Below are 72,089 nucleotides of genomic sequence, written 5' to 3'. Positions count from 1 at the left end.
AGTAGGAGAGTTTTCCTGCATGGGATAATATTATAGATTTGAATAATTTGAAACAATAACTGTAGCATACTGTATCATCAGCGGGGCCAACTCTATATAAATGTCGGGGGACCGCACAGCTGCAAAAGCATCTTCTGAAAGAGGTGTGTGTGTGTGTGTGTGTGTGTGTGTATACTGTGTGCCCCATGAAGTCCATGCAGAAGCACAGAACTTGAGTGGGAGGTGGGAAGCCCTTCGAAAGACATCTTCCCCCCCCAATTGACTTCGCGTTGATTTAGAAAAAGTCATTTCCGTCAATTATTCAGATCCCAGGTACTTGTCTGTTGAACGCCCACCCCTCATTCATGAAAGCCTGCCTCTTTTGCTCAGAAGCCTACCTTTGTTTCTGCCTTCCGCCCACCTGGAAGGGCTGTTCCTGACAGAAGAAAAAAAGAACATTGTTCTAAGTCTGTAGCAAAGTAAAATTACCTCCAGGAAAGCAGCCTTTCAGCCTCCATGGATCAATGAGCATTTATTTTTTGCAGTTGTGCAACAACTCAGAGAAGAAAAGTGCTTGTCCGGTGAGTGCAGGGACCCGGGTTTCCACCCACATAGCTTACATGAAATCCTGAGGTAAAGGCTTTGCCATGCGACGCAGATTTGAGAAGAAGTCCGTCTGGGGCGTTATCTTCTCCCCTTTATTTTTAAATTTCCTGAGGCAAGGTCTTACTATATATTCTTAGCTGGCCTCACATGTGTGCTTCTCTTCCTGACCCAGGCCTCTGAGCACACCGAGATTGCAGGCGTGTCCTGCCATCCCTAGCCGGATGCCACATCTCAGTGCAACTCAGAACCCCACTGTTGGGCCACATCAACTAAAGTCTGGGAACTTTTTGAGATGAAATTGTCCTCTGCCTCTCTTACATTGCCGTTGTCTCTGATGCATTTGATCAGTTTATACTTGCTGGTGCTGGAAGATGTGGACATCCTAATACTGTAACAGAAAAGGAACACACAGCTCAAGTTTTACCCAGACCAAGGCCAACACCAGTCGCTGTTTTACACCCTGGGCATGCAGAGTGGTAAAAATGGCCTGATGAGCAGACACTCACACTGTTGCCATTGCAAATCACTGTAATATGTCCCCAGTGACTGATATGTATATGTGTGTGTACATGTGTGTGTATATATGCATACATATACACACATGCATACATACATGCATACATACATACATATATCTGTGCTCTAAGCCTCCTCAATGACACCCTTCTATCACCTTCTTCTGGCACTACCTGAGCCCTTTCTCGTCACTCTCACCATATAGCAACCAAAGAGTTAACATCTGGAACAGCTGTGGTCTTCAGGGACACTGATTTAGCTATTGAGCCCCAACCCCATTGCCTCCCAAGTTAACTAATCTGGATGTCGCCTCTGGCCTGCATTCATCATGTTGAAAATGACTGATTCTCCATCTACCATCTTCTCTATTTCATGCAATCTCTTCAATTTTATGGTGACATCAATAGTCCTTTGCTGCCTGGGTAAAGAAGGAGCCACTAATTAGACATTCCTCCCAGGAATTTGTCTCTGTCAATGTACTTAGCTTCTTTCCTCTTAACTCAACTGGGGCTTGATCCCTAGGGATTTAGGGATTCATTCAACATTTTAGATTGCTTAATTAAAACTTTAAGGCCTCTGTAAATACAATTCTTCCTCTGCAGACTAGAGAGCAGTCAGTATGCCCACACGGAGGGAGAAGTAGAGGCAACAGAATCTGTGACAAAATGAAGCTCACCCCATTTGTGTATATTGTTGGGCACCTTCCAAGCGTGAGCCTGAGGGGTGTGAGTCATGAGATCCAGGGCGGATTTGATCTTGGAGGTGTTTACGGAGCCAAAGTGGTTGAGTATTCATAGTACTTCAAGTTGGAAGTCAGGGTTTTTTTTTCCCCCTTCTGGGACCCTTCTCGAAAAATTCTCATGAAAACTACGGGACCAACTGGGCACCTAAGTCTCTCTAATTGCTTCAGGGCTGTGTCCTGTGGTGAGAATCTCATCTATGTTTATATGCATTTGCATAGTAGAATAAATACAAGCAAAGCAATGAGAGTGTTTAACTGTTAGAAGCTAGATGACTTTGGTTACAGGGACAGCAGGAGAGGCATCCTAGGACCCTAGCTAACAAGACTCTGTGATTCAGAACTCACAGGACTTGGAGGGAATGTCAGGGGCAGAGAAAAGTGTGCACTTAACTGTTCTGAAAACAGCTCAGTCCACGGACAGAACTAGAGCAGGGTTTGAACCTCCAGGAGCTGAGAGATGCCTTCCAAGGCAGCTGCACAGAGGACCAGTGCTCACCTGAAACAACTTACATCCCAAAACAAAAACGCCATGTACCCTTCTTGCTTAAGGTCTCTACAGTTCTGAAAGTTCACATATTAAAGTAAAATGAGAAAACTCAAAGCATTTATATCACACAAATATCAACAGATGAGATTTTGCCAATAAATTGTCCCTTGGGGCGGGATGGTGGTTTCAGTCATTTTGACACAGATCATTTTGTTCAGTATTTCTTTGTCATCCTAAGCTTAGGGGAGTGACGTAATCCTCTCACCCATTTTCCACAGTCAGACTCCTAAACGTTCATTATTGTGGGGCCCATTTTAATGATGTTTGGATGACACTCGGTGTGAGCACACTGCTAGGTATCCAAGATCTTCTTTCCCTGTTGGCTCTGAAGTTGAGGTAGTGTTGGTAATAGTGTGACTGTAAATACAAACACGTTTCAATTACAGGCCATTTCTTGTTAGTAATAAGAATGACTGGTGATTATAAAGTGCTGATTAGACAACAGAGGCTGTCCACGTTTATATGTTAATTCACAGACTCCCCATCAAGTCCCTGTGTGGTCCCATTTCACAAGGAGTCTGTATAAGATCTATAGCTAGACAGGCTCTCTGGGACATCAGCTTAAGCAGGCTTTCAGAACCAAGTTCTTAACTACTGCATGCTGCATTCTTTCATATATACCCATAAATTATGGGTATGTGCATATATATATATACATGTTTTAATTTTTCATGAGGTAATATAAAGACTCAGAACTTAATTTTTTCCTTAGAGAACTCTGAGGATCAGTGTGACCCCTTTGAGAAATTATAATCCAGTTCTCAACCCTTAAACCCTTTGCTGTTCCTAGAGACATGGCAACACAACACTCAACTTTCTTGTCTTTTTGGTTGTCTTTTAGGCTTCAATGATTGAGCCATATCTCCAGTCCTATTTTCTTAAAGTACAAAAACATGCCCTGATCCTACCTAAAGTGGTCTCCATTGCTTTCAGGTGTTTTAAAGGGTATTGCACTGTACTAGATAATGTAAAAGTTCTGGTTATTACAAAGATGGTCAAAGACACACCATGTAGACACTTGGGGAAAGTAATAACATCGTCAGGTGGTGGTAGCACACACCTTTAATCCCAGCACTGGGGAGGCACAGGCAGGTGGATCTCTGTGAGTTCGAGGTCAGCCTTGTCTATAGAGTGAGTTCCAGCACAGCCACGGCAACACAGAGAAACCGTCTCAAACAACACAATGCAACTGACATTTGACAAACAAAAGGTAATACAGTGTTGCTGGGCAGGAGTCAATACCGTTGTCTCCTATAGGAGGAAGTACAAATGTGGAGAGTTTGGTATGGTAGACTGAAGTAGTAGAGAAGTGTAGGGTTGTGAGTCCTGTGTCCACTCTGCCACAGTGCATGGCCACTTGGGGGAAGCAGAATTCAAGGAGTTTGACTTCACTGATCCCATGCCTCACCTGGACAGATGCTAGGCTGTAAGGAGGCCCCGAGGGACTGTTCCTCCATGGGGAAGCCAGAGCTGGCTCAGGTGTCCCTGGGCCTGCGACAAGGCTGCGACAAGGCTGGGGCTGTGGTGTTCTCAGGTTCTTAGACACCCAGGCACTGCTGGCAGTCGCAGGAGAGCTGAGAACGGAGTCAGGGCCAGATGTGTCTAGCCTGGGGCTGAGGGGAAAAGGGTAGCTCCGACTAGTCCATGGTGATTGCCTTTGGCTTGGGCAGCAGGCTTCATGGGGGTTGTGGCTGGGAGCGCAGAGACGCCTTCTCCGTGGCTCCCCAAGGCTGATCTCAATGAAAAGAGATGGTCTGTGGATTTGAGTCATGTATTGTCATAGGTGAAAGTAGATGTGTAAAATCATGCCCCACTTCTCATGGTGGGCCTGGGTTTAAATATCTTTTGAAAGGAGGAATGTCTGGGAAGGGAATCTTGTGGGCAATGCCTTCTGGGCCTCTAGGTTAGCAATGGAGACCTCTGTCATGAGCCTATGTGACAACAGGTCACATCTCTTTTCCTACTGTCTTGGTCTGAGATGACAGGAATGTCTCATCTATATGTGGAGGGGCTTGGGGCGTTGCCCATATATGACTGATGGCCACAAATCTATAAGAGTCTGTGGCTATGTGCCAGAGGCCTGGTCCCTGGGAGCAGGCAAAGCTCCTATGATCCCTTCAGGATTTCCGGGCCTTCAAAGCTCTTAGCTGGACTGAGGACCAGGCTTCGTCTCACACTCCCCTGCCCCACCGAGAAGACAGGTGTGGTGGTGGTGGGGAGGGAGCGCTCTTGTTAAAAACTTGAAAGGGAATCTTCATGCGGCCTCTCACTCAAACCCATGCTGCCCTGGGGTTGACAACTGTCTACAGACAGTGTTTAGATGTTGTAACTAATTTGGACTTTAATGGAAGGTTTTAAGGAAATTACAAGTAACAGCTAAAGAGGCAGCCATAGGTAACCATTTGAGCTTTGCCTTTGGCAATGTGTATCCATTTAGGTTTGTGTTCATGTTTCCTTCCCAGTTGTTTATATACGTGCTTATCATTGCTATTTACTGGCTTTGACTATAAATGAAGACAAATTAGAAAGCATGCCAAACCTACTCGATAGTGCCCCTCCCCAACACGATAAAGCACTTTTAGATGATGACTCAAACCTAATTATTTCACAGGCACCAAGCACTATCATACCCAAAGCTCTCCATTAGTTGTGGATGGATATAAGAGTCCCTATGGTCTAGAAATGTCACGGGGGTGGGGGGTGGAAGGGGGGAGATAATGAATGGTAGAACAGAACAGACAATATGGCCTGCCGCTATTATCACCATGGGAACTAAACCCTGGTCTTACAGAGCACAACCGAGTTCACTGTTTCACTGTTAGATGGATGCGCTTGGGCAAGCTCCCTCCACATCCTTTTCTATAAACAGGGTCAGTGACAACGGTACCATCGTGAAGACTAACAGACGCTGATCCATCCACAGGGCTGAACATGTTTGCCGTGTCTACCAGCTCATTGACCGTGAACCTGCAGTGGCTGAGGCTTTGCTCTCGACAAGCATGTCTGACCAAAGGTGGGCCTTCCAATGTGATGGCCCAAGTCACCACACCTCCATTAGCCGGAAGGTGAGCATTTTCCTGAGAGGCAATACTCAGGCTGTGTGCGTGTAGCACTGCCCTCTACTGGAGAGTCTTCTTCAGCACGCAAGGGCTGCTCAACTCTGCGCTCACTATTACACAGGGGAAGGCCCTCCTTTGTAGAGAGTTTCTCAGCCCATCTTAGGTCATTGTCTCCATTTCCCAGTGCTTGGGGGAGGCAGAGGAAATCCTATTGTCTGCCAGCCTCAGCTCTACACCTGCTTTTAACTAATATGGAGTCAGGACAGGTATTGATTTTTCTGCTTCTCTCTGACTGCATTCATCAGTCATTTTGTATTACTGGAGAGTCCATTAGCAATAAAAACAAAGAATTGAGGTTACAAAACCCATTAGTGAAACTTACTCTTTGAGTCTCTGGGACAAGGGAAACTATTAAAAAGTGTGTCAGCTTACAAACTTCCTAATAGAGGTATCAGAAGATCAAATAGACCCAGAATGTGATTATGAAATGAAATTCTCCTGTCCAGTCATCTAGAAGGGGATACCCCAGCAGTCTAGAACATCTGTGGTGTGTGGGTGACTGCGAGGGGGACTCATCAGGACAGGTGAGCATCACATAACAGACTCGACACAGTGTGAATGAGTTTCAGGCACATCATTGCAGATTAAGGGTGAAATATACTTTAATGAAATTTCATCTTTCAGTTTAATCAATTCTCTATCAAAAGGATTAAAAACTGAAAGATTGTCTTACCATGCACGATAAGCAAATCGTCTCAGTTATATACATGGATGCTTGAGTTGTTTCCTCTGGATAAATTCCCAGGAACTTCCCAATTGACATATTTTCCGAAATCACAGTGTTATTTTATTGTTGAGAGCAAAGAGGGTGTCCTCTCTTGCTGTCCTCTGATGTCATAACACTGCTGCCGCTCTCTGATGATGTCATTTAACACTGCCTTTGCCCCATGATGTCATTTAACACTGCCTTTGCCCTCTGATGACATCACTTAATACTGCCATCAGTCTCTGATGTCGCCTAACACTGCTGTTGCCTTCTGATGTCATTTAACACCCCACTTGCCCTCTGATGGCACTGCTGTTGCCCTCTGATGTCACTTAATACTGCTGTTGTTCTCTGGCGATGTTAACACTGCTGGTCAAGCCTGCCTGCTCTCCCAGCTCCCCAGGGTACCTTCCTTTCCATCTTCCTCTGGCTGTGCTCTCTCTCCATCTTTTTCTGTAGAATATACTGGTTTACAGAATTTAATTTAGACAGAGAGTTCTAGACGCAATGCTTCTGTGCACAGTGCCAGCGTGAGCTCTCAGCATAGCAGCTGAGCGATGGCATCTCTTGCTGAAAATGTGTCAATAATAACTGAGGATCTGAGGCAAGGATTCCCCCCAAGTGCCTTGGTCCAGTGCCTGCCTCCCTTCTCCGCTCCGTGACTCTGTCCCTTTCTCATTTGCTCGGGGACTACCTTCTCGTTCCTGTGTCTCTCTGTATCCCTTCCGTCTGTTTCTGACTGAGTTCATCCTGCTCACCCTCCATGCCCCACAAAGGCCTTTCCTAAGCACCTAGCAAGGTTAGACTTCCTGACGTATCATCTCCAAGTTCCTTCTCTGGTGATCCCATTTGCTACACGTTCTTGGGGCCTGGCTCCCTGTGTTCCTAGCACTGGTGGGCCCGAGTCAGAATGTAATGCTAGATTCCAGCAGCTCCTCAGACCACGGGCCTTTGGATCACCTCTCCCCATTTCACAGACACCAACAGGCAACTGGAGTCCCTAATAAATGGGCTTCCTCAGGACCAGAATCTCCCACTGGTGAAGTGATTTCATATGAGCGAGGCTATGGATGGCTACACACACCATTCCCCACTGACTTCCCTGCTTCCTTCCCGAGAGTCAGAGAGCCTGGTTGCAGACTTGTGCTATAAAATCTCCTCTGTCCCCAAGTTCTGCTGTCGAATGGTGAGGCACTGAGAACAGAGGCTGGTCTGCCCCTCACTTTAAGCAGAGACAATGTGCTCTATAGTCAATTCCTCGTGTTCTCCTAGATGTCCCCGGGTGGCGGTGGCTCAGGCACAGTATCTGATCTGCCTTTTAGCTTCTACTGCACAAAAACCCTTTGTAACATGAGGGCCGGTTGTGATGGTTCCTGCCTGACGCGCTGCTCCAGGCCCCTGATTGCTGTCTATCTCCTCAGGAGGCAGTTTTGTTGGTCTGGGTTTCTTGCCTGGTGAAATACCCAGACATTCACCCCAGATGATCTAAACTTCTGACAATCATATTTTTATCAGCTCTGATCGCCTCTGGTGATTGTGCCTAATGTTTAAGGATCAAGAGATAAAAGCTCCAAAAGGGGCCAAGGGCTGGGAGTGTGTTGTGCGTCTTGAATGATAGCTTCCTCCTTAACTGGAGACCATGGTCAGACCTATTCAAGCCCCTTCTGCTCCCAGCAGGCTGGGAGTCTCAGCACTCTGCCATGTGTGGAGCGCATGCTGGGTTCCATGGTCACAGCTACATTCCTCATTCACCGTGAAGTGTGTCCCCAAATCTGATGTGAAACAAACAAGTCTGACACTCTGGGAGGTCTCAGAGAGTAGGTCTGGCCAAGGCTTCATAGGTAAGGAAATTACAGCCACCTGAACATAAATCAACCCAGGAAGGACAGAGTGGTGCCTCTATTTGTACCCTGGAGTGAAAGGTGTCTGTCTGGTACGATCAATCTGTGAGTGGTTGGTCTCTTTGAGGGACAGTATTTCATCAAGCCTTGCAGACTCCAACAGGAGCAGCCTCTGAATCGTTCCACCTTCCTACTAATTGCTCTCTCTTAACTCTCAGATCCCTGACCATAAACAGGCAGAGGCATATTTGCTAATGAGACATCTCTAATGATCTTCTTATACGAGCTAGATGTCCTTATCTCCTGCTCTCTCTTCAAAGAGTAACTTCCCAGGTGTGTTTGGATCCCACTGTACTTCAAATAGGCAACCACAGAACACGGGATCAAAGCAGAACTAAAGCTAAAACCTGGGAGGGAACGGGGGTGGGGTGGGGGCTGCTGTGGAGGAACACGCTGACAAGGACAGCAAGGGGAAAAGAAACCCAGACGTCACGCCGAAAAGAAACCCAGACGTCACGCCGCTCAGCCACTAGTCCAAAGCAAACAATTATTTCTGAAGATCTAGTTTTGCAAAAGAAAGCTAGGATCCTTCTATTTTTTTTTTTAATGAAAAGGAAGACATGACTGCCCCTAAGTATGGTTGAGGAGAATCGTTGCTGGGAGGGAGAGCATAGCCAGAGGCAGCTGGAAGAGTCCAGACTGAGCAAGGCCATGCGAGGAGTGGAGGGGGGTGAGAGAGACGAGGAGAGGAGAGAGGGCAAGAGAGGGGACCAGGAGCCAGAGCAGGACTGAGAGGGCACATAATCAACATGGCAGGGTTTCATAGGAAAAGAGATGCTAGCAAAGGCCAGGGACCAGAGAGGACGCCAGGACTCTAACTGGTACTCACGGAGAGCCCGGCAGCCAGTGTCAGCCTTGATAGGTTATTAGCCTCCTCAGTTAGCCATTGGTCCTGGGTTTCTTTGAGACCTAACGCTCATTATTTATTTATTTATTTGCTTACTTATTTGCTAATTTATTTATTTATTTATTTATTTATTTATTTATTTATTTATTTATTTATTTATTTTTATGGTGAAAAAAGGTGTATTTTTAGAATTAGCCCTCTGGTCTCAGTGTAGACGATCCCAATCTTCCTGGCAGCATCCAGAGCGTCATCATCAGGGGCCAAGCGAACATACGCCGTCCTCTTCTCTCGGTCAGGCCTTACAGGGTATTGACTGTGGCCACATCAATGTCACAGAGCTTTTTTTCTGTTTGATCTGGTGCTTGTTGGCCCTGACATCCACAGTGAACACCGTCGTGTCCTGTCCTCCATCTTCATGGCTGACTCGGTGGTTAGGGGGAATTGGATGATGACACAGTACCCAAGCCTGTGTCTCCTGGGCGCATTCCTTCAAGCGTATTTAAGCTGCCTCAGGGTCTTGGGCCCCCCAGCAGGTGAGACATGTGCAGATCTTCTTCTTTTTGTGGCTACAGATGCCTTTCAGCACTGCCTTCTTAACTTTCAAGGCCTTTCTTTTGGCTTCAGTGTTGGGAGAAGCAGGGGCTTTCTTTTTGACTTTTGCTTTTGTCACCATCTTGGAGAAAAACCCTAAAACTTTTTTAAGAGAGTGGTTGTCTGATGTTTGTGCAGGGAATCGTCTTATTTTTTTTTCCCTCTCCCTGTTTCCAGAGTCAGCACTCTGCTCAAAGCCCTGAAAATATTTGTACGCGCTCAGAGAATGAATGAATAGGCAAAAGACTTGATTTTGAAAGTCTGTTTTATGGGAATCATTTGAACAAGAAGAGCCTCATTTAAGAGAGGACGCAGTTTTCAGAGCCTTAGACACGGCATCTCAAGGGCGTGTTGTGTGACAGAGGAAGAGCCGAGTCTAGATGAACAACTTTTTTTTTTTTCACAGTGTCTGAGTCACCTCACACCTCAGTCTCATCTGATAATGGTCTTGTCAGATCTGCCCTTTAGCTGGGGATTCCCCTGGGCTATTACCTCTTGCTTGCCTGTGTTGCCAAGCACAGGTGCCCAGAGGAAATAGGGGGAAGGGTGGGTGAGTCTCAAACAGTGAAACCTCCTGATGGTGTGGATTTATTGGGATATCACATACCTTTTGCCTTGGATGGTAGTTTTTCTGCTGACAGGAAAGTGAAGCTAGTCAGTAAGAGAGGCCGTGTGACTACCAAGGAAGATGCACATAGGAAACTGTTTTTCCTGAGCGGTTACCATTGTATACATCGCTATTGTTTTCGTGAGTGGTTACCATTGTATAGCTTTAGCCCAAGCAAGTATTAGCCTCTTCTTTGCACTATTCATCTTTTAGTAGTGTAATCTCTCCCATGATACCTCAGCAGCAAGATGTGACAGACAGGGCTCAGCCGCCCCTAAGCTTCCCCGCAAAAAGATTGTCTTGGGTGAAATAAAAGCACATAGCTAGTGTTCTCCCTAGGAACAGGGCAGAAGCTGTAAGGCCCAATTCATTTTGGAAATTGCTAAGTAGAAAGCAAATGGAATCGGCGTTAAATGCTGCCTACGACTGATCATATGAGAGAAATCAAAAGTCTTGGCATCTTTGATCAGACAGACGCTAACTGAGGTGTGCTTGGGAAGTCCCCTGCAGGAGGTTCACCAGCTACACAGTGCTTTCTCTAAGAAGCTGTGTGAGCTTGGTAGGTCTTGTGGTTTTCATGGTCTCTCTGCTAAGCTCTTCTCTCTCCCTTCTCTCTAGTCTCCTCTTTTCCTTCCTCACTCTTTCTCTTAGTGTAGGAACCCTTTCTTCAACTAACATCCTTTGAGAAAGGCGAAGCGATGGGTATAAAGAATGACCAGGAAAACATGGTTAAAAAAAAAAAAATTACCGTTCCCAGCTGCGTCTGTGGAATGTCTTGGGAATCTTTGGGCTCTCATTGGAGAAGCCCTCCCTGTCAAGAGTTTGTGACCTGCAGACTCTGAGAGTTCCATTCCTTGCTTTACCAGCCCAAAAGGAGACATTTCTGGCAAGGAACACCGAGGTTTGGGTTTCCAGACACCTATGTGTTGTTATCACAAAGAACACAGGCTTCTGTCTGAGGAGCTGCTCCTTAAGCTTCTGTGGACATGACTCAGGATTCCCAACGGCAGAGCAAATCACCAGACCTTCAAGAGCCAGCCGACCCAATGGTTAGCACTCCCATAAGACACCCCACAACCCCAACAAGCTCTTAGATCAAAAGGGGGGGTGAGATTTTTCTCTCCAGCTCACTTGATAGGCTTTGAGGCCCAGATTGGTTGGTTGGTGCCTTCTGCCTCATTTGTAGAAATAACCCCAAATTCCAGCTGAGCAGCCTGCCACCCGAGAACTGTGGTGATCTCGTCAGTCCCGAGGAGTCAGGCAGCTTCCTCTGGGCTTCTGGAGCCCTCCCAGAGACTGAGAGACCCAAATATTGCAGTTTCCTGGAAGCAGGCAGATCACGGCTTTTTCCAGGCAGTGACTTGAACTCTCAATGGTTACTTCTTGGAAAACAAATGGGAAAAAAAAAATCCCTCCATACCTCAGTGCAGTGTCTGGTGTACAGCAAGTGCTCTTATAGTGTTTATTTGGCTAATGAAAGGGTGACCGAAAATTCTTATCCTGGAACCCACATTTGGAGACTTGCCAGTAAAACCTTAACATCTCTTGGAATTATTCTATGGAGTTATGAAAGGGGAGGATGTGACAACATGAACCCCAGAGCAGACATGGACAGTGCACCAAGACTCTGGTTCCCCAGAATTTAAGTGTGCATGGTGGCTGCATACTAGACAATGATGTGTATCTCACCAGTCCACCAGATCAAGAAAGGCCAGGTTAAGGGTTCAAATGAATTGCACTGAATGCCTACCAACTTTTCAAAGTTGCCGCAAAGAAGGAAGACCTCCCACAGCCATGCCCCTCCCAGCTGAGCTTCTTCTTCCTGGCTAATGGGACTTTGGCTGTGTGCTCATTGGGACCTGAGTGGCTCTCCTGTGCTCCATTGTGCTTCCAAAACTGTCCCACACACCCCTGCTTCAGAGGTTATGGATAAAAGGGAGAGAGGGGAGTAAAGGGGGGGAGGAGCTTCTAGCAAGGTACCAGCAGAAATATTGAACATTCCCCAGGTTAACAAAGGACTTGCTACAACCTGCTTCTTATGACTGACACCTGGTCAGGAGCACAGCTTACCGGAAGTGACCTCATGATTGGGAGTGCTGAGCTCGGTTGTCGGAGTTGTGGTGCTAGAAGCATCTGGAAGGGCAGTAAGTCAAGCAAGGGCGCAGTGTCTGTCTCAAGATATTTTGACATCTCATCAGCCTATTTGGCCCTGCAGATTCCAGAAGGATTCTGAACCTAGTAGAACAGAACCGTAGCTTCTTGAGGGATAAAAGACAGCAGAAGTTTCCTAGTCATCACACTTGATATCTAGACCTGAAATTAAATGCACTCAACCTTTACTTTTAGCAAGTTGAGTTCTAAGGTTTTCTTTGCCCAGTCCCTCCGTTTCCCCTAGGAAAGAACAGAATTATAGGGGGAATGGGTGAAAGTGACTTCCCAGGGCCCTTCCTCTTTGAAGCCCCGAGCTTCATCACTTCCTGGATCTCAGATCCGCTCCAGTGCAAACCTGGGCTCAGGGTTCATGTTGGTCCTCTCCTTGATGGTGGTGCCTGCTTCCCAATTATATACCTTCTGATTTAGTTTGTAGCAATGGAGTTGTTCAGGGGCCTGGGGCAGCTTTACAGAAGCTAATCTCTGGTGTTCTCTCCTTTCCAAGTCTCTCTTCTACTTCCTCTGTCCTCACTGACTGGGCCAGCCTGCTCTCTGCAGCCTTCCTCTGGGCCTGGCTGTGTTTGTGCTTTCTCTTTCCCTCCCCTGTCTATGGTCCCTTGAATCTACTCTCCTAAAGCATAGGAAAGTCAAGACCAGCACAGCACATCAACACAGCAGAAGTCCCTAACCAGAAACTCTCTTACTATTCTCACTAGGCTTCTGGTGGGAACCCCTCACCCTCTGTGGAGAAGCTGACCAACCTACAGCTGGTGTTTCAGAAGGACAACAGGACATTTCTCATGAGGAGCGCTTTGGTCGTGGTTTCTAAGACTAAGAGTGGGTAAGAGAAAACTATGGAACAGGGGGCCCTGAAAGCACTTCCAGTCCTCTAGGCTGGGCCATTGGTCACCCTCAGTGGCAGGCATATACAGAAGGGATTGATTGGGCCACATTGCTAAGGCTCCCTTCCTCCCAAGGGTCTTTGCTTCCTTGGCCAGTGTCCCTTATCATAGGCACACAGAAGTGCTTTGTTCTCTTTGAGCCTAGAGAAAGGACAGTGAGTCTCCAGCCAGCCTGTGACAGATAGATGACATGTGTATGAAGTGCACCTTGCTTTTTAATCACAGAGGCTCTACCCTTCTTTGTCTGGTCCACACGTCCAACCATTCACTCCCATGCCCTCTAAGATTGGCCAGGAGTAAGTTTCGCTTGAAAACATGGAGGTGCCATTAAGCTTCTCCTGGGACACTGGGATCACTGAGCCTATTCACTGAGAACTAATGGGTGTGTGTTCAGCAAATTTCCCTATTTGGTTGACTTTGATCTGCCGACTGCCAAGAACCAAGGTAATATCTTTGTACAGTGGCCATTACACAGCTTGTCTGTTCATGCATGGATGTCTGGCTAGAGGCACCTAACGACTCGGACCATCATGGCTAAGGGGTATTCCCACTAATCGTGCCACAGCAGAAGCACACAAGCAGGTTCTACTGGAGCCTCCTTGTGTCTAAAAGTCCTTCCATCTCCGGATAATGCTATTTTTCCTTCCATGAACCTACCTTCCTTCATCTGTTTTCTCTGTCTTCCCTAATCCTTTGTGGCAACTGCCTGTGTCTCTGAGGCTATCTTGGAAGGTGATCCGCCCCATAGTCTTTGCCTTTAGCTTCCCCATATCTTCAGTGAAGCCTAGAAGAACCCACAGAGAACTGTGCCTATGGCCGGTAGCTTTCCTGAGATCTGACCAGCGTGTCCACATCCCTCCTCCATGTGTTCAGCTAGAGGTACTTGCCATGACAAGACTGCATCCTGCATGTGTGATAAGCCTGCATTGTGAACAAGGACCCCTGGCAGTGATGTTCAGTAAGATCACCAGAGGTGGGAGAAATTGTGGCTGCCTCTGGCCCAAGCCTCAAAATGAGGGAGGGCTATTTAAATATATATTCCCTAATGATGTGATGGTGTGTGTGTGCATGTATGTGTCTGTGTCTGTGTGTGTCTGTGTGAATGTGTCTATGTGTATCTCTCTGTGTGTGTGTATCTCTGTGTGTGTAAGTGTGTGTGTGTGTGCATGCGTGTCTGTGTATGTGTGTCTGTGTGTGTATGTGTCTGTGTGTATCTCTCTGTGTGTGTCTGTGTATGTGTATGTGCCTGTGTGTATCTGTGTGTGTGTCTGTGTGTATCTCTCTGTGTGTGTGTCTGTGTGTATGTGTGTGTATGTGTCTGTGTGTATCTGTGTCTGTGTGTCTGTGTGTGCATGTATGTGTGTGTGTCTGTGTGTATGTGTGTGTATGTGTCTGTGTGTATCTCTGTGTGTGTGTCTGTGTGTGTGTGTGTGTGTGCTTGTGTGTGTTGGAAGCCAGAGGACAACATTGTGAGGTTGGTTCTATGTCTAGGTGAGTTTTGGGTATCAAATCTGGGCTTATGTAGCAAGTGCCTATACCTCCTGAGCTATTTTGCCCTTGTATGATGAGGGGGAATCTTACATTTGCTTTGGAATGTATCTTTCTTAGAGTTGGATGTGACAAGAAATTCTAGAGCCTATGTGGACCTCATTTGTGGACCTTTCTCTCATTCGTCTCTGTCAGTGCCCCGCGTTGTAGCACAGCAGATTGACTCTGTTCAAATTCTGGATTGAGCCCAGAGAATCTGTGTATCATTCAACTGCTCTGTGCCTAAGTTTCTCTTCAATGCCATACCATCAGGTGGCACCTCCTCCACGGGGTGTTGGTTTACTCCCCGTAAAGTGTTCCTCTCTGCTCCTGCTCCTGGCTTCTGGCAGGCGGCTGTCAGAGGCCCCGGGACAGAACCTTGAGCCCTTTACTTGCCTTCCCAGACAAGGCTCTCACGTGGAATGAGGCACATTTGACAAACCTCTCTGTGGCAGAGGCTCATCCACAGTCAAGGCACCTTCCAGATGCCTCTCTTGGATCATGTCTTCCTTTGACATTAGGAGACATTTTGTCTTCTATTGCAAGGAATTGGGAAACCTATTTACTTCACTGTCTATGGAGCTCAGTTTATTAGTGAAGGCAGCCAATTTTTAATTTTAAATAATTAATACTAACAAGTGATGCCCAGAATTTGAAATGTAGAAATAATTTTGAAGCATTGGTCACTACGTACTTGAATCTCAGGGCATGGAGACATTGAGAGGGTGCTCACCTGTAAACTTCATCTCGCTTTGTGACATTTGTGGTGCTGGGATGTCTCATGTTCGCTGCCACAGAAGGGTAAGCCTCAGTGTCATCCAGCTGCGATCCCGAAAACTCTGGCAATGGCTAGCCTGACAAAGCAGGTTAACTAGTGCAATATTGGCACAGATATGATTGGAGTAACCAACCAATGTCTGATGGTCTCAAAGAGCCATTCCATGAGATGGAATCCTGGCACCAACGTTATTAAAGGGACCAAGAACATGCAGCTAGATGGGTCCTTGTAGGGAGAATCCCCGTACTATTACTCTGCTAAGTGGACATAGTATTGAAGTTACTCTTAATGATGTATTACTGTACCTAGAGATCAAAGCATCTTCCAGCCCTCATCAGAGAAGCTTCTCCTTGGAGTAGTGACAATTAACACTAATACCCCCAAAGGTCAACATATAAAGAACAAAAGATTTGAGTGTTCATTTCAAATCACATTTCAATCTTACTTTACCCCAAAGTCAGGCTCTTTGTAGAAGAGGAAGTGGAAAGATTGTAATGTCAAGAAAACACTGCTTCCAGATACAACAGGACAGAATGAATATGAACCCACAGCAACCGTGTCAGCTCCAGCCAGACAAAATATCAGCATAAAGGGCAGAGAGGTGGGCATGTAATTCCACTAGCTGAGAATATTGATATCTGATAGCCTGATAGTTTCTGGAAGAAAGTAAGTCAGCATTTCTTTTTTAATGATGTGGCCTAGTAGGCTGACCACACACCAAAGTAAGCTCTAATTCTGAAACTAGCTGGGCAATGCAAACTAGACTTGATGGGAGGAAGAAGAACAAGAAAAGAAAAGGAGGAGGGAGGACTGGGAGGAGGGAGAGGAGGAGGAGGAAAAGAAGGAGAAGGAGGGGGAGAAGGCAGAAGAGAAGGAGGAGAAGGAGAAAGAAGAGAAGGAAGAGGAGGAAGAGGAAGAAGAAGGGAAGAAGGAAAAGAAGAAGAAGGAGGAGGAGGAAGAGGAGGAAGAAAAGGAGGAGGAGGAAGAGGAGGAGGAGGAAGAGGAGGAGGAAGAAAAGGAGGAGGAGGAAGAAGAAGGGAAGAAGGAGGAGAGGGAGAAGGAGGAGGAGGAAGAAAAGGAGGAAGAAGAAGAGGAGGAGGAAGAGGAGGAAGAAAAGGAGGAGGAGGAAGAGGAGGAGGAAGAAGGAGGAGGAGGAAGAGAAGGAGAAGAAGAGAAGAAGGAGAAGAAGAGAAGAAGGAGAAGAAGAGAAGAAGGAGAAGAAAAGAAGAAGAAGAAGAAAAGAAGAAGAAGAAGAAGAAAAGAAGAAGAAGAAGAAGAAGAAGAAGAAGAAGAAGAAGAAGAAGAAGAAGAAGAAGAAGAAGAAGAAGAAGAAGAAGAAGAAGAAGAAGAAGAAGAAGAAGAAGAAGAAGAAGAAGAAGAAGAAGAAGAAGAAGAAGAAGAAGAAGAAGAAGAAGAAGATAGGGTTTCCATTGCTGCAGTGAAACACCAGGAACAAAAGCAAGTTGGAGAAGAAAAGGCTTATTGAGTTTACACTTCCACAGTACAAAGGAAGTCAGGACAGGAATTCAAGCATGGCTGGGGAAAGTAGCTAATGCAGAGGCCATGGAGGAGTGTTGTTTACTGGCTTGCTCCTCATGGCTTGCTCAGCCTACTTTTTACAATAGAATCCAGGACCACCAGCCCAGGAATTATGGCAGCACCCACAATGGGCTGAGTTCTCCTTAGTAATCACTAATTAAGAAAATGCCCTACAGGCTTGTCTGCAGCCTGATCTTAAGGAGGCATTTTCTCATGGGGTTCCCTCCTCTCTGATGACTGTACCTTGTGTCAAGATAACATAAAACTAGCTAGTACAGGTGGGAAGAGATAGGTGGGTGGTAAGGGAAGGTGTGTGTGTGTGTGCATGTGTTTGTGTGTTCAAAATACATTGTATGAAATTATCAAAGAATTATAAAAATATTTTTGAAAAATATTGGTTGGTAACATGCTTGCTCAGGTTAATAGCACAGAAAACAGGAAAGAACCTGCTGTTCTGTAGTATTTTCCAATTGTTAGTAGGTAGCGTTTGTCCAGATTTAGGAAAGGTATTGATGCTTTTAAATATTAAGCAAACATATTTTCTATGGAGAACTTACAGCATGTGGTCTGGATGGGGCTGGCACATTTATCCTAAATTATAGTATGCTGGGATATTGGGCATTTTAGCTCAAGAAAGTTGAGAAAACCACACACAGTAGTGTCTATCTTGTATTCTAGGCCTCCCTTCCTAAACAAATCATAAAATTGGAGAATGATTTTTTTGATCTTTCTCTGAAGCTGTTATAAAACACTCCTCCCAAGAGAGGTGCCCTCCCTGTACAGAGAGAAAGCAGCAAGCACCAACCCTGCTTGTCCCAAAGGAACTGGGGAACAAAGAATCTGAACAGATGGGCCTTGTTTCCTGGTTTATTATTTTGTCCTTTCTGGCCTAGCCTATCATTGTCTACTGTTCTACAGCCTAGCACCAAAGTACACAGGTTTAGCTGTTTCCTAAATATCCAACCAATATTTTTAGTATGCTTTTCTTTGGTAATCTGTCCTTTGTCACAAGATCTTTAGGCAGGAATCAGTGGCACTGAGAGAACACAGTGGCCTTGTCTCCCCAAGGTTCTCTAGACACAAAGCTGGCTCTCAGGTCAGAGGCATCTGCTCACACTCATGAGAGATAGCGGGGTGCCTCGCACCCCTTTAAGTCAGATCCCAGTCACCATCGCTGACTCTTTAGTTTTGGAAGCATGGCTATTAAGGGAGTGTGTTTGTGATTGCTAATAATGTCAGGCAAAATGTTCCCTAATACTGAGAGGGGGATGAATCTTCGAGTAGGCTTGTTACAAACAAACAAACAAACAAACAAGCAAGCAAGCAACCATGCTTTTGGAGGAAAGTAGTGCTAATGCAGAACTCTAAGCATCTTGGAGTGGAAAGTGGCTGACTTCCATCCTTATGGCTGACAGATGGGGGCTTCCCTTTGCTGGTGACCTGGTACCTCGCTCATCACAAGGCTTCACGGTGAGATTGTCACGCCTGGCTCCTTCCTGCTTTTTCTCTCTTGTTCCTCTTCCTCTCCCCGGGCAGGGATACTGACTAAGAGATTCCCTACTCCCGAGATGAGTCACAGAAACTAGAATTTCTTTATCCAAAGCTAGCTGTAACACCTAAGTACATTGCTGTGAATTTCGTAAGGCAGCAATGGGAACCCGTTCAGAATAAAGGAGTCCCACACCAGCCGTTCTTTCTGTTGTGAAGACAGCCGGGAGAATACTCTGACCTAGCGTGTCAGAGGGCAGACTGCACAACCACTCTGAAAGGGGTCCTGTCTTATATGTGGGAAGAGAGAGACATAAAAAACAGCCAGGAAGAATCGGAATATACCTGACTTGTGGGAGTCCCCCCCTCCACCCTATTCTAGGCCATACCCCTTCTGTATAACTATAACACTACACATCTATTCATTATCCATCAAACCTAATTATGAAAACTCAACTTTCCTGGGATCTTTGGACCGTTTCCATAGGTTCTTGTGTCGTGTGAACCTGATTAAATTCTGCTCTCGCTCCTCTCATTAACCTGACGTCTGTTATACAGATGCTCTAAGAAAGAAAGAAGGATCCTCTTTTTCTGCTCCCACAACTTCAACTCAGTTCTGTCTCAGGGCCTTTACAGCTGCTGCACTTCTGTCTCGGATGCCAGTGATAGAGGATTCTTCCTGGAGCTCTTAGCGTGCAGTCTCAGCCCACTGGTCCCTCTTTGGGGACATCTTTCCTGATTGCCTTTTAGAAAGTCACCACTGTCCCCAAGTACACTCTGCTTGTCACCTCCTTGACCTGTATCCCTCTCCGAAACCATCTTGTTAGTTTTCTTCCAAATTTGTCTCTGCCTCGGCTGAGTAGACACATCTTGAGAATCAGAGCTTATCTGTGTTTTTGTATCAGCTTTTAAAACATTTTTAAAAAGCAATACAGCTATTGTTTTGATTGTTTATATCAGATACTGTTCTTAATGCCTTACATGATTATCTCACTTTTAATCACCTTAGTAATCTTCATTATCTCAATTTTATTAAGGCACAAAGAATTCAAGAGATAACAGACCAAGGAAATGAACAGTTTTAAATGACTAATAAATATTTATTAAATGAAAATGACTTTTTATTTGCCTCCAAGTTTCCTGCTTGGTGACACATAGCCATCTCCTGGCACAGGTAGCTTATTACAGGACATGTCTCTTTGCCTCTGTCTGTACTGATTTCCCAAGAGTGCAACTTCATGTTCCCTCTAATGTTTTAGCACACAATGACAATGTCACAGGTGTTACACATATTAAAATTACGTGCAGGTTTACCCACAAGCCTGAGCCACCTCTTGCTCCTCGCATGTGTGATAATGATCATACATGCATTAGAAGTTCTTTGATTAGGTTACATGCTGCCCCTCGACACTCATCTGTATTGGAGAAGGTCACCTGAGGCTTCCTACTTCATTCTCAGCTGAACAGCCTGGTCCAGTGCAAACGGTCTGTCAGCATTGCCTGGAGGTCACTGTGGCCCATCCTACCTCCCTTCATCAGGGTGACCATAATTCAGCCTAGCATCACCTGCTGTTCCCCTGGCTCGGTCTGGCCCTGGCTTGTCTTTCCCTTTGAAGTCCTCCTCTTTCATTGCCCGGCTCCCTTCCTGCTGGTGCTGCTATTAGAAACTCTCTTCTACCTGTCTACAAGACACTGTGCTGCCGGGACCCATGTCACCATGGTGCTGGGAACCATGCTGTGGTTTCCTCCTCTCTGCAAGAGCTCTCCCACTAAAAGATACATCAGGTGTTCACCACTTTATCCCACAAACATCTATTAAAGAAACATGAAAGAAAACAACTGTGGTCCTTGCCCTGAAGCACTGTCTGACAAAGGACGTGGATCTCAATCACAGAATCTCACTGGTGTAGTGAATCTCATAAAGGCTCTGGGTATGGTGAGACTGTATTTTGGTGGTCTAGTGTATTTGGGAAGAGTGAGGCCAAGCTACTGGACCTTCTAGCTGAGATGCAAGGATGCTTTGCTGTCAGCTAGGCAAAGAGGTTTAAGCTAGAGGGTAGAGTGACTGTCAAGATCCCCAGATGAGTGTGACTATGACACCTCCTGATGTGTGAGCTCATGGAACACACAACACAGTGACAAAGTGGGCAGGAACCACACTGAGCAGGACATAGAGGCTGCTGTTCTTGATTCTGGTAAATTTTTGGAAGCATTTAGACAGAAGGGACATGATCTAAATTGTATTTCTCAAAAAAAATTATTCCAGCTAAAATGCAAACAAAGATGACCTCTGGTGTTTGTGCCGTTTGCTGAGCTAGGCCTGGAGAGCAAGGGTCATCACTGAGATGAACACAGGTGGCTGATGGTGTTTGTGAGGCCTTCTTGAGACCCAGTGCAGGATGGACACCGATATTTGGCATTCTTCCATGGAACTTGTGTAAACTGGCTTTGAGTTTGAGATGGCTAAGACTGCCTTGTGACACATAAGAAGCAAGAAGAGAAGTTGGTCCTGGGGCCAGGCTTTCAAGATCTGTGTGCTCAAGTGAGGTGGAGATGAGGCTTGGGAAAGGACAAGCTAGCCTTGTGAACCGGAGGATGTGTTCAGACTCTCTCCAGTGCACACTACTGAAGTCTATCTCCAGTTAGCATCAGGCAAAAGGAATGTATGGGTTCTGGTAATCAAGGTTAGTCATACGCATGGCTGGATCCAAGTGATTCTGCGATTCCTTGGCTCCCCATCTCTCATTTCCACGGGGCTTCTTTTTAGGTGGGGTTGCATGTGATGGTTTGATCAGGTCATCAACAGAAGTTTCTGACTTACCACCTGCAGTGAGGAAAATGTGCCTCACGGGGTCCAGCTAAACGGTAGGCATTGCTGTTGCTGGTCAGGCATGGACTGGACACTTAGTCCTGAGCTGGAGGCCGCCATCAGCCTTTCCCACCGGGCACAGATTAGAGGGTGCAGTAAGGATGGCTACTCAAAAGAAAATCAGTGCTGTTGCCTGGAGACGAGGAGAGCCTGGCCAGAAAAAAAAATTGCTTTTGTACAGATGCCAGAGAGACAAGGATTCTAAGGAAATTCTTCTCAAAAGAGGGTGAGACAAATGGGGATCAAAACTGCCTGATAAATTTAACATCCTTGGCGTTACTGGTGACCTCAGGCCTATGAGCCGGGATGCAGTAGGAGTCATGCAGGTTAGACATGACCATGAACCCAGGAGTGAGTTAGCACGGAAACAGGTAGGTTATTCTCACTTGGAAAAAGGAAGCAATCAGGCACAGCTCTGAGGGTTAAGGATAAGCCAAGACCCAAGAAGCAGGCTGGGGGGGCGGGGGGGGGGGGGAAGGAGGCACCAGACATGAGCACCAGTCAATGTGTGGTTAGACACTGTGGTATGTTCAGGGACAGTGGAGTAGGTCCTGCTGGGTCTATAAACCAAGAGTAGAGATTTTATCAAAATGACAAGCTATTTATCCATAACGTGCATATGTAAGTGAAAGCTAGATACCAAAGCAGGGAGAACAATCTAGGGCTGTGAAGAGGGGCTCCACTGTCCTCCTGCCTTTCAGTTTGTACACTTAGCACCAGGTACTCTTTCTCCTCTCAGCCTTTCCTCTGCATCTCTGAGTGGCCTGTCTTTGCAGAGTGGATGTGGGTGGGCACTGTCTGTCCCATCTGCTCCGTGACTGCAATAGAACCTTGCTGTTGTCTTCTCTATACCCGCCCCACTGCCTTGATGTTTCTCAGGAAGCTGCATTAGGAGTGCGAGGACAACAGGGGTCTTTGTATTAGATCTTATTCAGCTCCTTAACCAGCGTTCTTGTGGAGTGCTCTAATCGTTGGCCCCTGGGGAGGAGGCACTGATTCTACTTGTACAGTCCTTGGTAGCTACAAGGCAACATCTATCCATTTAGACACAGTTCCCCCACCCCAGGCTCTTTAGAGAAGGTCTGTGATATGGATTCCTGCACACCAAGTCCGTTAGCTCAGACCGAAAGCCAGCATAAATTAGAGACCAAAGTTCGTATTTCAGAAACCTTTATTTGGCGGTCTTTAACGTAGCGTGAAGTTTTTAAGAAACTCATTAAGGGTGTTTAGCTGGCCATGATGAGACCGGAACTGCCATCAGTACCAAACGCACTGGGCAGTGGTTCCCTAATAGATTTGAAGAGGCAGAAGCAGGAAATGATAAGTCTTGGAGACTGACAACTCAAATCCTTAGCATTAGAATTTGCCATAGCTGTACAAGGGTGGAGATGGGTTTGGAAAGACTTCTCGGGGAAGAAATCATGGAAAGAGAGAAAAGGAGAAAGAGAGAGAAAAGAAGAGGAAGAGGTTCTAGTTTGCTTTCGTCCTTGTCATAATAAACACCAGGGCTAAAAGCAACACAGAAGAAGGGAGTTTATTTAGTTTATACTTCTAGGCAACAGTCTGTCACTGAGGGGAGTCAGGTCAGGCACTCAAGCAGGAACTGAAACAAAAACTAAGGAAGAATTCTGACTATTGGTTTTCCCCCTTTGGTTCCTGCTCATTTCCTTACACAACCCAGGACCACCTGCCAAAGGGGTGTCACGGCCCATAGTGGGCTATGAATTCCTGTATCAATCACAATCAAGACAATTCTTCACAGACTTGGCCACAGCCAATCTGATCCGGGCAACCCTTCACCGGAGGCTTCCTCTTCCGGGGTGACTCTTGGTTGTGTAAAGTTGATAAATATTAATCAGGAGAGAAGGAAATGGAGACAGAGACAAATTCTACAGAGAAGATTTCTTTGGCAATGGGTAATCCAGGACAGTGAGGAAAGCCCAAAGCCTTGTAACCCCAAACAAGGCCCATTCTTGGCAGCAGGAACAGATTGAGAACTGAGCTGGACTCATGGCTAGAACTCAAGACAGAGAAATTGGTGTGAAGATGCTCTGGCTTCACCCAGAACCCTTGCTGCCTGGCCGCTTAGATAACGGTGAGAAGAGATCCTGACCAAGGACTGCTGGGAGGAAGCTTCCCCCGAGAGAGAGCAAGGCAAGTAACCACAGAAGACTCCTCTGTCTAATTGGGTAGAACACCCCAGACACGTGAAGTCACTGCTATCCCGGCTCTGCACGAAGCCGCTCTCCTGACTACGCTCCTCATTCTGCACCACTCTGAGGGGCCATCTTCACTAGTTCATCCTTCCTTATGATGCCTGGGAGGAGCTTAGGACATCAGTGACAGATTCACCTAGATGTACCCGCTCCATTTGGCTATGTGTGACAGAAGACTCCTTCCACTATAGTGCCAACCCCAGAAAGATAATGTCCTAACCCAGGAAACAGGGGTCCTTTCTTACAGCCGTGCTTCTTAGAAAAACAGAGGTCTCTTTTGAATGCCAGCCCACAAAGGCCTTGCTGGACCAGAGGTTGAGACTCTGGGGCAGAGGAGGCTCATTGTCAGTGCCCTGAGCCTTTGAGATGGAGGATAACAAGCTAGTAGGATTCCTGTCTTGGCTCCTGGGAGACAAACTGGGAGAGGGACTGGGGAGGGTTCCCTTGACAGGTTTCTGAATCACTACCAGCAAAGAACAAACAAGTACAGTAATTAGAAGGGAGCCCTGATGATAGTGAAGTTACCTTTCTCCATTCATTCGGCAGCGTTTTCTGACTGCTTATTTTTGGCACAGGGCTATTTTAGGGTGGGGGGGGGAGCATGTAAGGAAAAGGAAAGTGGATTGGTCCAGAGCCAGTTTGAGGGGGAGTGGGCTGGGGGATGGGCAGTATTAGTGTTTGGTCTGGGGAAGATGAAACGCAGCTCAGCGCTGTGGGCGGTTCTTTGATCTTCCTGTAACTGCTAGAGCATCAATTAGCATCCTTAATGCTGAGGGAGTCTCTGAGAAACCCTTGAGCCTGCTGATGTAGGTTAGTAGATCCGGAAGTGTGGGGGCTCCTGCACGCGGGAGACAGAGAGAGAGAGAGAGAGAGAGAGAGAGAGAGAGAGAGAGAGAGAGAGAGAGAGAGATACAGAGAGAGACAGAGACAGAGAGAGACAGAGAGAGACAGACAGACACAGAGAGACAGAGACAAAAAGACAGAGAACTAGGGGCAGAAATGAGTTTACCTTCAATTTTCAGATTTGAGAGTGATGGGATAGGATGATTTAAAAATACAAGTGCAGTTTGTGGTTGAATAGTTTATCTATAATTATCTGAGTATATAAACTAAAATTAAACACTCCTAAATGTTTAGAAAAATAGGATCTCCTAAAATTTGTTACACTGAGATAAAGAACACTCCAAGATTCCTTTTCAGACAGTGGAAAGAAGTCGGGCAATGGCAGTGCATGACTTTAATCCCAGCCCAGGAGGCAGAGGCAGACGGATTTCTGAGTTCAAGGCCAGCCTGGTCTACAGAATGAGTTCTAGGACAGCCAGGGCTATACAGAGAAACCCTGTCTCGAAAAATCAAAAAAGAAAGAAGGAAGGAAGGAAGGAAGGAAGGAAGGAAGGAAGGAAGGAAGGAAGGAAGGAAGGAAAAGAAAAGAGAAGAAGAGAAAATACTGACTGTGTCTTACTCTTTAATCCTGTCTGGCTTGATACTTATTATGTAGCTCAGGTTGGCCTGGAGTTATGGTAACTCCTGCTTCTGACTGCTGAGTGTGGTTACAGGCAAACCACCACGCTGGGCCCTTCCTGACATGCTGACAGTAATTCTCTCTGTGGCCAGTGATAAGGGCTGAGCTTGGGACACTAACGGCCCTTGAGTTTTCACTGGGTCATTTTCAATACATAACTAAATTGCTTGACACCTTGTGTCCAGGATTTTGCAGCTCTGGGATGGAGACAATCTATAATGTTAGGACAGTCTACTTCATGATTGTTTCTGCTTTCACAAGAACTAAATAAACTCCAAGTGGATCAAGGACCTCCACATAAAACCAGACACACTGAAACTAATAGAAAAGAAACTGGGGAAGACCCTTGAGGACATGGGCACAGGGGAAAGTTCCCGAACAGAACACCAATAGCTTATGCTCTAAGATCAAAAATTGACAAATGGGACCTCATAAAATTACAAAGTTTCTGTAAGGCAAAGGACACCATCAAAAGAACAAATCAGCAACCAACAAATTGGGAAAAGATTTTCACCAACCCTACATCCAACAGAGGGCTAATATCCAATATATACAAATAACTCAAAAGTTAGACCCCAGAAAACCAAATAACCCTATTAAAAATGGGGTACAGAGCTAAACAAAGAATTTTCACCTGAAGAACTTTGGATGGCTGAGAAGCACCTTAAAAAATTTTCAGCATCATTAGTCATTAGGGAAATGCAAATCAAAACAACCCTGAGATTTCTCCTCATACCAGTCAGAATGGCTAAGATTAAAAACTCCGGAGACAGCAGGTATTGGTGAGGATGTGGAGAAAGAGGAACACTCCTCCACTGCTGGTGGGATTGCAAGCTGGTACAGCCACTCTGGAAATCAGTCTGGCAGTTCCTCAGAAAATTGGGCATGACACTTCTGGAGGACCCTATTATACCACTCCTGGGCATATACCCAGAGGATTTCCCAACATGTAATAAGGATACATGCTCCACTATGTTCACAGCAGCCCTATTTATAATAGCCAGAAGCTGGAAAGAACCCAGATGTCCCTCAACGGAGGAATGGATACAAAAAATGTGGTATATATACACAATGGAGTACTATTCAGCCATCAGAAACAATGAAATTCTTAGACAAATGGATGGAGCTGGAGAACATCATACTAAGTTAGGTAATCCAGTCTCAAAAGAACACTCATGGTATGCACTCACTGATAAGTGGATATTAGCCTAGAATCTTGGAATACCCAAGACATAATCCCCATATAAAATGATGTCCAAGAAGAAGGAAGGAGTGGCCCCTGGTTCTGGAAAGGCTCAGTGCAGCAGTATAGGGCAATACCAGAACAGGGAAGTAGGAAGGGGTGGATGGGGGAACAGGGGGAGGGAAGAGGGCTTATGGGACTTGTGGGGAGGGGGGACCCAGGAAAGGGGAAATTATTTGAAATGTAAATAAAGAATATATTGGATAATAAAAAAAGAACTAAATAAAATTACTCATGTAAAGGACTGACCCCTTGTAAAACAGCTGACACACAGTAGATTGCGTGTAATAGATTAAAACATGAAAAGACTTGGGGTGGATTTGGGAGGAGTTTGCAGGAGGAGGTGAGGTGAATATGACCAAATACATCATATGAGATTCACAAAGAATTAATAAAAAATGAAAAAATAGAACTAAAAGGTGACACAAAATTGACATTAGTTGGGAATCTCTTCTCTTTTTAAGGGCAACTGGGAGAAATTTGGAGAGCCACAGGATTTTATTTTTAAAATAATTATTTAATCTTAGTTTCTGGTGATACAAGCAAAAACATGTTATGTTTAGGAATTTCAACTTCCTATTAAATAACAGCAAATAAACTAAAACGTGCATTGATTCTTTAATATAGATAAACTCAGGAGAGGCAGTTTTTGAATGAGTGGAAAGAGATGGAGCTACAAAATAGAGAGAAGGGAGAAGTGTCCCTGGGGATGCGGTGCCCCACCTGCCCCCACTCCTAGATCTCAGCCTGGACCCCTGCTCCTCCACCTCCCTCTAACGCTAAGCCTGTCTGGGTGCTTGCCTGCCTGTGGCTGATTTCACAGCTGCAGCATGCTCAACTGAGCCTCAACTGTGTCTCCTGGGTTCCTTCTGCCTTGACCCAGGACTGCACAGTCTCCTGGTGCAGGCTTGTGTTCCTCCTTCACTATTTCATCTCCGTTTTTTTTTTTTTTTTTTTTTTTTTTTTATGACAAGTCAGTTTTACTTAAATCAGGACCATCCAACAAAAACATAGTTAGCCATTCATGATCTGAATTTGGTGTATGAATTAAATTATGGTATTCATTAAAAGCCACGGGACATTTGTTTTGTAATAAATAAGGCAGTGGAACTACTCATTGGTAGCCTTCTTAAGATAAGCTATCAGGTCTGCCCTTTCTCCCTTCTTCTTGATTCCAGCGAAGATCATTTTTGTTCCAGGGATGTACTTTTTGGGATTCTCCAAATACTCCATCAGGGTATCCTCTCCCCAGGTGATGCCTTTGTTCTTGTTGGCGTCTGTGTAAGAGAATCCCGCAGCCTGGCCCGTCTTCTGCCCAAAGAGACCATGGAGATTTGGGCCAGTCTTGTGCTTGCCCCCCTTTTCCACAGTGTGGCACTGGGCACATTTCTGAACAAAAATCTTCTTGCCTTTTTCAACATCACCCATTTTTAATTCGCTCCGGGCTGGTCAACACCACAAACGTTCAAACTCGAAAGCAGACGTCCCACTCTCTCTCATCTCAGTTTTTAATTTAGTGAACTGAACAAACAGTTGATTTCAGGTTTTTATAGATGCTAAAACATTTCTGCAAATAGCAAAGCCCTCACTGCCCAGATTTAGCAGACGGCAATGTTTACTATGTAGTAAACATGTAGGGCCCAGTATGGTGGTTTGCCTGTAACCACGCTCAGCTGCCAGAAGCAGGAGTTACCATAACTCCAGGCCAACCTGCACTACAAATAATGACCAAACCACTGCCTGGTTTGGTTATTTTTTGCTTTGTCGCAGAATCTTCCTATGTAGTCCAGGCTGGCCTAAAAGTCCTGCCAAGTTTCCTGTCTTTTCTCCTGAATCTGTAGCTATAGTTGCCATGTTCCTTCTTTTAAATATGTGGAGGAAGAGGCAGACACGTGTGGTGACTGTCTTTTCCCTGTCCGCAGGGCTAGCTCTTCCATAAAGTGTTTCTGTCAACTTCACGTTTTTGTGAAGGAGAACTCCTGGAAAGGAGCTGTGTCTGCTGTGTTGCAAGTCCAGAGGCTGACTACCTTATCTTGAGCTAGCCCTAGTTCTACAAAACAGCCATTCCTTGCCCGCCTCTTTATGACCTTAACACCTTATGGAGACAAAATCTTGGACTCTATTAGCACAGCAGACAACTGGCTGCCACCATCGCAAAAGATAAGGAGGCTTTAAACTTGCCTTGATTTATGACTTTTTCTGCTCTGTAAAATTATTTAAAAAAAAAAAAAACAACTTCACTGAACACGTCACTTTCATATTGAAACAGGGGATTTGGGGTAACTTAAATCTGCGGTCCTGGGTCACGGTCACTCCTAATGGCTCCAGGAGAAGTTATTTCTTATTCTCTTTCAGACGAGAGCTGTGGTTTTGGTGTTGACCTATGCCTACTCTGTGGCAAACTCGCAGAGCCATGCACTGCACTGCTGCTGAGATGTTTGCTGCTTTTCAAATGGCCTTCGGATCTCTCAGAGGAGACTTCTGCCACTCCATCATCTTTCTTCCTGACAGAGGCAGCCTAACGTGGCCGGTCACTTTCAGCTACTGGTTATCCGTGGAGTTCACGGTGAGGCTGAGATACATGAGACCCTGCTTTAAAAGGCTGATTTTCATTTTTTAAGAAAGAAAGTACTTGAAAGTGAGTAAAATAAATGCAATTAAAATACGTAATTAGATATTAAGGATGATATAGAAAAATGATCAGTTAAGACTTTGTCCTGTAGTGACTAGGAGGGTAGGATGGGTCCTCTTCACGTTCAGCCTGGCGGGATTTAGAATCACATACATCTGGGCATATCTATGAGAGTGTTTCCCAAAATGGATCACTGAGGAGGGACCATTCATCCAGTATTTGGGCAGCATCATTCTTTGAGCTAGGGCACTAAATTGAAGAAAAGGGAACTAGAACACAAGCTGAGTATCAGTATTCATCTTTCCCTCTGCAGCCCAAATTCTGATTAAACATCTTAATTATATTCATTTTATTCATTTTCAAGTACCACCTTCTTCTCCTCTTCTTCCTCCTCCTCTTTTTCCTTCCCCCTCTTTCTCTTCTTCCTTGTCTTCCTCCTCCTCTTCTTCCCCCTCTTCCTCTTCCTTCTCTTTTTCTTCCTCTTCTTCCTCCTCCTCTTCCACCTCTTCTTTCTCTTCTTCTTCCTCCTCCTCCTTCTGGTAGGGTCTCACATATCTCAGGCTGGCTTTGAACTCCATACATAGCTGACCTTGAACTTCTGAATCTCCTCCACGTCCTAAGTGCTTGGATTATAGGCACATGCACCTTACCAAGCTTTAGACGGTGCTGGGGATCAAATCCTAGCTTGGTATATGCTAAACCAGCTGAGCCTTGTCCTCAGCCTAGCTTCATTTCCTTCTTAGAGTGACTATTTTATTATGAACTTGGCTGCTGTCAGGTTTACTTCAATATAATTTAAGACCTCTCCTATAGAAACACTAGGATTCTTATCCTCTTGAACAGGGATTTGCTAATTCTCATGATACTGCTATTGCAAATTGATTTGTCACAAATAATGCATACGTTTCTGACTAGTCACAAAAAACATTTGAGTTTTTGTAATTGGTGTCTAGGGATGCTTGCCAGTGGTGCAGGTGTTTCTGGGTAAGGTCCTGCTTCACAGATAACAAAAACTTAATACTCTGACACCACATCTAGTCTCTCAGCTGGCAAGGGCTTTGATTCTTATATTCCTGCAAAGACATTAGCATATTAGCCTTGGACTCTGAAGGCCTATGTGAGGATCAGTTGGCTGCAATGTTCTTACCTTCAGCCAATGCCTACCTCCTGTCCCAGACCCGGACACTTTACTATCTTTGTTTAGAGGTCATCAATGTACCAGTAAAGCAGTTTACTTTTTCATCCAGCATTCGTGGCTGTTTTGAGCAAGAAGGTGGCCTGAATGTGTCAGAAGCAGCCACCGTATTTAGTGGAAATTTTATCAGTTTACTTTGTAGAAAGCATGCTGGTGAATTCATCATAGCTACACAGTTATAGTCAGATTTAACAGACAATGCCTGACATTAAAACCACAGATTCAGTATAGTTTCTCCCTGAGCTTAAAATGGGGTTTCCATGATTCTATACCCAATATGTGAGCACAAGCGTTTTCTATAGGGCAGAAGGAGATGCTGTTTCTAATGGAAACAGCTGGTGTTTACATATTCTGCATTCCTAAAGGTCGCAGGATCATTAATGTGACAACATCATCTTGCTAGAAGTGACTGTGCAAGCTACAGCGATATTGTGTTGAGCTATTGCCTGGTGGTTAGGGGAAACGTCAAAATAATAAAATGTAGACAGTGGAGGTATAAAAATAGTAATAGCTGAAAAATTTCCGGATAGTGTTGCTAGTTGGGGAAAAGGAAGAAAATAGATGCATAAAGGATGGTTTCTAGTCACAAGTAAGTGCCCCAGTCTTCCTCCAGGCCCTCAGGGGTGATGGAGCTGACACCTACACAGAGATCACAGAGGTTTGGCTGTCCCAACGTGACAGAGGCCTCACAGATATGTGCCCCTCCCCTTTTTTTCTGTTAGAGATATTTCTAGTGAGGAAGGCAAGTGAAGGCATATTTTCATCTGTCTGCTGGCAGGCATGTCCACAACTGCCATCTTTTCCGAGCTGTTTCCTGTACACAACATAATTACAGGGCACGTGAGGTGAGGCTGGACCACAATACGCCTGGAGGGGCCCGGAGAGACAGTGGAAGTAGGTGAGGCTCGAAAACAGCAAACCTGCCTTGCAAAGACAGGCAGAGAGGTGAGCTGCAGCCAGGGTGATCGCAAACAAAGCAACAGCCTGGAAGCACTGTGTCTGATTTTTTGTTTGTAAGTCGCTGGTGCAACAGTTTTAGGGTTGAGAAGCTGGAATGGTTTAGGGTTGAGGAGGTTATGTGTCATGTCCTTTGCTCCCTCTACAGTTCTGATAATTCCCAAGCAGCTTGTATTTCTTTCTTTACTGTCTGTAAGAGGTTTATTGAGGACAGAATTTGAAAATGGCCCAGAAATAAAAGTATCAGTCTAGAGTCCTAAGTTCCCATGAGTAAGGTAGTAATACCTGCCTGACGTATGTCAACAAATATTGGTTTTTGTTCATTTGTTCTCACTGTGTGTGAATCTTGACACTGCAGACATTTTCTCTTGTGGGCATTATTGATTGCAAGAGAAATACAATAGATTTATTTGAAAGATGTGTATTTTGTTTTGCTGCATATATACCATAGAAGTCATGATTTAAAATGCTTCAAATATTGCAAACCAAACAACAACAACAACAAAAAATCTGTCTAGCAAGCAATACGATCAAATCTGCAGACCAAGTTATCTGCATGTTCTAATCTGACTGCTTTCTGGTTTATTTTTCTTTTTAGGTTAGGTTTGTTCGATGGCTTCATTGTTTTTTTTTCTTTCATTCATTTCTTTTGTGGGTGCAGTGAACTTTATTGATGGTACTCAGAGAGTAGGGAGGGCTCCCTAGGCGCCTCCTGTTATTATGGGGTCTGGGATGGAAACTGTGAAGGAGATACTCAGTGTTGGGGGGGACAAGGACTCCTCAGCAGCCGAGGGCCTCGCTCTTGCTCTCTTGTTGGGGTTGGTGGTCCAGGGCTTCTTACTCCTTGGAGGACATGCAGGCCATGGGGTCCATTACCCTGTTGCTGTAGCCGTATTCATTGTCATACCAGGAAATGAGCTTCACAAAGTTGTCATTGAGAGCAATGCCAGCACCAGGATCAAAGGTGGAAGAGTGGGAGTTGCTGTTGAAGTCTCAGTGTAGCCCAGGATGCCCTTCAGTGGGCCCCCAGATGCCTGCATCACCACCTTCTTGATGTCATACTTGGCAGGTTTCTCCAGGTGGCATGTCAGATTCACAGCGGAAACATTGGGGGTAGGAACACAGAAGGCCATGCCAGTGAGCTTCCCGTTCAGCTCTGGGATGACCTTGTCCACAGCCTTGGCAGCACCAGTGGATGCAGGATGATGTTCTGGGCAGCTCCACAGCCCTCACGCCACAGCTTTCCAGAGAGGGGCCATTCACAGTTTTCTGAGTGGCAGAAAGGGCATGGACCATGGTCATGAGCCCTTCCACAATGCCAAAGATGTCATGGATGTCCTTGGCCAGGGGGCTAAATAGTTGGTGGTGTAGGATGCATTGAGGACAGTCTTGAATGAGTTGTCAGATTTCTCATGGTTCACACCCAACATAAACATGGGACATCTGCAGAAGGGGCAGAGATGATGACCTTTTAGCCCCACCCTTCAGTGGGCCCCTGCCTTCTCCATAGTGGTGAAGATGCCGGTAGACTCCATGACGTACTCAGCACCAGCATCAATCACCCATTTGATGTTAGCGGAATCTCGCTCCTGGAAGATGGCGATGGGCTTCCCATTGATGACAAGCTTCCCATTCTCAGTCTGTGCCATTGAAATTCCTGTGGGTGGGATCATAATGGAACATGAAGACCATGAAGTTGAGGTAAATGAAGGGGTCATTGATGGTGACAGTTTCCACTTTGCCAGATGAGTTGGTAGCACTGGTAACCAGGTACCCAATATGGCCAAATCCATTCACTCTGACCTTCACCATTCCTGGATTCCTCGTTTTTTCCCATACCTTCATTTCCCCCCTCTTCCTTTTGAACTATTTACCTCCATGTTCACCCTCCTACTATTAATCAACTTTCTCTCACTGGGGCAAAAGAATCTCAAAATTAATCTTTGAAAAAGCAAGACTCTTTTCAGTGCCAGACTTCAGAGGGTCCTGGTGGGAAACACATCATCCGCAGTGTTGCTCACCTCAGGGTAGCTCTTGAGCTAATCAGCTTCCAAAGTGCCCATCTCTGCACACCACTGAATTGTGACCAAGCCTTCCTATGTTTTAGAGGACATTGCTGCACCAGTGACAAAGCCCTCAGAAGTTTTGGGGAATACATTTCCCAGCTAAATACCACTACACACTCTAAGACGCATCGTCTTCGTACGTGGCACTCACTGGAATTCCATTTTTCCAAACAGTATTCCAAGACATCACGGCTCATGAGGACGAAGCCCGTGCAGTGCACTGCTGTCTACACGTGGATGTGGCCACTGAAAAATCTGCCTGTCATTTATGCACACCAGTGACCAGGCAGCAGAACAGGCAACTTAATCAGAGAATTGATTCCATTACTAGAGAAAGTGTTCAAATGAAAGTCACAAGGCCGTGGAGAGAAGACCCTGGTCTCAGCTAACTGCCAGCCTCCCCAGCTGGTCGTCTGTCCTCTAGAAACCCAGATATCCTACACTCCAGGACATGCTTTTGGAAACACTTTAAGGTGAACAGAATTTTTGCCACTCTATGAGGACCAACTCAGTCAAACAGGATGTAGATACAGATGGGTAGGTGAGAGGGAGAGAGAAGGAGAGATTGCCTTAAGGAGGACTGAGCTGTAAGCAACCACTGCTGGTGTAGCTTGTGCTTATAGTTTTATTGAGGTACCATAGACATACAATATGTAAAGTGTTAGATCTTGGGTCTTCAACATGTGTTTATAAACATGAAGCCATGGCCATGCTCGGCCTGACTTCATTTCTGTCACCCTTGGTTTCTGATGCTTCTCTGCTCTTCAGACTTTAATTATTTCCTGCATCTTAGGGAAGCACTGTCTGCTTTCCATCACAACATATTAGTTTAGATCCTCAAGAATTTCCTATAAATGGAAAAGTGTGTGTGTGTGTGTGTGTGTGTGTGTGTGTGTGTGTGTGTGTGCGCGCGCGCATGCGCGATAGGTTAAGATATCCAGACATTTCATCTTTCAGAGTTTTTTTGGGATTTTTGTTGTTATTGTTGTTGTTGTTTAGATTTGGGAAGATTTTTTCATGGGTTTTACTACACATGGATTCCTAATCCAAAATTCCAAAATCTGAAATATTCCAAAAGTTCACTACGAGTCAGGTCACTATCTTTTCATTTTTCCCCTTTTATTGAAAATAGATTTTTTTTCTCACATAATATGCCCTGATTACAGTTTCCCCTCCCTCTACTCCTCCAACTTTCTCCACATCTCCCCTCCCCTCTGGATACACTTCTGTCTCTCATCAGAAAACAAACAGGCTTTTAAGGGACAATAATGAAACATAACAAAATAAAATATAATATGATAAAGCAAAAACTAACGCATCAATTTTGGACAACAGATGGAAAAGAGCCCAAGAGAAAAACACATAAGAATTGGAGACCCACCCATTTACACACTCAGAAATGTCATAAAAACACTAAACTAGGAGCCGATATATATATGGAAGCTTCTACTATATTGTTTTGTACTATCCCTCAACTGACCCTTAATTTTAACTGTCCCTCCCTGTATTCCTTCCCTTACACTCCTCTTCCTTTCCCCCTTTCCATTTGATTCTCCCATTCCAGCCCTCCATTCATCCATAACTATCTATTCTATTTCTCTTTCCTAATGATATCTATCTGTTACCATTGTCCCCTCCAACATGCCCAGTCCATTACTCCACCCTATCCTCTGTGGTTATATGGATTGTGGTTTGCTTGTCAATGACTTAACAGTTAATATATATGAATTTGTCTTCCTGTGTCTGTAATACCATCATACTGGGCATGGTGGATGATGTTCCTAGCCCCAGTTCTTTGGAGGTAGAGACAGAAGAATCAGCAACTCAAGGTCATCCTCTGCTACATAGTGAGGTCCAGGCAAACTTGGGACATGTGAGACTCTGACTCAAAAACACAGAACATTAATGTGTGTGTACATTTATATGCAATCAAACAAAATGCAGCACTGTATGTCATGGTACAGGGCTGGTTTACCATGTGAACATCAATGTTGAAAGTATAGTGACAGGAATCAGATTCTTGCTAGGACAAGAAAGAAAATAGGAAGGAGGAGGACTCTAGGTGATAAAACTGTTCTGTGCCTTGACTGTACAGTAGTTATTTCACTGAAATTACATAAATATCTAGACCTATATATTCTCCCAAAGTGAATGTTTACTGAATGTGAGTAATGTATAGATTTTAAAAAATATGGTGGGGTCATAGAGGAAACGAACATAACAGTTAGTCCCTGTTGAAGCAGGGTTACGAGTAGGTCAAGTATGGAAGCTTCCAAGTGAAAAATCAAATCATACCTCTTTGCCAGTGAAGAACAAGTCAGTTACCCTAGACATAGTTACCCTCATGATTTTGCTCTAAAGCTCTCTGGAGTCATTTCAAGTTTGCTGCTGAGCTCACCAATGACCTCCTGACCTTCATGTAACCAAAGAGAAAAGCCATCCCTTTTCCTGCATCCCTGCATCCGCCCACCTCTCAGCATCATTTGTTAGTTTCTCTTCTCGGTTTCGGTGGCAGGCATCGCCCATGTTCACTCCTCAGTGTGGTTTTTCTCTCTTCACACCTTAGTAGTTTCACTTTGCCTCCTCTTTACTAATCCTCCAAACATGATGTGTCTGAAGACTAGATCCTTGACTCACGACAGTTGGTGTTTGTGTGTCAGCTTGGCACGGCCTAGGGTCATCTGAGTAAAAGAAACCTCAACTGAAAAAGCACCTCCATCAGAACAGCCTACAGGCATTTTCTTGATTGATGGTTAATATGGGAGGATCCAGGCCACTGTGGGACACTGCCACCTGGGTGGTGTCGGGAGCTGAGTGTGAGCCTGAGAGCATCACAGCAAACACTATCCCTCCATGGTCTCTGACTTAGGTTCCTGCTTCAGTTCCTGCTCTGGCTTCCCTCCATGATGTATTGTGAGATGTAAGATGAAGTAAACCACTTCCTCCCCAAGTTGCTTCCCATACTGGTATTTATCAGAGCAGTAGAAAACCAGCCAGAACAACCCGAATTCTCTTTCACGCACACTCTGCCCTCTGCCAGTGACTAGGGACGCTGGCTTGTGATGGACACAATGCCACCTGTAGCCTTGACACCATGCAGAAGTTCCAGAGTTGCACATCTAGCATCCCACTTGACACCTCTATTTGGAAGTCTAGCCAGCATCTCAAAGATAATATGTCTATAATATCCAAATAGGCCTCTCTGTACACCTTTACCCAATCCACACATCCCAGGAAATGGCTCCACCCCTCAGCCTCTGGAGTTTAAAGCTCGTAATCATACCTGAGTCTTCTCTGGCCCCATCCCTGTATCAGCTAAGTACTTCTGAAGCATACTGAATGCCTCAGATTCCATTTCTGCTAAGACCACAAGACACGTATGTATACTTAGCTTGCTTACTTGATATCCTTATTTATTTATTGTTTTTTTTCTTTATCTGTTTCTCCACATACTCCTTTCTCTTCTCTTTAGCAAGTGTTTCTGTTAAATTCAAATGATGTAATTTTATATGTAGGTTTAAGAATGGTGATCATAAAATACAAAATGCTTCTAAATTTAACTTTTATAAAGCTATAGTATTCTTTTATTTCTCTGAGACACAGTTGTAATCTTGTCTTTTGAAATATATGTATTCTTATATTATATGAATAGATATTTTGTCTGGATATATGTATGTACACCACATTGGTTACTGGTGCCCCTGGAAGCCAGAAAAGGACACTGGATCTAAATGAAACTCGAGACAGAAATGGTTGTGAAGCACCATTTGGGTGCCTGGAAGTGAACCCGGGTCTGCTGCAGGCCAGGAAGGGCTCTTAGCCACTGAGCCATCCTGCCAGCCCCAACAAGTTGCAATTCTTATTTGTTTATTTATTCATCTCTCTCTCTCTCTCTCTCTCTCTCTCTCTCTCTCTCTCTCTGCTTTCAATTCAACCTAACCATTGTTTCCCCTCCCTCTATTCCCCTCACTCACAACCCCCCCCTCTCCTCCAGATCTACTCCTCCTTCTTTTTCCTTCAGAAAAAAATGCAGGGCTCTCAGAGATATCCATCAAACATGATATAACAAGACTAGGTACAGACCCTCATATCAAAGCTGGGTTGGGCAACCCAGGTAGGAGGGAAGGGTCCCAAGAGCAGACAAAATAGTCTGAGGCACTCCAACTCCCACTATTAGGAGTCCCACAAAAACACCAAGCCCACAACCATAACATAGATGCAGGGGACCTAGCAGAGAGCCATGCGGGCTCCACAGCTGCCACTTCAGTCTTTGTGCACCACTATGTTAGATGCCTGCTTAATTGATGTCTGTGGGCTGTGTTCTCCTAGTGTCCTCGACACCTCTGGCTCCTACAATTCTTCTTCCTCCTCTTCCATGGGTCTCCTGATGGAGAGCTCCAATTTGCGCTCCCTCTCTGCCTAATGTTTGATTGGTTTCTGCATCCATTCCCACCAGCTGTCAGAGGAAGCCCATCTAACAATGATTGTGGCCTAGGCACCAATCAATGAGTATATAAGAATATTAGGAATCATTTCATTGATTTTTTTTCTTTTGTAGGTCTCTGGACTGTGTTAGGCATGGACTTCCTCTTGTATGTGGAGGGGCTTGGAGCATTGCCCTTAGTGACTGATGGCTACAAATCTAAGTGGGGCTGTGACTAGTGACAGGGATCTGGTGCCCGGGAACAGGCAGAGCGCCGGCCGTCCCTTCACGTTCTCCAGGATTTCGAGCCTTAGCTTAACCGGGGACTAAGCTACCCTTCATAGTCCCACATTTTAGTATGATTATCATTTACTTAACAGTTAATATCCACTTTAATAAGTGCGTCCACAGCATGTTGGTCTTTCTGAGTCTGGGTTATCTCATTCAGGATGATCTTCTTTATCCATTTCCCTGCTAGTTTCTTGATGTCATCGATTTAACAGCTGAAAAATGTACTGGATGAATTTTTTAATCCATTCTTTAGTTGAAGGACATGTCAGTTGTTTCCAGCTTCTTGTATCATGACTAAGGCCACTATGAATATAGTTGAGCAGGTGTCTTTGTGGTTGGGTGGAGCGTCCTTTGGATTTGTGCCCAGATAGGATATAGCTGAGTCTTGAGGGTCTTGAGGTAGATTGAGTCCCAGCGTCCCGAGGAACACTGACTTCCATGAGTAGCTGTATATTGCACTCCCACCAGCAATTGAGGCTCCCCTTGAGCCACACCCTCTCCAGCAGGAGCTGTCACATGTGCTTTTGATCTTAGCCATTCTGACAGGTGTAAGATGGAAACTCAAAGTAGTTTTGATTTGCGTTTTCCTGACGGATAAGGATGTCGAAAATTTCTTTTAAGTGTTTTTTGGCCACTTGAGATTCCTCTATTGAGAATTCTCTGTTCTTTTAAAAACTTTTTATTGATTCTTTGTGAGTTTTTTTGCATCCTGCTCCCCAGTCCACTCATATCTGCTTCTTGCCCTTGCAACCTCCCCCCCACAAAGTAACACACACACACACACCAAAGCATAGAAAACACACACACACACACCAAAGCATAGAAAACACACACACACACACCAAAGCATAGAAAACATTCACATCATGGAGGTTGTACTGTGTCATAGTGTGTCCCACAATATATCCCTCTGTCCACACATCTTCAGTGCAGATACTCATTGCAGAGTCGTTGGTCTGGTTCAAGATCTTCTGTGACACCATTAATATTAGATCTTCACTAGGCCTCCTCATGCCCTCATGGTCAGCTCACCCACGCCTCTGCAGCGAGGGCCAGCTACACTGCACTGCCTGGGCAAAGTGCAAGATTTGCTCTCCCAACTGTTGCTGCTTGTTCACTAGTGGTAGTGTGAGCCATGGACAGACAGCGGCACCTGACCCCTGGGGCTACATATTCTCGACTCAGACATGGTCCTCGCTGGCACCTCGAGCTGGAACCTCACCATGGCCCAGGTGGTAGGGCTGGCCCCTCACAACATTGTGTCTCCAGTTGCATCTCTCCTCATAATGCTCAAGCTGCTCTACATCTTTCTCTGCAGTCTGTCTACCACATATTCACACACTGTGGTTGCTCCTGTTGCAGGCTGGCCACATGGTGGTGAGCCCCTGGGTGACATTCTTTGTTAGCAGAGCAATGTGTGGGAGCAAGCGGGTGTCTAAGGTCTGCCTGTGCCTCACACTGGAGGGCAGGTCTGTGTCTCTATCTGTCTTCCTCCTTCTATACTGCACTGCCTGGATTTAATTAGATTTTTATGTGTCTTGGCATAAAACAGCTTTGGCCACCAAGCCAGACGTCAAGCTAGGATGAAGAGAGGACTGCCGTTTGCTATCTCCCTCCCTGATTTAAGAGCAATACCACCAAAAAGATGCTTTTTTGCCCATTGCCAGGAGTACGAACCTCATTTTTTAAAATGGAATATTTGGTTTTGGTTTTTTGTTTTTGTTTCAATTTTTTTTTGAAATCTAGTTTCTTGAATTCTTTATATATTTTTGATATTAGCCCTCTGTCAGAAGTGGAGTTGATAAAAAAAAATCTTTTCCTATTCTGTAGGCTGCCATTTTGTCCTACTACTGGTGTCCCTTGCCATATAGAGGCTTTTCAGTTTTTTGAAGTCTCATTTGTTGATTGTTCTTAGTACCTGTGCTAGCAGCGTTGTTCAGGAAACTGTCTCCTCTGCCAAAGCATTCACAGCTATTCCCCACCTGCTCTTCTATCAGGTTCAGTGTATCTGGTTGTATGTTGAGGTCTTTGGTCCACTTGGATGTGAATTTTGTATAGGGTGATAAATATTGATCAATTTGCATTCTTTTTCATTCAGACATGCAGTTTGACCAGCACCATTTATCTTAGTTAGGATTTCTATTCCTGCACAAACATCATGACCAGGAAGCAAGTTGGGGAGGAAAGAGTTTATTTGGCTTACACGTCCACATTGCTGTTCATCACCAAAGGAAGTCAGGACAGACACTCAAGTAGGTCAGTAAGCAGGAGCTGATGCAGAGGCTACGGAGGGATGTTTCTTACTGAATTGCTTCCCCTGCATTGATCAGCTTGCTCTCTTATAGAACCAAAGGCTACCAGTCCAGGGATGGCACCACCCACAATGCCACCCCCCCCCCCTCTTGATCACTAATTGAGAAAATGCCTTACAGCTGGATCTCATGGAGGCATTTCCTTAACTGAAGTTCCTTTCTCTGTGATGACTCCAGCTTGTGTCAAGTTGATACAAAGCTGGCTAGTACAATTGACCACTTGTCAACTTGACACACAAACACATCACTATTAAGCCTCAACCCTTTCTTTCTTATTCATCCCTAAGATCTAAATAACTTTAAAAGTCCCACATAATTTACATCTTAAAAGTTCAATCCTTTTAAAATATCCAATCTCTTTTAAAATTCAAAATCTTTTTACAATTAAAAGTCTCTTAACTGTGGGCTCCACTAAAATACCTTCTTCCTTCAAGAGGGAAAAATATCAGGGCATAGTTACAATCAAAAGCAAAAGCAAACTCAAACTGTCCAATGTCTGGGATCCACTCACCATCTCCTGGGCTCTTTAGGTCACTTCTCCAGCCCTGCTCTTTGTAGCACACACCTTGTCTTCTAGGCTCCAGCTGCCTGTACTCCACTGCTACTGCTGTTCTTGGTGGTCATCTCATGGTATTGGCATCTCCAAAACACTGCTGTCTTCCGATGTAACTAGGCTTCACCAATAGCCTCTCATAGGCTCTCTTCATAGTGCCAAGCCTCAACTCCTTCGCATGACCACTTCAGTCCTGGGCCATCAACTGCAACTGAGGCTGCACCTTCCTTCACCAATGGCCTTCTATGGCCTCACAGTGCTGAGCCTCAGCTGCTCTTCATGACCCCTTCAGGCCTTTAAAACCAGTACTCCCTGGGTGATTCTTACACATTACCGACTCCAGCTATAGCATGAGGTACAACCTTGGCTATCTCTGGAACACAGCCTCTTTGTGCTCTCAGGTATCACTTCCCAGAAGATTTCACCTCAGAGATGCTGGTCTCTTCTTAATCACTACTAATTTCTCATCTCCATCTAACCAGCATCAATAGTCCCGTAATGTAAAGGTTTTGCTTTAGTAATTCTGGTATCTTGTTAATCACAGCTGATTCTTCAGCCCTGGCTAACCAAAAACCACAGAATCTTCACTATCAAAATAGCAACAGCCCTGATAAGTCTTTAATCTTCCCTCTGAAATTTCACAAGCCAGGCCTTCATCTTCTGCACTGCTTTCAACAGTATCTTCCAAGCTCCTACACAACATACCACAGAGATCTTAACAGCCCAATTGCTCTTCTAGCTCAAAGTTCCAAAGTCTCTCTTCACTCCTTTCCCAAACATGATCAGGAATACCCCACTTCTGGAACCAACTTGTATATTAGTCAGGGTTCTCTAGAGTTACAGAACTTATGGGTAGTCTCTATATAGTAATGGAATTTGCTGTTGACTTAATCTGTTGTCAAACTCCACAACAATGGTCAGCAGCAGCTGTGAATGGAAGTCCAAGGATCTAGCATTTGCTCAGTCTCACAAGGCAAGCAGGTAAAGAAAAGGGAGCTAATCTTCCTTCTTCCAATGTCCTTATGTTGGTTTTCAGTAGATGGTGTGGCCCAAATTAAAGGTGTGTACCACCACAACTAGATCTGGGACTTGCTTTGTCTCAAGCTGACCTTGAGCTCAGATATCTCCATGCCTCAGACTCCTGGGATTAATGCATATACTACTTTGCCCGGGACTAAGCTTTTCATGGCCATTATGCCTCAAGATCTCCTTGCCAGGATCCAGGTCAGAAAGTTGTGTCTTCCAGCCTCAAGATCTGGATCACAGACAAGCCTTCTAATTTTGGACTGTAGTTCACTCCAGATATAGTCAAGTTGACAATCAGGAATAGCCATTACACCATTTGTTGAAGATGCTGTCTTTTTTCCATCGTGTATTTCTGGCTTCTTTTATCAAAACTCAGGTGTCCATGGATGTGTGGATTTACTTCTGGGTCTCTCTTTTGATTCCATCGACCAACCTGTCTTTATGCCAATATTGTGTGGCTTTTATTATTATAGAACTGTAGTACAACAAGCAGAGAAAAAAAAGAAAGAATTGTTTAAAAAAAAAATTGGTCCCAGGAGTAACAATGCTGCCTTGCTCTCTGCTGTGCTTAGAGACCTAGAGAAGCCTCAGGAGAAAACATTGATTCCCTTTAGAATCTGTTTAATTTCATTGGAACTAATTGAATTCATTGAGAAACTGGACTTGAATAGTAGTTTATCAACAAAGCAGAAAATGAATGAATTATAAATTATCAACAACTGGCTGCATATTAGCTATCGTGTATTGATATAGTCTGTTGGTCTAAACACAAACTGAAGAAAAATTGTTTTACTCGCTTTTCTTACTTTTTTTTTTGTAGAAGATCTAGTTCTTTTAGCTTTTCACTTAAGTATTTACCAAAAGTCTGTTTCTTGGAACCTACCTCCATATTTTTGAGAATATCTTTAAATCAAATATTGTAATTACTGTTTAAAAAAAAAGAACTGCAGTATGGCTGATTCAGAAGAATTAGGAAAATGGAAATGAGAAGCAGCAAATTATAATGGGTAGATTTAGAAGTATTCTGCTGGTATTAGCTAAATGAGAAGTTCAGAACGAAGACATCAGTTCAAGCCCTCTAGCTTCATGTGATTGCTATCCCCACAGGGATTAGCTTCAGTCTGTCATGTTTCTTAGACATAATTTTGGAAGGAGAAAATTAAGTTAATTCTTATTTTGGTCTGTTTTTTTGTTTTATTGTGAGGGAAATCCAAAAATTTTCATTGCATTTTTATTTTCTATCTATCTATCTATCTATCTATCTATCTATCTATCTATCTATCATCTAATCTATTCATTTATATTTATTTATATTCATTTTACATCCTGGTTACTCCCTCCCACAATTCTTTCCCTTCCCCCATCTCCTCGTCTTTTGAGCCCGTAGATGGGAGGTACCCCAATCCTGGCATATCAAGTCTCTGTGGGGTTAGTCTCATCCTTTCCCACAGAGGCCAGACAAGGCAGCCTGGCCCACAGATGAGCCACAGCTTTGAGAAAGCCCCCTGCTCCAGTCATTCAGGACCCACATGAAGACCAAGCTACACATCTGCTACATATGTGCAGGGGGGCCTAGGTCTAGCTTGTGTATGTTCTTTGGTTGGTGGTGCAGACCCTGAGAGCCCCAAGTGTCCAGGTTAGTTGACTCTGGTGGTCTTCCTGTGGAATTCCTATTCCCTTTGGAGCCAGCAATTCGTCCCTCTGTTCTTCCCTAAGAATCCTAAGCTACATCCACTGTTTGACTGTGAGGTCTCTGCATCTGTCTGGTCAGCTGCTGGGTGGAGCCTTTCAGACGGCAGGCAGCCATGCTAGACTCCTGTCTGCAAGCATTACAGAGTATTATTAATAGTGCCCATGGGATGGGTCGCAAGTTGAGTCCGTTATTGGTTGGCCATTCCCTCGGTCTCTGCCCCAATAACGCTGTCTTTGCATTTCTTGACGACAGGGTAAATTTTGGGTTGCCAGTTTTCTGGGTGGGTTGGTGTCTCTATGGCACCACTGAAGTTCCTGTCTGGCTCCAGGAGGTGGCCGCTTCAGGTTCCATATCCCCAGTGCTGTGAGTCACAGCTAAGGTCACACCCATTGATCCTTGGGCACTTCCCTTTTTCTAGATTTCTGTCATGTCTGCAGATGCTCCCCACCTCCCCACCCCTGTCAGTTGCATATTTCCATTCATTCTCATGGCCATCTGTCCATCCCTCCTGTCCTTCCCCACACCTGATCCTAACCACCCCCCCAGTTCCCCTTCCCATCTCCTCTCCCACCCTCTTGACTCCCTCCATCTGCCTCTTATGACTATTTTATTCCTCCTTCTAGGTGAGGAAATTCAGAATTTTATCATCGATTCATCACACGGCTGATTACATGTCTTATATTATTATTGTACCATCTCTGTTTTTCTAACCTCCATCTTTCATCAGTAAATTTTATTCTTGGTAGTACTTTGACACTTAGATATCCCTGCTGGGCATGGTACACCCTATAATCCCAGCCCTGGAAAGGCTGAGGCAAGAGGAATATGAGTTTGAAGTCAGTCTGAGCTATATAACAAGACTCTAGTCCACAGACAGAAAAAATAATTTAAAAAATTCTTTAAATGTGTTTGTGGACACATTTGGTAATCTGAATACCAAGCTAATATTAGCTTCATGAATCCAGCTTGTCTTAAAGGTTGGGTTATTGACTCTAAGCCCCTACATTATTGTTTTAAATGTTCTGATATCTAGAAATATAAAATCTAGAAGAATTCACTTTCCATGGTAAAATAAAAGGTTGGAGTATATTGAAATGTGATGTCTCCTGTTGACCCTCAAGGTTCTTCCTGACTTTGTTGTGCTGAATTTCATGTGGTTTCAATAATATGTGTTTAGGGCAATCTCTTGGTGTTACAGGGTTATCTCTCAACTTGTTCTTTTGTCTTTCCACCTCGCACACAGATTTGCATAATGGATAGTCATATTTAGTATTTTCATGTTATGATTCATAACTATTACTCACTGCTGAGCCCGAAGATAACATCCTTTTTCATGATAATGATTCTCTCGGGTTTTCTTTTTATTAAATTTCTTTCAATACACACCTCACTGGGGTTTTTATACCAAGTTCTGAGGATCAATCTCTGGTCCCCATGATTATGTGACAAATGCTTCACTGACTGAACCATCTCCCTTGGCTCCTACTCATATTACAAATGGTGTTTTTGTTGTTGTTGTTGATGATGCAAAGGCCACAGGTCTCACCTTCAAGGGGATACAAGGTAGTTTTTTCTGGAGCCTTTTTGAGCGACCAAGGTCCAGGAACTCCGGTTTAAGTTACTCCAGATTCCATGTTCCAATGTGGAAGGCGTTCTGTGAAGTTCTTGTAGTTTTATAGAGCAAAGAAAAATCATAAATAGAGGCAAGTTTAAAATGCATTAATGGGTACATCAGAGATGCAGATATGGAGCAAGAGAGGACAGCTTCTCTAGAGGTCTAAAATTCTCTCTGATGCCATTCTTGGCTTTTTGGGTTGATGGAACCTGGTCAATCGCGATAAGTCAATAGATTTCAAAAACTTTCTGTCGATTATTCACAAGATGTAAGTTCAGACAGGGAAGTGGGTAGAGAAGGGCTGCTGGAGGGCGTGGGAGGGGCTAGAAGTGGCCCAAGATGAGGTCATTAGCCTCTGTACCTGCAGCATCCCAGTCTCTCACAGTACCACACTTCTAATCAGTCTCTGCAGACATGGCTTCTTCCCAGGAGTTTTTGTTCACATGACTAATTCACATCCTACTCCTTATTTAAGATGAAGTAACCCAGATTGGCCTTGAATTTATGGCCCTGTGGGGTGGGGGGTGGGTTTACAGGTGCGCCTCACCATGCTGCACTAAGCTAAGCTACTTCAGGGTATATAGCCAGCATTCACCGGTTCTACCCACCCATTCCCAGTTAATCTTCCCCAAGCCACCACGACATACAGACAAGCATCTTTCATAGAATCCTTGTCCCTGTCTCTTTATAACTTAGGCTGAGAATATTTTTAAGAAACCTTCTGTGCTGTGGAATTGTTGAGACAGATGTTAAACTGTGTACCTATATATTTATTCTCAAAACTCTCTTTTTGGTCACATGCTGCATGTTCCTAATTATATTGTAAGCAATGGCATCAACCCTTAGTTGTTCAAATGAAAAGCAGCCAAGAGATTCAGGTGCCCAGGGATGCTGTATGAGGCCTAAGGGATACTGGGAAAGCCATTCCATTCCTGAGTGACCATAGGCATGTAAGTAGGGGAGCTGGCCACATATTTGCTATTTTTAAATTTTGTCCCCCATCCATAGGAGGACTTGGTGGCATTGCTCACTCAGAGTGTAGAAAACATAAAGCACAAGTATCCAAAAGAAAAATGATAATTGACATGAGGCACACCATAACCAACAGGTGAGGCTGCTTGCTAAGATACCTCTAGAGAGCAACCGCGTTGGGCTTTGCAGGCCAGAAAGTCTCTTTTGCAAGGCCTCAACATGACCGTGCTGGAGCGGAAGCAGCTCCAGACATGTACAACACAAATGGGTAGGGATGGATCCCAGGACAACTTTTTCAGAAAAAAAAAGTAATAGGCTGGTTTAGACTTATTCATATTATTCATCTGTCTGTCTGCCTATCTCTCTATTCAGACTCATTCATATTATTTATCTGTCTATTTGCTTATCTATTTATCCATCCATCTATCTATCTATCTATCTATCTATCTATCTATCTATCTATCTATCTATCTATCTATCTATCTCTTCATTATATTTCAGAGCAGGTGAATCTCCCAATTCTGGGCATATTATATCTTTCTAGTTTGTTTTGTTTTTTGAGACAGGGTCTCACTTTGTAGCCCCAGCTAGTCTGGAACTTGCTATGAACACCAAGCTGGACTCGAGCCCATAGAGATTCACTAGCCTCTGCCTCCAAAGTGCAGGGGTTAAAGGTGCACCCTACCACAAGGTCTGTCTTGATTTTGAAAATATGTTGCCATGGATGGACTGAATTACTAAACCACACTTAGTTTCCAGCATCTCTCTCTGTTCATATATAAACATGAAAATGGACCATAAATATCACGTGGCCTTCTCTTTCCTTTTCAAAACAACTGTGGTAAAATCTAAACAGGAAGCATGCCATTGTGAGCATTTTAAGTATGTCATGCTAGCACGACTACCTCCCATTTCTAGAATGTCACCTTCCTTCGCAGAGGTTCCCTTCTCCTTAGCACTTCTCATCAGTGTGACCCTGACCATGCCAGCTGCTTCATGTAGTTGGAATCTCCAGTATTTGTCTCTTCTAATCATCCTTCTGTTCACTTGACATGTCTTCAGGTTTCATCCATGTTGTCGGATATGTCAGGACTCCATTCTTCCTGAAGGCTGAGCATATTCTGAGCTGTGTGTGTGTGTTCTTTTTCTCCTTTGATGTTAAATCAAGTTACTTCCATTTTTAGAGTCTTATGAACAGTGTTACTTACTCTAGAGCATAGGTTTTAGGTTTACCCTTTAAAAATAACTTACATTTTATGGGTGTTTTGCCTGCATGTCTCTCTGTGTGCCATGTATGTGCTGTGCCCATGGAGGTCAGAAGACGGTATCAGATCTCTATGGGACTGGAGTTACAGACGGTTATAAACCTCCATGAGGGTCCTAGAACTGGAACCTGTGTCCTCTGCAAGAGCAGTTAGTGCTCTTCACTGCTGAGCTCTCTGACCCATCTAGATCCACGCTTAAAGCATCTTGGGTCACTTCTTCAGCTCTGCTCTCTACAGCACACACAGCTTGTCCTCTAGGCCCTGGCAGGCTCCACTCCACTGCTGCTGCCTCTCTTGGTGGTCATTCTGTGGTGCTGGCATCTCCAAAAGCTGGCATCTTCTGTTGCAATTGGCTGGCACTGTCCTTAATAGTTTCTCATAGGCTCTCTTCACAGTGCCAAGCCTCAATTTCTCTTGTGGTTCCTGGGCTTTCAACTGTCTCTGAGGCTGTACTTTTATCTATGACCCTTTTTGGCTATCATCATCCCAAGCCTCAGGCTGCTCTCCATGACCCCTTCGTGCCTTCAAGACCAGTACTACTTGGATGACTCTTTACACTACCAACTTCAGCTTCCAGCACAAGATACAACCTTAGCTATGGCTGTAGCACGGCTTCTGTGTGTTCTCCGGAAACACTTCCCAAAGGACTTCACCTCAACCATGCTGGTTAATCTCAATTACTGATAGTTTCTCAGCTCTCGCTGATCAGCACCACGTATTCCAGCAAAGCAAAGGTTTCACTTTAGCACTTCTGGTTTCTTGTTAACCACAGCTGATTCCTCAGCCCCAGCCACACATAACAACAGAATCTTAGTTCAAAATAACAAAAGGCCCTGGTGGAGTCTTTGAAGTATTCACCCTCACTGCTCTCAGCATTCTTAATCTTCTGGGTGCTTACAGAAGCTCACCAACCTCTCAACACTCAGTGGTTCTCCAGCCCAAAGTCCCAGCATCCTTCACAATCCGCCCCCAAACATGCTCAGCTCTTCCATAGCTGCACACTTCAAATTTTATTTCAATTTTCTTTTCTCCCTTGTATTGAAAATAGATCTTTTTCATCTAATATATTTGGATTACTGTTTCCCCTCCCCCAACTCCTCTAGTTCATCTTCACCTCCTCCCATCTGGGTCCACACCCTTTCTGTCTCTCAGAAAACAAACTGTCATCTAAGGAAAAGTAATAACATGAAACGGCAAACAGTGATGGTGCACGCCTATAATCCGAACAATCAGGAGGCAGAGTCAGGCAGAGTTCAAAGTCCTCCTGGCCTACGGAGTGAGTTCCAGGAGAGCCAAGGCTACACAGAGAAACACCATCTCAATAAAACCAAATCAAACCAAACAAAAACAAATGAATAAGACAAAACAATGTATGGTTTCTACTTTCCTACTTTAAGCTCCAGGCAGACCCTGATGCTAGCCACCCTGGATCTACACGTGCATGCGCGCACATACACTAACTCATTTTTAATATGCTTTTAGCTCAGTGGTTGGGCACTTCGAAGCCTCCTGTGGCTAACGTGCCCTTACCTTCACTCCCACCTCAATACCTCAAATTCTGCCCGCAGCTTAGTTGCTCAGTTACCTTTGGTCCTAGATCAACAGCTCTAAAATCTGCCCTCAGCCTAGCTATCTTTTCAAGCGGCCAATGGCTATTCCACCCGAGATCTGACATGGCTGGTGGCTCTCTCTACCCCCAAAGTGTGGTGATTCTCCTTTCCTCCTCCTGCATCTCTTAGCCTGCCTGCGGGAACCTGGAAGTTCCACTCAAATATTAGTGACCAGCATCTTTATTGATCGATCAAGAACCAATTGGGGAAACAGGACCTTCATCATTCACATGCAGATTCCTGATCAAAGCATCAGAACCACCCCTACAAAACAAAACCAAATAAATTGGAATATGAGAAAACAAGAAAAAGAGTCAAAGAAAAGGCACAAAGAACATACAAAGACACAGACAGATGCATAGGTTTCCCTACACATTTTACCCCATAAAAACACAAAACAGAAGTTGCCTTGATACGATATTGTGAGACAAAGAACCCATGGTTTCATGCATGTGCTTTCGCTTGGTGCCAGCTGTGGTCCCACTTTCTCCCTCGGGCGTCCAGATGCCACTCCAGAAGGATGAAGTAGAGCCTGGAGTGGGTGGGGTCTGCTCTGAGGATTTTAGTGTCACGGCTCTTTTAGATGGCACTTGGTGAAACAGCTTTCTTAGACGGTCTTCAGTGGAACAGCTTGGGCACATCCACTTGATTTGGAATAGACAAAGCTATATAGGAACCTTGGAGAATGGGAGGGAGTTTTCAGGGTGACTGTAAATCAGTGGCTGGAGTTTAAAGTACTGTGAATGCTTCCTTTGCATAGAGAGGCTTTCCAAGAATCCCAGGTACTTGCTGAGTGGGTTCCTTTCAGGAAAGAAGAAGGTGGAACTTCTAGGCTTGCCAAGGAGTATGTGACCGTCCTCTAGTAGAAGATGTGGAGATCAGGCTCCCCAGAAAAGGTCAGTCAGGAAAGAGGAGGCCCTGCTGGAAAAGAAAGTCCTCCAATTTACACTGAGTTCAGAGGAGCTCTCTGGACATGGTAGACTGTGATCTTAAATAGCAGGATTTCCCCACAAGAACCTTGAAAGATGGCATTGAGTTCCTTTTGTGTTGACCATCTACTACTGAGTATCAGGGCCTCCCTTTTTCCAAGTGGGACTCCCTTGGAGAAAGCAAACTTTTCATGTGAAAGTGGTTATTAATTACAGGTTTCCCCTGGGTTAGGGATGAGGTCATGTGTTCACTTCCCTTTTCAGTTCTAGGAACCAGACTAGAACAGATCCATGCAGGCCCTGGGGATGCTGCCTGAGTCTCCATGTGTTCATTTGTGCTATTTTTAGAAGGCCGTGTATCCTTAGTGTCTTTCATAACCTCCGACTCTTAAACTCTTTCCACTTCCTTTTCCTCAGAGCTCCCTGAGCCCTGCGGGGAGGGATTTGTTAAAGACATCCCACGTAGGGCTAAGGGTTAAGGTCTCTCACTCTCCGTACATTGTCTGAATGAGTCTCTGTGTTGGTTCCCATCTGCTGCAGGGAGAAGTTTTTCTGGTGATAGCTGAGCAAGGCAGTGATCTATGAGTACAGCAGAGCATCATTAGACGTCATATTGCTATGCTTCTTTGTCGAATAGCATTATTTGGTTTTCCCCTAGGTCTTTGGCCTATCTAATCTCAGGTTCCTGGCCACCCAAACAATGCCTGGTATGGGTTTCATCTCCGGGAGTGGGCCTTAAATCAAATCAGGTCTTGGCTGGTTGCTTCCACAGCATTTTACCATCATTGTATCTCATTTGATGACAAATTTGATGACAAGACCTCAAATTTGGCCTCATTTGATGACAAGACATATCCATTTGGGGGTCTGTCTCCCCTGTTACTCAGCAATTTCATTTAGATTGCCTTTGTATATGTATGCACTGTACAGCTTCTACTGTATTAGGTTTCGATATGACCCCTCAAATGGCCTTTAGTCTTAGCTGTTTCCTCCTTCCTCCCCTTCTTCCCTCCCTCTCTCTGTTTTAGTCTCCATTTCTATCAAGTGTAAATGTACCACATTTTAATCCATTCATCTGTTAAAAGACACCTAGGTGGTTTTCAATTTCTAGCTAGTACGAATAGGCAGCAATGGACATGGCTGAACAAGCGTCCCTGTGATGGGATGAAGAGCCCTTTGGGCAGATGCCAAGAGTGGTGTAGCTGGGTCTTGAGATTCCCGGCTTCCTGGGGACCCTCCACACTGATTTTCATGGGTAGCTGAACACATTCACACTCCCACGAGCAATGGATGTACAAGTTTGCCTTCCCTGACTCCATATCCTTACCAGCATGAGCTTTCATTTGTTTTATTGATCTTGGCCATTCTGATTGCTGGAAAGTGAAATCTCAAAGTAGTTTTGATTTGCATTTCCCTTGTGGCTAAAGATGTTCAATATTTTTTTAAATGAATTTTAGTCGCTTCAGTTGCCTCTTTGGAGAATTCCCTGTTTTAGATCCATACCCCATTTTTAAGCTGGATTATTTATTTATTTATTTATTTATTTATTTATTTATTTATTTATTTATTTTCTCTCATACATTACATCTTCTACCACAGTTCCTCTTCTCCCCCCCCCCACTCCTCCCAGTTTCTCTGCTTCTATTCACCCCAGATCTATTTCTTCTCCATTTCCCTAAAACAAACAAACAAACAAACAAACAAAAAAGCACACCTCTCAGGGATATCACCTGAACATAGCATAACAAATTTCACTATGAGCAGCCACAGATGAGCAGCCACAGATTCCCATACCAAGGTCAGGCAAGGTAATCCAGTAGGAGGAAAAGAGTCCCAAGTTCAGGCAAAAAGAGTCAGAGATGCCACCCCATTCCCACTCTTAATATAGATGCAGAGGTGTTGAGTGAAATATAAAAAAAAAAAGTAGAACTGGCATATGCCCACCCTTGTGCCTCTGCCCCAGCAGCCTGGCCAGCCATACATTGGTGGGTAATGGCTGACCTGTTTTTATCTCGTGAAGATTCTGACTCTGAACTCCACAATCCCTCCACCCAGCTCACTAGGTTCCCACTGGTGAGTCGCTACTACGCCATTCCCATGCTTCAGATCCCCTCGGCCTTTGTGGCAAACATCAGGCAAACCCATCTTGGCCACTGTACCTTTCTCTCTTGAAACCAGATGAGGTGCCATGCAAAGGAAAACACAACGCAAAGTCAGTTCAGAAACAATGGTAACTCAGTCTCTGGGTGCAAGAACTAAAACCTAATCTTGTATGCCATATTAAAATCCAAAGTACATAGATCCCTCCATAGTACTACTTGAGGACCCAGCTATACCACTCCTGGGCATATACCCAGAAGATGCTTCAACATGTAATAAGGACACATGCTCCACTGTGTTCATAGCAGCCTTATTTATAATAGCCAGAAGGTGGAAAGAACCCAGATGTCCTTCAACAGAGGAATGTATACAGAAAATGTGGTACATTTACAAAATGGAGTACTAGTCAGCTATTAAAAACAATGACTTCGTGAAATTCTTAGGCAAATGAATGGAGCTAGAAACTATCATCCTGAGTGAGGTAACTCAATCACAAAAGAACACACATGGTATGTACTCACTGATAAGTGGATATTAGCCCAGAAGCTTGGAATACCCAGGATACAATTCACAGACCATATGAAGCTCAAAAAGAAGGAAGACCAAAATGTGGTTATGTCGGTCCTTCTTAGAAGGAGGATCAAAATACCCATGGCTCACAGCCAACCAATGGACTGAGCATAGGGTCCCCAATGGAGGAGCTAGAGAAAGGACTCAAGGAGCTGAAGAGCTTTGTAGTCCCATAGGAGGAACAATATTTTGTACCCACCAGTACCCCCAGAACTCCCAGGCACTAAACCACCAACCAAAGAGTACACATGGCTGCAAGTACATATGTAGCAGAGGATGGCCTTTTCAGACATCAATGAGAAGAGAGGCCATTGGTCCTGTGAAGGCTTGATGCCCCAGTGTAGGGAAATGCCAAGTCATGAAAATGGGAGGAGGTTGGGGAGCAGGGGGAGGGGAGATGAAATGGGGGGTTGCAGGGGAAACGAGAAAAGGGGATAACATTTTAAATTTAAATAAAGCAAATATCTAATAAAAAATCAAAATAAAAAAAAACAACTGATCCCTTCAAATGGTGGATCCTGTGGATCTGCCATGATACTAGGAAACTCTAGCAGCTACACCTCATCCCTCTGCTGTCTTGGTTCCAAAGAGCACTAAGTCCCTTCTGTTTCCTCTCTTCCTCTGTCCAACCCAGAAGTCCCGCTTACTCGCTCAGTGATTGGCTCTTTTATTCATTAGGGGATTAGTTCACAAGAAGCCACCTGAGTATGTGACTCATTCCAAACATCCTCTCCTGGAAGAGCAAGCAGCAGAGAGCTATCCACAACACAGGGGACCTAACTCAGACCCATACAGGGACAATGATTGTAGCTTCAGTCTCTATGGGCCTCTAAGAATCTGGCTTTGTTGATTCTATGAGCTGTGATCTCCTTCCTACAGTCCTCCCTCCCCATCTTCTGCAGGGTTCCCCAGGCTATGCCTGGTGTTTGGCTTTGGGTCATGGCATCTGCTCCCATCAGTTGGTGAATGACTCCTTTCTAATGGAAATTGGGCTAGGAGTTGATCTATGAGTATAATAGAATATCCGTAGGAATCATTTTATTGTCTTTTTTAAAATATCGAAACCAAGCTAAATACATTTGCTATATAGTATAGCTCTGTAGTAATTTGAGATTGGGGATGGTGATTCTCCAGCAGTTCTTTTATTATTCAGGATAATTTTAACTATCCTGAGTGTGTGTGTGTGTGTGTGTGTGTGTGTGTGTGTATGTTTCCTTATGAAGCTGTTAAGTTGCCCTTTTAATGTCTGTGATGAATTTTGTTGGAATTTTGATGCGGATTGCACTGAATCCATACATTTCCTTTGTTAGGATTGTCATCTTTGCTATATTTATTCTACTAATCCATGAAAATGGTGGGTCTCTCCATCTTCCGATATCTTCTTAATTTTTTTTCTTCAATGTCTTAAGGATTTTTTTTAAAAAATTATACAAGTCTTTCACTTGTATGGTTAGAGTTACCCCAAAATATTTTATATTTTTAATGCTATTGTGAAATGCTGCATTTCCCTGATTTCTTTCTTCTTATAATTGTTGTTTCTATATAGCAAAGCTATTGATCTTTGTGTGTTACTTTTGTGTCCTGCTGCTTTCCTCCATTTTCCTAGTGAATTTTTTTAGGGTCACTGATATATGTTGTCATATCATCTGAAAAGAAAGATGCTCAGACCTTTCCCTTTTAATTTGTATCCCCTTGATCTCCTTCAGTTGTCTTATTGCTCTGGCCAAGACTTCAGGTACTATGCTGAATAGATAGTGGAAAGAGTAGACAGCCTCGTCTTGTTCCTGATTTTAGTGGAATTGCTTTGAGTTTCTTTCCATTTAAGTTACCATTGGCTGTAGATTTGCTGTAAATTGCCTTTATTGTGTTTAGTTCTGTCCCTTGTTTCCCTAATCTCTTGAGAACTTCCTAATCATGAAGAGATGTTGGATTTTTGTCAAAGAGCGTTTCTACACCTAATGAGATGATCATGTGGTTTATTGTATTTCAGTTTATATAGTGGATTACATCTAGCTCCAACATTCTCTGTTTAGTTTTGTCCTCCTGACCTGCCTACTTATGAGAGCTGCGTAGTGAAGTCAACCACTATCATTGTGTGAAGGTCAATATGTGATTTAAATTGTAGTAGTATTTCTTTTATGAACTTTGGTGCCCTTGTATTTGGGACATAAATTTCAATAATGGGACAGAATCACAATATTGTCTTGGTAGATTTTTCCCTTTGATGAGTATGTAGTATCCTTCCCTAGCCCTTCTGATAAGATCTAGTTTGAAGACTATTTTGAAATCTATTTTTTCTTTATTGATTTTATTTCTACTTTTTTGTTTTGAATTTTGTTCTTCATTTCATTCCACCATTTTTTTTGTGTGTGTGTGTTTTTATTAGTGGATTTATCCATCTTCTTTAAGGACTACCTCTGACATATCCATAAAGGCTATTTTGAAGTCCTTGTCTTGTGCTTCAGCTATGTTGTAATTCTTGGGACTTACTATGGTAGAGTTGCTGAGCTCTAGTGGAGATTTATTGTCCTGAGTGAAACTGATTGTGTTTCATAACTGGCCTCTAGGCATCTGGGATGATTATGATTCTATGTAGTGATATCTGATCTTGTCTTTGTTGGATGGGTGTTCTGCTTATTGGCTTCTGTTGCCCTCCCTGGTTCTTAGGAGAGTGTGGTGGGTGTGGGTTACCTGGTAGGGAATGGTTTTGGGAACCTGAGGGTGAGGTCACTGGGGGTTCTGGGAAGAATGTGTCTAGGTATTGAGCTGACCCTTGGGAATGGGGGCAGGGGTCTGCGGGGTCTGAGGGAGGGAGAACAGAAAGCAGGAGAAAGCAGGATGTGCCACCAGGATCTCTGTGATCCCCAGGGCGTGGGACCAGAGAGGGAGTTTGCTACAGATCTAGTGATAAGATGGGAGGGGATATTTGGAGGGGAAGAGGGCAAGTAAAGAGTGCTTACCTGTTTGTGAGTCCCCAGGGTGCGATTGCATGCGTTAGACAATTTCATTTTTCTTAGCAGCTGAATAATTACATTGTGTAAACGTTGCACATTTTCATTATCTGTTCATCAGTTGACACATGCCTAAGCTGTTTCTACTTCTCAGCTTTGTGAACAGAGCAGCAGTGAGCATAGATCAGCATGTATGTCTGCAGCAGGGTGGAGAGTCCTTTAGGTGTCTGTCTATGATGATAGAGCTGGCTTCTAGGGTAGGTTTTTTTCCCAGCTTTTTGAGGAAACTCCACCCTGATTGTGTAGTAGTCTCTCTGTTTACACCCTGCCCAAGTAGTCTTCCCTCTCCCACAGCATCTGCTGCTAGTTGGGGCTGTTAGTTTTTTGATCTTGGCCATGCTTCCTTGGGTAAGTTCCAGTTTCAGATTAGTTTTAATTGGCATTTCCCTGGTGGCTAAGGATTTGAACTATTTAAAAGTGTTTTCCAGCCACTTGTCTTTTGAGATCTCCCTGCTTAGTACCATGCTCCTTTTTAAATTGGGTTTGAGCTGCTCATTTTCTTGATGCTTAGGGGTTTGAGTTCCTTGTATAGTCCAGATACTAACCCTGTGGCAGATACACAGCTGCTCAGGGACTTTTCATTCTGTAGCCTACGTCGTCACTCAAATGATGGTGTCCTTTGCTGTGCTGAAGCTTTTTAGTTCCATGAGGAACTATCTGTCAGTTGTTGGCCTTACTGTCTATAGTACCATGGTGCCATTCAGAAAGTCCTTTCCTGTGCCCATAAGTTCAAACATACTCTCTCTATTCTTTTCCATCAGATTCAAGGGATCTGGTCTTATGTTGAGGTCCTTGGTCCATTCTGAATTGAGTTTTGTGCAGAAAGATAGATATAGATCCATTTTCACTTGTTTACATACAGCCATCCAGTCTGACCAGCGCTGCTTGTTGAAGAGGCTATCTTTTGTCCAACATGCATTTTTGTCCCTTTGTCAAAAATCAGATGTCTATTAGGTGTATAGACTCTGACTGTATTCTCAATTCTATTCCGTTGATCAGTGTGACTGGTTTTATGCCAGTGCCGTACCATCTTTATAACTATGGCTCTGTAGTAAAACTTAAACGTTAGGGATGGTGAGGCTTCCAGCTCTACTTGTGTGGCTCGGCACGTCCCTGGCTATCCTGGAACTGTGTGCTTCCATAGGAAACTTAAGATAAGTTTTTAAATTTCTATGAAGAATTGCATTAGAATTTTTATGGGGACTCACTGAATTTGTAGATTGCTTTTGGGAGGATGACCACTTTCACAATATTAATCCTACAGATCCATGAACCTAGGAGATCGTTCCATCGTTTGAGGTTTTTATTGTGTGAGTCTTTTGCTTTCTTAGATTTTATTCTGACTTACCTTTTAAGACTATTATAAAACATATTGTTTCTCTGATTTCTTTCTCGGTGTGTTTGTTATTTGTGTATAGAGGAAGGCCATATATTTCTTTATGTTATTTTGTATCTTTCTACTTTGCAGAAGGCGCTCATCAGCTGTGGAAGTTTTCTGGTGGAGTCTTTAGAATCTCTTATATAAAATTGTATCATCTTGCTTTCACATCTGTATTCCCTTCATCCCTTCTAGTTATTGCCATGGCTAAGACATCAAACTACATGGAATAGGTATGGAGAGCAGACTACCTTGGCTTATTCCCGAGGTTAGTAAAAATGCTTCAAGTTTTTCTCCAGTTACATTATTTTGGCTTGTTACAAATTGTCTTTATTATATTAGGATGCTTTGAGATTCTCCCCCATAGTTTGAGATTCTTTAGGGCTTTTATCATGAAAGGATGTTGGATTTTGTCAAAGGCCTTATTTGCACCTAATGATCATGTCGTTTCTGACCTTAAGTCCGTTTACATGGTAGATTACATTTGCTGATTAATAAATGTAATGGTTCAAATATGTCGAAAGCGTGCCTTACACTCTGGCATGGAGCCAATTTAATCAGAGGAGGTAAGGCACAGATCTTTTTGTGTTCTTGAATTCAGTTTGCAAGTATTTTGTTGGGAATTTTGGTGACTATGTTCGTCACAGTTATAAACCAATAGTTTTCTTTTTGAAGGATCTTTGTAGCATTTGGTAGTTGGATAATATTGGCTTTGTATGAAAAAATTTAGAAATTTTTCTTCCTTTTCTATTTTGCAAAGTATTTTAGGGGTATTGGTGTTAATTCTTCTCTGGAGGCCTGGTAGGACACTGTGTTGTATACCTCTGATCCCAGGCTATTTTTAGTTGGGAAATTTTCAATTACTATTTCTATCTCATTGGTTCTATGGCTCCATTTAAATTACTAACCTCATCTTGAAACCAATCAGTTTCTTTGAAATTTTCTGGTTTAGCAGGATATAGACTTTCATAGCATGTCCTTAGGATTCTCCGTGTTTCTTCAGTATCCTTTGTAATGCTTTCTTTTTTTTTTTTGTCTCTGATTTTAATAATTTGGTTCCCCTCTTTCTTTCATTCTGTTACTTTGGTCTTAAGTTTGTGTATCTTGTCAATCATCTCAAAGAAACAGCTCTTCCTTTCATTGATTCTTTGTACTAGTTTTATTTCTAGTTAATTAATTTCAGTCTTGACGTTTATTATCTCTTCTCACCTACTCTTTTTGGGTGTTGTTTGCTTTTGTTTTTCCAAGACCTTCAGGTGCAATATAAAGCTAGTAATAGGAGATCTTCCAGGTTTTTAATGAAAGTATAAAGTGCTAAAAACTTAACTCTTAGGGCTGCCTTTCCTGTGTCCCCAGAATTGGTTTCTGTATAATCTCCAGGATTTTTATAAAAAAAATCATGTTTTGTTCTGTCTTAAGGATAATATTGGCTTTGTATGAAAAAGGTTTCATAGGTTTGAATGTAAGTTTAATCTTCATTGTACTAAAGCACCGGCATCTTGATATTTATTATTTGGTTGTGATTTATTGGGGGTAATTAAGGTTAGATGAAATGAGAAGAGTCCAACAGCCTGTGGCTATAAAGGCATCCACGTTCATCTTGTGAGAGCCTGCCTTCCCTGCCTACCCATGGCTGCCCTCTCTGATCTTGAACTTGCCAGCCTTTAGAACTTTGAGCCAGATAACACTTTCTTATTTGTAAGTCACTCAATTTGTGGGTTCAGTTATAGCTACAGAAAACAGACTAATACAATGAGTGTAACTAGTAGAAAAAAATAAAAGGACCTTCCCCCCACCCCCTGCCGGTAGGGCTGTTCCCTCTTAGAGAAGCATGAGCTATTTTAAACCCGCACACCCACTTGGGAATTGGTGCTTTTAGGAAGTCATCATCTCCTCTCACAGAAGTGCCACTGAGAGGGAATGTGGGAGAAGCCAGCCCTCCACACAGTGAGAGCTGGGCTGAATGGATAACAGAGCTGGCGGCTTTGCTGTCAGGTTTGCCCGAGACCTCCCATCCCACCTTTAAGAAGCATGCTGCTCTCTTCCCCCACTTTTCTAGTGTACCAGACTGATTAATAAAACAAGATAATTCTGGATACAAGTCTGTGCAAAACAGCTGAGTATAAAGGAGCTAATGAGAGGCCCTTGAATGGATGTCATTGTCTTTCACAAAGCATTGTTTTGTCCCATTGCTTTCAGCTAAGATTTCCTACAAAACAACAGGCTTGGCTGCTGCAGCTTGGGCTGCCTGACTCTGGGAGGGCTGACAGATATCACACCTTCTCCTGCAGGGCTGGGCTGGCCTTCAATCATTCCTTCCCCCCAGTTTCTGAGCAGTAAGTGTGATGATTAGAACTATTATCTGACTCGCCTACAGTGAGATCCAGTAGCAATCAGAGGAATTATAACTACATTGTGATCAGCTGCAGAGATTCCTGACTCTAATGAGCTTTGACTAAATGTGGTGAGTCCAGGTTACAGAGGCCATCCAAATAGGGAGGCTGCATAAAACCTGGAAGCTCTCCTGAGGATACTACATCACTAAACCATGGCTGAAACAAAACAAGAGTCAACTCTAAACACAGTAGGAACACAAAAGCTACTTAATCACATTTCTGCCTCATGGAAATATCAAATTACATTTTGGAAGATATTTTCATCCTGTTACTAATTTGCACGCATCACACACTTCCTTCTATTTAAAGCTCTGTTGATATGGACATTAAGGAAAAGAACTGCAAAAGATGGGTGATTCTTCTTGGATAATGTAGCTGTCAATATATGGAGGGCCTGGATCATAGTGGTTGCAAGTCACTGATTCCTAAGTCTTCATTATAGTTATGTATTCTTGGAGATTCCAAAATAGTAAAAACAAAGTGATGACATTCTAATACATATGTGTGTGTCGTATGTATGCATGTTTATGCATGCATACACATATGCAGGTATACACATATGTATAGGAATGATGCAAGAGATTGAGACGGAAGCCAGATCACCAAATAGCTTTTCTTAGTACTCATGAACGTCAACTGTGTTAATTCATACATAACATGTAAATCAGAGTCTGCCAGTAGGTGAGTGCTCAAAACCTCTTTGCTATCTTTAATGCTTAGTATTGCTTGTCAACCTGGCAGAAGGTAGAATCACCGTGGAAACGAACCTCTGGGCATGTCTGGAAGGAAGTTTCTAGACTGAGTTAACTGAAGCAAGAAACCCCACACTAAATATAGACAATATCATTCCATGGGCTTTGGTTCTTGTGCTGTGGGGTATCTGCCAGAGAAGACTGCTTGGACATGGGTTTAAACCAGTAGAAAATCTTTATTAGTGTGGCTGGTGATTATACTGGGAGCTCTGGATTCCAGTACAGTCCCAAGCCTTCCTCAAGGTGAGCTTTTAAGCACAAAAGCATATCCTGAATTGACATACTTAACAAGAACAGTTAGCCAGTAGCAGAACCACAGAAGCAAGAAACAAGGATTTAGAGACTTTCTCAAAACTGTGGGCGTGGATGGATTAGTTCTTTGTTTTTTGTTTTGGCTGGTGGTGCCATCTAGGTGCTAAGTTATATGGCCTGAATGGGCATTTACTTCCATCATGGAGTCATTTGTCCTAAGGTCTCTGGACATATTGCACTTGACAGAATAAAAAGAGAAAGAAAGTTGATACTAGCGCTACCCCCATCTGCTCCTTAACTGTGGATGCAATGTGACCAGCCATCTTGGGTTCCTGGCACCGTGATTTCCCTACTGTAACGGATTGTACCTTTGAGCTGTGAGCCAAAATTAACTTGTCCTTAAGTTGCTTGTCAGGAATGACATGTTGTCCTGGCAACTAATGCAAACATATGTATGTGTACATGTATGTGTATGTGTAATGTTTATATGTATGTGTATGTGTGCGTGTATATGTATATATGCATATATATGCACATATGTGTGTGTATATATACACATGTCTGTCTGTCTGTCTGTATGTATGTATGTATGTATGTATGCATCTATATACATATACTGGGAGTGGACTCATTGCTGTGATAGGCCTGACCATGTGTTTCTCAGACCTTTGGAATTAGTATTGAGAAGAACTGGAAAAACCTGAATCTTTGAACTAGAAAAGCTTTGGAGTTCTGCAAGCAGAGCTCAGTGAACTATTCTGATAGCAGTGTGTAAGGCCAGAGCTGAAATAAACATGGACTGTTGAGACCTGCTTATGAGGCTTCCAAAGAGAAGGAAGAGTCTATTAGGAATGAGGCTAGTGGCTATTTGTGTGCTATTCTAGCAAAGAATCTAGCTGCATTTTACTCGTGAGAACTTGAGTATCGTTGGATGTGAGAGCAATGGACTGATTTACTTGGCAGAGAAAATGTTAGGAAAGGATAGAATTCAGGCTGTGGCAATGGTTGCTACTCACTGATCATTCGGGCCTACAATGAGAGAACAGGAGAACATGTGTGTGTGTGTGTGTGTGTGTGTGTGTGTGTGTGTGCATGTGTGAGTGCATGCGTGCATGTGTGTGTGTGTATATGTGTGTGTGTGTAACAAAGTAGACAAGGTAGAGATGGAAAATATGCAGTTTATCAGAGTGTGAATTTAAAGATGCAACAAGGCAAGTTTGGAAGCAGCTATAAGTGGTAAGGAGATTAGCACCACTGGAAAAGCAAGGATGGTTTCCTAAGGGGAAAACCCCTCTAGGCGAAATGCAAATTTATTTGAGAAGAGAGAATCTAAACTGACAGTGCTTCCCTGTTTAAAAGCAATTGCCTACCAGAAGCATTTCTCGGGGTCAGCAACAAAGGTTGCTGGGGTCCAAATGGCCCAGGCTCCATCCTAATCTGGCAAAAAGAACCTGACATCACTGTCCAAGTGGCACTGCTTCTGCAGGCCTCAAAATATGCAAGGTGCAGGGGGTCATGGAGTCTTAGACCAGGCTTCCAAGGAGCCACTAAGGCCAAGCAATTAGAGGCAGGGTCAGAATTCCTGCAAGGAGGACTGCTGTGAAGCTATGGGACCAAGGTTGCAGTGGAGACCCCAGGATGTTGGAGATGTCAAGACCATGGGGATGTTCTGAGGAAAGCCACAGCACCAACAGAAACCAGCCTAAGAGAAAGGCTATGTGATTCAGGTGGCAGTTAGAAAATGAGCCACTCAGGCCCTTTAGAGTCATGATTACTCTATCACGATGCTTAGATGCTGATCACAGGGTTTGATGATATCTATGCTAGGTTTTGGCTTTGGCTTTGATTTGATTCACTCTTTCCTTGCTGTGCCCCCCCCCCACTCCTCCCTTGTGGACACAAATGTTTACTTTGTGCCCTTGGGTGTTAGAGGGAGCTTTTTAATGTTTCTTTTTGCATATGTGGTGTATGGTGTGTGTGTGTGTGTGTGTGTGTGTGTGCATGTATTGTGTGTATGTGTGTGTACATGTGACACAGGCAGTGGCTGACATCAGCTGTCTTCTTTGGTATTTTCACACCTTATATATTAAAGCAGACTCTGCCATTGGAACCTAGAGCCCACTTATTTGGCTATTCTAGCCAGCTTGCTCTGGAGAGCCTCTGTCTCTTCCTACTGAGCACTGTGTGGTCTTCTAACCTTGCCTGGCATCACCCTGGGTGCTGAGACTCACCCTAGCTGTCATTCTTGCACAGTAAGCATTCTGTTGAGCTGCCCCTCCCCCAGCCTTTGTAAAGCATTTGCTTGTTTTCTCATACCCCTTGGGGCTCACATTAAAATCCAGGGCTCATCTGAATCTCGGAAGAGACCATGAATTACAGGTTTGAGCACTGTTGAAACTGTCGGAAACTCCAGAGACTTTTGAAGTTGAATTGAACTCATTTGCATCATGAAATGGCTCTGGGCCTGTGGCTTAAAAGTGATAATTTAGTATCAAGTTAACAAGAGCTGGCTTATTGCTTGGTTACTCTTGATGGTCAACTCGATGGGATTTAAAATCACCATGGAAAACAAACCTGAGGGTGTCTGTGACAGGGTTCCCAGGCTGGGCTAACTGACAGGAAGGGATTCATCCTCTGTGTGTGTGTGGGGGGGGGGGCACCATCCCGCCAGATGAGAGCCTGGCTGTGTGAGGCCATGATGCACTCACCATGTTGGACAGTCCCTTAAACTGTGAGCCAGAATTACTCCTTCCTTCCTGTAGTTACTGCAGCTACACATGAGTAACTAAGAGCCTATCCTTATCACCACTACTAATCGGAAGTAAGATGTGCCACTCTTTGGTGACATGTGTAGGACATGCCCTCGAACACAGACCTGAATGAATGGGTTCTCAGTGTTGATTACTCTTCATTATTGCCAATTGTGCGCAATCCGTGCACCTATTTTTAGTTCTTTTAGTTTTTATGATATATTATATATTATGATATAGTTATATATTATAATATATCCTTTCCCCGTTTCCTTTCCTCCGTTCAAGCCCTCCCATATCTCTTTGTTCTCTTTCAAATTCATGGCCTCTTTTTTCTCTTTTCATTTTTTTAAAATTAATAGAAATCCATATGATCTGTTCTGAACATGGCTTCCCTTCCCCCATTTCCTCTCAAATCCTCCAGACCTCCTCACCCAGCCCACTCCACATCTTCTTCTCTCTCTTGTTAGACAACAAGAGGCAAATTAGAACAACAATGATGATAACTAAGATGGCAAAAAAGCACAAGAAACACACACACACATACACACACACACATCACATTGGAAACCATAAAATACAAGCAAAAGACTAGTAAGATAAAACAAAACAAAACACAAAGCCCAAATAAAGTAATATAAGACAAAATGAATCTATAAAAATCGCACTGAGGTCACCCTGAGTTGGCCATCTACCCTCAAGTGTGGTTTCTATCACCAGGGAGACTGCACTGGAAACACTGCTTGTTTCCTTTGTAAGCCATGGCCTCTTTTTCCACTAGCTGCTGTTACATGCATATATATTTTCTGTGTGTACTTGAGACCTGAACTAAGAGGCTTTATGTGTTTAATTCTCATCATCATTGCTATTTGTGTGTAACACATGTAACAGTTTCGTGTACATTTGTGTTGCAACAGAGTCCTGAGTGAAGAGGCCTGTGGCAAAATGTCTGGAAAATCTTGTAGTTGAGCAAATCTAAGTTAAGCTAAAGTCTTCTTTTGTTTTTTCATTGTGGTGATAATCACACAACATAAAATCCGTCACTTTAAAAAAAATGTGTGTGTCTGTGTGTGTGTGTGTGTCTAAGCCATATGTGGGTGGGGTCTCGACCATCTCCTGGCCTCTGAAACCCCTGGAGCTAAGTTACAGGCACATGAGAACTGCCTGATATGGGTGTTAGGAACTGAACTCAGTTCTTTGGAAGAACAGCAACTGCCCTTAACCACAGACCATCGCTCAGCCCTACTTGAACCACCTTAAAATATATGGCATAGTGGCATTAAGTACATTCACATTGTTGGGCAACCTTTGCCATTAAGGTCTCCAGAACACTTTCATTTTCAATTGAATGTATCTATTAAGCACTAATTCCTCCCTCTCAGCCACTGATGACCAGTTAGTCTAGTTTCTGTCTGTGAACATAACTATTCTGACTTCTTCCTGAATGTGGAATATCACACTATTTATCTTACATTTGACCAATTTTTGCCAAGCATGTCTCCAAGGTTCATCTATGTGGCAGCAAGTGTCAAATTTTAGTCCTTTTCAACTCTGAGTACAAAGCTTCATTAAAAGAGAGGTCTTCCGGAGGACCCGTGGCTGCAGTGCACAGACTCTTTCTTTACCCTCTCTTGTTCCAATGTTTAATGAGATGTAAGGTCATGGCCCCCCAGTAGAGATGGTATTCTGGGATTCATTTGTCCTCAAATTTTAGGCCCTAGAGTCAGAAAACTGAGTTTGTGCCTGTGTTCTGCTGCTTTGGAAGTTTGCCATGGGTACACACTAAAGTTATAGGGTTAAAATTGTGCTCACTGCATAGGCAGCGTTGAGGACTGGGTGCTATACCACATGCTTAGTCTGAGCCTTGACTGTTGAGGGTAAGGAGAGCCAAATGCAACAAATACCAGTCCCTGTCTTTACGCAGCCAGTGTTTGAGATGAACAGTTAGCAAATAAGGGAGGGAAATATATGGCATGTTTGAAGATCAAAGTGGAGACACTTTAGAGAAGAGACAGGGTGCCCCCACTCCAAAGACTTGCATGCAAGGCCGAAAGATTCAGTCCAACTCTGGAAGTCCCCATGGTCTTCAGCAGCCCCAGCACTGCTCACAAGTGTGGCTTGTAGTTTCTTCTAAGAATTAGGCAACCTCCTAACCCAAAGCAGGTCAAGATTCCCCTACCCCGTCCAGACCTTCTCCACATCATTTCTTCATTTTCTTCTTCTCCCTGTCCCTTCCCAGAGTCCTTTCCATGTCACTACCTCCTTACCCCACTGAGATAGCTGGTGTATGTGTCTCTCCTCAGGGACCACCCTACCCACTCACTGTGATAGCTTCCTCTCCGTTCACTCCAATTGCTGTCATCTCTTCCATTTCCTTCATCCCGGCTTTTTGGAATTTCCACTTGACATTGTATTGTACATTCATTTCCTTGTTTGTTATCTTTCCTCCTAGGCAGTCTTCCTCCAACTTTAATGTATACAGGAGCCCATCTACACGAGGTTAATTGAACTTGTAAAATTCAGACTATTTCTTTGGGTACATCAGGGTCTGAGCATGTCCAACCAAGCAGCAGGTGATAGTGATATTGCTGGCACAAGAACAGAATTTCAAAATCAACTCTTGAAGGTAGGTGGGCTGAGAACAGGGATTTTTGTGTACTTCATCATCGTTGAACACCCTCCTTTGGTTCATACAAGAGATCATTTTATAATTAATTTCAAAGGGAGGAAAGTCTCACAGATGTTAATATAGGGCACGTGGACTATTTGAGATGAAAGGAACATATGATGTGTTTATGTTTTCATTGAAAGCCTTTTTGAGGGTGGGCAGCTACATGCTGTCTGTGCAGACCTCAGGTTGGGAATTCCAGGAAAACCATCTTGTTCAGCGCAGGAGCTCTGCCTATCCTACCAGTCCTGCTATAAGACTCTGGTGAGCCTTAACTTACTGGAGACCCACTGAGTGAAAAATGTAGAGTCAGGGATCCATACAAAAGCAAGAGGAATTTTATTATTCCAGCATGCTGGGGTCGCCCTGCACATGGAGAGAGAGAATGACCACATGCAGCCCATCTGGCAAGCCTTTATACAGTTCTTAAAGCAGCAGCCATTTGGCACAATGTGCTTGGAAGAACTGTGACTTTTAAACTGATTGATCTTTAGGGAATGAGTAGATGGCCAATGGTCGCAGAATGTGTCTATGAGCTCTGGGCCTCCTTTAACCGCAGGTGGCCAGTGGTCGGTCCCTCCTCCCTGTGGTCTGAGGAATGTAATTAGCCCCTCCCTTTCAGAGGGGAGGGTGTCTATGTTCTTTATGACCTTTCTCTTCCAGGAGGGCAGGGGTCTGATGGAGTTTTCCAAAGTTCCCGAGCTGACCTCTTCACTGATATCTTGGGCTTTACCAGAAGCTTACTCTTTGCCTCTGTTCTTCCAGGCTCAGAGGTGCTACACGACCAGACCAGGAACAAAACTGAGCATACAGTCATCTGAGCAACACCTCTAAGTCAGGCCTGATCCAGCAAAAGACCATGGAAGACTGCTGCTTGCTTGGCCTGCTTACATATACAGTCCAGGGTCACCATTTCAGGGGTGGCATTGCCCACAGTAGGCTGAGTCCCTCCACATCAATCACTAATTAAGAAACTGCCATACAGATTTGCCTACTGGCCAGTCTTATAGGGGCATTTCATCAATTGATGTTCCTTGTTCCAAGATGATCCTAGCTTGAGTTAATTCATCAAAAACAAAACAAAACAAAACAAAAAAAAAAACAAAACTTAAGCATCATACAAATTTCCCCCTTTAAATTACAAGGAATAGGTATTGTGAAAATTGGTGTTTTTAAATTTCATAATTTTGAAAAAAAGTAAAGATTGTATAAACTGGCAACATAACCACTCCATGGTGTGGTTAAGGGGAGGATTACATAGTAGACATGAGAGGGAGAACAGCCCAAGGCATCTGGAAGCCTCCAGAGCAGAGAGAGAAAGAAATAGACTGAATGTGGCTAGTAGACTGGACTTGGCAAGCAGGAACAGAGCAGAGAGATAGAGAAAGGAACATGGAGAGAGGGAGATCAGAGAAGGGGACAGGAGAGAGACAGAGAGAGGAAGACAAAGATGGAGTGGGTAAAAGAGAGAGCACAGACAGATAGCAGAGCTATAAGGAAAATGAGTAGCTGGGTAGGGAAGCTCCTGAGCTGGAGGGGGTAGGGAGGGAGGGAGGAAGAGCCAAGAAGACCAAGGATGCTTGCACAGACTTTGAAGAATGTGTAACAGGTACCTGTGATGCTGAGAGAGCCTGGAGTCCAGCATGTGCCTTGGTGTGCCAATAGGCACCACCATTAGCCATTTGTCCCTTCTGCCAGGTACAGGGGAGCCAGCTTCACCAGTTCATCAGGTGAGGAATGCTGACTTTTGTCTAACTGCAAGAATTTGGGGAAATGAAGTTTCCTTTGAACCCAACAGAAATAAGAATGAAATACATGTAGCTTTTGTTATCACAGGCAGGGAAGCTTTGAAAAATCAAGGTCCTTGGGTGCAGTCATACATGGCATGACTGACTGCTGGTGACCGTTGTGGTAACCAGCCTCCTTCTGATTGGATTTGAGGTTCACTACACCAGTGAATATTCATGCCTGATACCAACAATTGTCAAAGAATTTATTAAAACAAAAATACTGGCACCAGGAGCCGGGAGACTCCACAGTCTTCTGCGCATAGCCTGCCAGGAGGGAGTGATCTCCCAACAGGCTTTCACTTTTGAGCACAGAAGTGAGATCGCCACCTTCTCTCTGAAGGGGACCCAGCTAGGAGCACCCAGGGCCTAAGATCGGTGGAGCAGCTGGGATGGAAGTCTTCTGGCCCGCTGCCATTTGCAGCGGGGAGCTGGGAAACTCCACAGTCTTCTGTGCATAGCCCAACAGGAGAGAGAGAGAGATCTCCCAGCAGTGCTATCACTTTTGAGCTCAGAGGAGTAAGGACACAGGCTTACAGGCCCACAGGAGGAATAAACTCCAGCCAGAGACAACAATACCAACTAGCACCAGATGGCAAAAGGCAAGCACAAGAACCCTACCGACAGAAACCAAGGCCACTGGCAACATCAGAACCCAGTTCTCCCACCACAGCAAGTCCCAGATGCCCCTACACACAGGAAAAGCAAGGGCTGGATTTAAAATCGTATCTCATGATGCTGATAGAGGGCTTCAAGAAAGACTTAAGTAACTCCCTTAAAGAAATATAGGAGAACATCGGTCAACGGGTAAAAGCCCTTAAAGAAGAAACACAAAAATCCCTTAAAGAAATACAGGAGATCATGGGTCAACAGGCAGAAGCCCTTAAATAATTACAGGAAAACACAATCAAGTGAAGGAACTGAACAAAACCATCCAGGATCTAAAAGTGGCAGTAGAAACAATAAAGAAATCAAAGTGAGACATCTCTGGAGATAGAAAACCTTGGAAAGAATTCAGGAGTCATAGATGCAAGCATCAACAACAGAATACAAGAGATAGAAGAAAGAACCTCAGGTGCTGAAGAAACCATAGAAAATATTGACTCAACAGTCAAAGAAAATACAAAATGCATAAAGCTGGTAACCCAAAACATCCAGGAACTCTAGGACACAATGAAAAGACCAAACCTAAGGATTATAGGTATAGACGAGAGCGAGGATTTACATCTTAAAGGCCCAATAAATATCTTCAACAAAATTGTAGAAGAAAACTTTCCTAACCTAGAGAAAGAGATGCCCATGAACATACAAGAAGCTTTCAGAGTTCCAAACAGACTGGACCAAAATAGAAAACCCTCCTGGCATATAATAATCAAAACACCAAATTCACTAAACAAAGAAAATATTAAAAGCAATAAGGAAAAAAGGGCAAGTAACTTATAAAGGCAGAGCTATCAGAATTACACCAGACTTCTCACCAGAGACAATAAAAGCTAGAAGATCCTGGGCAGACCTCATATAGACCCTAAGAGAACACAAATGCCAACCCAGGCTACTATACCCAGCAAAACGCTCAATCATCATAGATGGAGAAACCAAGATATTCCATGATAAAACCAAATTTACCCAATATCTGTCCACAAATCCAGCCCTACAAAGGATAATTGATGGAAAATGCCAACACTAGGAGGGAAACTACACCTTAGAAAAAGCAAGAAAGTAATCTTCTTCCAACAAACCCAAAAGAAGATACCCATGGAAACATAAAAATAACATCAAAAATAACAGGAAGCAGCAATCACTATTCCCTAATATCTCTTAACAACAATGGACTCAACTCCCCAATAAAAAGACATAGACTAAGGAAATATTTCTCATTTCAGTCTTCAATTTTATCAGGAAATGTTTGCAATTCCCCCTTTAATTAATTTAGTAATTTCTTTTATGTCTACCATTTTATCTGCATTATTTTTCATGATAATCTTCAATTTTAATGTCTTTCTATATACTTCCTCTATTTTATCAGAAATGTTTTCAATGTAAATCTTTGATTTTACCACAAATGTTTCTAATTCCACCTTCAATTAATTTAGAAAGAGTTTTTACATCAACCATTCTTTATGTAAAATTTTCCATGAAATAGTCAATTTTAATGTGTTTGTCTATCTATTTCTTGAATTTTACCAGAAATTTTTTCCATGTAAATCTTCAATGTTATCTGGAAATGTTTATAATTCCATCTTTAATCAATTTAGAATTATCTTTATGCCTATCATTTTATCTATATAATTTCCATGATAATCTTTAATTTTAACATGTTTTTCTATATATTTCTACAATTTTATCAGAAATATTTTCCATGTAAATCTTCAAGTTTGTCAGAAAATGTTTATAATTCCACTTTTAATCAACTTAGGAATACCTTTATGCCTACCATTATTATATCTATATAAAATTTTCCATGATAATTGTTTTGCTACAAATTTTATCAGAAATATTTTCCACGTAAATCTTCAATTCTATCATAAAATGTTTCTATCCCATATTTCAATTAATTTAGCAATGTTTTACATGTGTTCCACTTTACTCCTTAATTTTCCATGAAAATTGTCAATTTTAAGGTGTTTATCTGAAACATTTTCCATGTAAATCTTTAATTTTATCATAAAGTGTTTTTACTTCCCTTTTCAATAAATAAAAAATTAAAACAAAACAAAAACAAAAATACAAACAAGACCCTGATGCACAGGATAATTTTGGTTAGTTTTGAAAATAAAACTGTCCTATAGTGTTGGACTTTCACATTTAATCTGAGAAGAAATGAAAAGAACAGCAGAAGGTACAAAATGAAGTTATCAGTCTGATTCACTCGGGTCCTGGCTGTGTGAGAGATGGCACTGTGGAGGAAAGGGGTGTCAAAATCATCTTACCTAGGCTTTCCTATCTTGTTTTTTGTTCCAAAATAGAGAGAGGGAGTCTTGATGTTTACTAAGCCATTTTAAATCTCTATCCTTAGCAGGGTCTATAAACCCTTGCCACTTAAGTTGGAAGCAGAAGAATTAGGAGTTCAAGAGTGAGTTGAAAGCTCAACTGGGCCACTCATCAAGATACTGTATCAAAACAAAACAAAACAAAACAAAGCAAAATCTTTTAAAAGATTATCTTTATGCCTAGGAGGAAAACTACACCCTAGAAAAAGCAAGGAAGTAATCTTCTTCCAACAAACCCAAAAGAAGATACCCACATAAACATAAAAATAACATCAAAAATAACAGGATGTGTGTGTATGTGGCAGAGACTAGCAGGACAGCATTTGCCCAGCAAGTGTAAGGACCTGTGGAGGGTTCTAAGGAGGGTCCTAGGAGGCACGGTGGAGGTCTTTCAGTTTCAGGAAGGGAGACCTAGTGCCACATGGTAGATGCGGAGTTCATACTACATGCTTGTAGCAACTGTTTCAGATTCCTGGGGAGCAGGGGAAAGGTGTGCTGGAAAAAGGGAGGAGGGGCCTATTTATTAATGTGTATCCATCTTGGGGGGGGGATAAGGGCGTGGGGGGGGGTTCCATCAGTATCCCAGGATAGGTTGGAGTCTGTTAGCTGAGAACTGCATAGAGAGTCCAGCTGTGAGGGAAGGGGAAAAGGCAGATGCGGGCAGACAGGACCTCAGCGGGGTCTGGTAACATTTCTAGCCCCTTATATTCTATTAAAAAGAGTGAGAGGTGACTTTGTCGGTTTCTCCTCCTGAAATTTTGGTGCAGTGGAGTCAGGAGGCCTTCAAATCCTGGAGTGCCTGGACCCGTGTCTGTACTCACATACTAGAAGGATGCTGTCTGCAGTCATCTGTGTGCCAATCTGGTGTTCTAGGACTGAGTTAGTGGATGGGTTTGGTTACAGGAAGGCCCGCAGCTAGACTTAAAATGGTTGTTAAAGGAATACCGTAAGGTGTGTCAAGAGGCCCAGGGAGAGTTTTGAAATCGCTTTACGTTGGATTTGTTGAGAAGAGGGTGGGGTTAATAAAAGAGTTCATGAAAACACAGGAGCTGTCAGAGGAGGCTGTGGGGAACATTACAGAATCAAGGCAGGGTTTGTAGTGGTCCCGGTCAGTGTCCTTATGATAACTGCGGTAAGTGGCTTTTGCGTTTGGTCACAGAGTGTCAGTCCTAGCTGGCCACACTCTTTCTTTCGCTAGAGCTGGAGCAGCAGAAGTACAGCTCGTAGATGTTTTACAGTGCAGACGCAGCTTCCCCTGGTACCTTTAGCTGAGAGCTCCCCTGCGGGCTGAGTCTCGCTTTTCATAAACGTGGCAAAGACCCGTCCCGCAAAGCCATGGATCTGATAAAGAAGAGGCTAGGTGGGCGGAAAAGCAGACCCTCAGGAGGGGGAAATGATTATGAACATTAACTATTAGCGGAGGAATTCCTGAATCAGGGTAGTCGATTAGCCGTCTCACTCTGTCTTGCTTTGTTTTTAATCCTCTGGTGTGACATTACG

General features: G+C 43.8%; 1 protein-coding gene, 1 non-coding gene and 1 pseudogene across 2 annotated transcripts; all 3 read right to left on the bottom strand.

The window, feature by feature from the left end:
• Window positions 1-27,363: 27,363 nt before the first annotated feature.
• On the bottom strand, window positions 27,364-27,885 carry LOC127679848 (cytochrome c, somatic-like). The gene has a single exon (XM_052175445.1). The coding sequence runs from the start codon at window positions 27,822-27,824 to the stop codon at window positions 27,507-27,509; it is 318 nt and encodes a 105-aa protein (XP_052031405.1). The 5' UTR covers window positions 27,825-27,885; the 3' UTR covers window positions 27,364-27,506.
• Window positions 27,886-32,017: 4,132 nt separating this feature from the next.
• LOC127680225 (glyceraldehyde-3-phosphate dehydrogenase-like) lies at window positions 32,018-32,853 on the bottom strand (annotated as a pseudogene).
• A 6,636-nt stretch (window positions 32,854-39,489) lies between these two features.
• LOC127681919 (small nucleolar RNA SNORA48) lies at window positions 39,490-39,632 on the bottom strand. The gene has a single exon (XR_007977258.1). It is a non-coding gene; the product is annotated as a small nucleolar RNA SNORA48 (small nucleolar RNA).
• Between the last annotated feature and the right edge of the window lie 32,457 nt (window positions 39,633-72,089).

This window comes from Apodemus sylvaticus, chromosome 3 (assembly GCF_947179515.1).
Source record: "Apodemus sylvaticus chromosome 3, mApoSyl1.1, whole genome shotgun sequence".
Classification (NCBI taxonomy): Eukaryota; Metazoa; Chordata; class Mammalia; order Rodentia; family Muridae; genus Apodemus; species Apodemus sylvaticus.
Note: the sequence above shows the minus strand (reverse complement) of the source record. Positions and strands in the feature narration are given on the sequence as shown.

Excerpts from the sequence above, each read along its gene's own strand:
- LOC127679848 (XM_052175445.1), bottom strand. The coding sequence starts at position 27,824 with ATGGGTGATGTTGAAAAAGGCAAGAAGATTTTTGTTCAGAAATGTGCC.